The following is a 72,089-nucleotide window of genomic DNA, read 5'->3' as shown; positions in this document are numbered from 1 at the left end:
CATACTCTTTGTATCAAGACTGTTGATCAGGTCACAAGTAATTGTTACATTACTCTTCAAATTGACCTCACCCAGAGTGTTTTTTTCTTATTGTTTCTTTATTTAGAATAGACACATGCTTGCAAGTCATTTCTGCCAGTAAAGCAATGTCCTGTACTGTATCCACTACTACACTATAGTGTGAGAGAACACACTCACACACACACACAGTGCGAGGGACACAACAGCTGCCTGACACCAAGTATTACGTTTGCTACATTGTTCCTGTCTGCTCTCCTTATTATAGCACAGAGTCCAGGTTGATGGACATCCTTATTTGTGGCCTTATGATAACAATGAGTGGCAGATATGATCAAAGCCTAGATAGATACAGAGATTTACCGTCCAGATACTCCTGGTGCTTCTGATACGGCTTGTTTCACTGCTGCTTACTAAGTAGATCTGCTGAAATTGCTGAGCTAGTGCATTTGCGTGGCTCCCCTGAATAATAATATAGCTGAACTGGGGTTAGTTATTTATTTCTGGTGTGTGTGTGTGTGTGTGTGTGTGTGTGTGTGTGTGTGTGTGTGTGTGTGTGTGTGTGTGTGGGAGGGGGGGGGTCTTCATGTTTCAATTTTGACATGAATTTAAAAGATGTCTATTTTCTTTTGTTTCAGTGGAACTGAAATGGTACAGATCAGACTAATTACTGACTATATAGAAATCGACAAATTGGAACACATTATATAGCCAAAACTGGAAAAGTATCAATCAAGATTGTGTTGTGTAATGTACTTGTGATGTACTTTGTACTGTATGTACTTTGCCCATTGTACTGTATGCCCTACTGCTGCTTCCTTTGAACACTGTGCATTCTCCACGCCTGCTATTAAGCAGTAACTTAAACCTGGTGTTAAACCTGCCCATTCTGAGGCTTAATTTAAGCCCAAATTAAATGTATTCCCGGCGTAGCAGAGAAACTGTAGTCTCCTCTCAAACTCATTTTAGTCCAGAACAGGCTACATTAGGACTTTCACAATATAGGCTTTTTTCAGTAATCCAGTTTAAATTAAAATCCTGATCATTCTTTGTCACATGACTATCTGTAATAAAAAATAATAAAAAAGTAAACTAGAAAGCTGACTAGATTCAGTTTCTGAACTGCTGAGCAAGCCATCTGAAGACAGCAGGCCATTGGGGTGAAGTTCTGGACATTTTGTGGGATCAATTTACCTAAATAAAATTTAGTTTGAAAAGATGGGAGGTGCTCACTTGACACCAATGACCCGATGTCACTCAAGTCCCCCCCTCCTTTCATCTAACAAATCAATTCAAGTTTCCTCATAGGCATTCACCCTAAATAATTGTACAAAAGACAATCGCATCTTAAACGGTTCTACCTATGACGGTCTGTTCTTCAAACTCTTTTCCATTTTGCCCTCTAACGGTCTCCAGTCTGCCATGTTGGCCCCTCTAACGGTCTCCAGTCTGCCATGTTGGCCCCTCTAACTGTCTCCAGTCTGCCATGTTGGCCCCTCTAACGGTCTCCAGTCTGCCATGTTGGCCCCTCTAACTGTCTCCAGTCTGCCATGTCACCGGTTCCATTATGTTGTGTTTATGCCTGCAGGGAGTCAAGAAGCCGTTCGCTGAGGTCATCAAGGCCAACATTGGCGACGCCCATGCCATGGGCCAGCAGCCAATCACATTCTTCCGTCAGGTCTGCACCTAAACTCCCGCGACCTATCGTCTAAATATAGCATCTCTCTCGTGATTTATGAATCTCTTGATAAAACAGTTCTAGCCTTCTAAATAAGTTGGTGTCAATTGATTTTTTTTAATTCCCTGTCCCCTGCCCCCCTCACACACACACACACCCCTTCTCTTTTCCCCAGGTCTTGGCGCTCTGCTCGTACCCTGAGCTCTTGAATGACAGCACATTCCCAGAGGATGCTAAAAGTAGAGCGCGCCGCATTTTGCAGTCGTGTGGAGGGAGCAGTATGGGTGTGTATTTAGTGCTTTGGGTGTGTTGTGCATGTATAGTAAGTGTTTATCGCTCATTCTCACCTTTTCATCTCTTTATACCTAGCTTTTGTGTTATGTAGGCTTTCTCTTGGTGCTTTCTGGAGATAAACTTTTGTGACTTAACTCAATCCTTTGTCATTTGTCATCATTGGTCATTTCCATTGTGTCCTCTGACCCTCCCGCAGGTGCTTACAGTGCCAGTCAGGGCATAGACTGTGTGCGTCAGGACGTGGCCGGCTACATCGAGCGCAGGGACGGCGGTGTTCCCTCTGATCCAGACAACATCTACCTCACCACCGGGGCCAGCGACGGCATCGTGGTACCAAATCCTTAGATTAGATTATATGCATACTGTGCAGTAATAGCTTAATGCAATGCTTCTCAAACCTTTTCATGCCCAAGACCCCTAAACTAACACAAATTGGACCACAGACACCAAGATTTTATCGCAGGGTCCCCCATCTGATAAGATTTTTGCTTTTTAGATGTTTTATCACAGAAAGTGTATAAAACCTATGACCAATATAGTCATACATTCTGTCATTGTGTTACTTATGGATGGAATTATAGTGAAAATAAAGTATCCCCCTTTTTGCTGGGGACCCCCTGGAACCCCCCCAAGGACCCCTGGTGGTCCCCAGACCCCAGTTTGAGAACCACTGGTTTGACGTAATAATAGTAATAATTTAAGAGTTTCACTGCTTTGTTATAAGCAACCCTCACAAACATCATGGGTCAAATCACAAAGTAAAAAGCTAAAAACACAGTATATATATATATATATATATATATATATATATATATATATATATATATATATATATATATATATATATATATATAACAACAATATATATATATATAACAAAAAAGCCTTTACATATCTATGCATGTCATGCACCATACAGTACTACATCATACATACACATATACTGTACTGGAGTACATTAAATAGCTATGAAGTGACTTGCAGACAAACTCAAAACTACATCCAAATGTAAAAATGAATCAAGTGTCTGTAGGTGTTGGTGCTGACTTGTATCCTCCCGTCATTATTCATATTTCGCCCTGTGCGTGACTCTTAGACCATGCTGAAGCTGCTGGTGTGTGGTGAGGGCGCCACCCGCACGGGTGTGATGATCTCCATCCCCCAGTACCCGCTCTACTCGGCCGCCCTGGCCGAGCTGGACGCCGTCCAGATCAACTACTACCTTAATGAGCAGAAATGCTGGAGCATGGACATCAGCGAGCTGCAGCGCGCCCTGGAGGAGGCCAGGCGCCACTGCAACCCACGAGCCCTCTGCATCATCAACCCCGGAAACCCCACCGGTAGACTTCACGTCACACACTCTCTCATCGTGGCATGGTGGCTCAGTGGTTAGCACTGTTGCCTCACAGCAAGAAGGTCCTGGGTTCAAACCCCGTCTGTCCCAGGTCCTTTCTGTGTGGAGTTTGCATGTTCCCCCCGTATTTGTGTGGTTTCCTCCCACCATCAAAGACATGTATGTTAGGGTTAATACTCCTGTCAGTGCCCCTGACCAAGGCACTGGCAATCGAACTGGAGTTGGTCCCCAGGCGCTGCACTGTGGCTGCCCACTGCTCCTACAGCTCTAGGAAGGTTGCTAGTAGAGGATGGGTCAAATGCAGAGTTTGAATTCCCCACAGGGACAATAAAGTATACAAATACGAAATCATACAGGCGAAAACGACAAGATCTATATTGTCAAAGGGATCTTGGAATATAACCACAACCAGCTTATTATGACTAGTCGTAGTCATGCTGTCATTGTTGCTGCTGTTGTTCGAAAAACACGTTAGAAATCTTAAAAAAATGCTGTGATGCAGTGTCAACCTTTTTATTATTGAGCTTTGATTAGCTTTGATTATTATAAGTCAGATGAACTTGGAGGCTATTTTTTTTCTTAACCTGCCCCCTTAGCCTGTATACCGCCTGTATACCGGTTAAAGGTGTACTCGAGACCGGTCTCAAGACCACATTTTGACGGTCTCATCTCGGACTCGCCCTCCCTCGGTCTCAGTCTTGACTCAGTGATACAGAATAAATTAAAGTAAGAATCCTTGAGTCAGACATTCGGCTTACTTGAAAATATTTAATATGATTTAAGGTTTCATGAGAGGAAGAGAATGCCCCATGCACAATGGGCAGGGAATACATTTTCTTTGAAGAGAAAGAGATGGTTCCAGTGTTTTATAAGATGCAATGACACATCCTGAGAACTGACATCATAATAGTCGTTACAGAGCATAGCCAGCAATCATTTTCACGTAGAACAACTGTCTTCTGCACGTCAAACCACTACATCGAGTCAGGGTCTAATTATATATCCGGAATGGAAATCGTAGCGACGTCAATGGCGTTACCTGCGCGGCCGCTGCACGTAGATCGTCTTCTTCCCCACGACGTCGAAATATGCCACTCCCACAACGGCTATATTCAGCTATTCTGATCAAATTATTTGCACAGTGTGCATTCAGCAGAGTTATATACCCTATGGTATGTCCAGATTGAACGATTTTTGCTCCATAAAAAAAAATTATGACCTTATGCAGGATTTGAACCCTGGCCGCCTGCAGACGCGCAGCCTTGGAGAAATTATTTCAGTGAGTGTATCAATCCATGAGCGTATCAATCCTTTTTGGGTCTGAGTTTTCAATTTAAAACTTGTATTGGTGAAATGATTTCTGCGAGTGTATTAGTACTTTTTGAACATTTTCAGCACATTTTCGTCACTATAATCGGATATATAATTTTCATATAGTTTAATCTCTACAGTAGAGTAATGGTCTTGAAAATGGTCTCACATTGGTCTGGTCTTGGTCTTGGTCTCGACCCCCAGCCGAAAAGTCATAAAAGTGGTCCTCGTTTGTGAAGATTATCTTGCTGAAGACAAACGTTGCTGTTTCATAAACTTTTGTTAACCACAGACCTTATTTCATGCATTTAACCGAAATCCCCATACAGAAATCCTATTGACTTTTACACGAGCCGGAAGTGCTACTTCCAGACTCAGTCCTGTGGTACTCTATTTCGGCCGTGGACCCCAGCGTCCTCAAGGAGTAGCCTTTTACATATGCAGTTACAGCCTCCCGCCAACAGGGGGTGCTGCAGCCCCCTCAAAAGCTAAACGCATCACAGACAAACAGATTGCACATTCCCAGGACCATCACATCTCTCCGCGATCACCCCCCCAATGGGGTAAAGCAGACCTACACTACTCCTTATAATTAATTAATATAATCAATTAATTAATTGTCTGCTAAGAGGTAAACCATTCCACAATTTAGCACCGGATATAGGATATATTAAAATAATTTTGGCCATGGCTACTGTGATGTGGTATAACTAGTGAGAGCTGACTAGAGTGAGTATTGTAAGTTCGGGTTTTTATCTTGAAATGGTCGGAAAGGTACTTTTGGAGCTTTACCATTTAGCACTCTATGGACATGATTTAGTTTGAATTGTTTAACTCATTCATTAATGGGCAGCCAGCCAAAGATCTTAAAATGTTCACAAGATAAATGAGTTCTCGGCTGTAAATCTAGTATAAACCTGATTTACTGTAAGAGTAAAAAAGATCAGTTAATATCAGTCAGTTTTATAAGCACAGATTCCTTGCATTTCTCCAAGGAGAGCCACTAGATGGCAGCAACTGATATACAGTAACTGCCAGTCTAATCACCCAGTGCTTTTCCTGATAATGGGCCTTTTTCACAGGTCAAGTTCAGAGCAGACAGTGCATTGAGGATGTGATCCGATTTGCTGCAAAGGAGCGTCTCTTCCTAATGGCTGATGAGGTACCGTAAACCAACCAGATGACTGTGACTAACTTGTCTCTTTTCTGTCTCTGCGATCGTCTACTTGACCTTAGTGTACTCTTTACCCTGTGCTGTCTGTCGTTCTGTGGCCATCACCCAGGTGTACCAGGATAATGTGTATGCTGATGGTTGCCAGTTCCATTCCTTTAAGAAGGTGCTGTTTGAGATGGGGCCGGAGTACTCCAATACTGTGGAACTGGCGTCCTTCCACTCCACCTCTAAATGTTACATGGGAGAGTAAGTCATCTTATCTTCATTGTGAGTTAAAATATATGCTAGGTCTTGAGAAAATAATAGTCTTTGTATAAACTGGCTTGGAGTAGCAGATGGATGGGGTTTATCACATCAGGTCAGTTCGGATAATGCCAGGTAAGTTGTCAAAGTCAAGTCATTGTGCTAAATCAACTTGCAGGTCAAGTCAAAAAGTATTAGCATTTTTCTTTTCTTTTTTTATCTGTACTCATGAGTAGTGCAGGTGTCTAGCAAGCCGGATTAAGGTTGTGTGTCCTGGTCACTGCACTAGTGCCTCCTCCTGTTCAGGGGGGGGGGGGGGGGGGGGGGACTAGGGGGAATAGCATGATCCTCCCACGCGCTACGTCCTGCCGGAGAAACTCTTCGCTGTCAGGTGAAAAGAAGCAGCTGGCGACTGCACATGTATCGGAGGAAGCGTGTGCTCGTCTACAACTAAAAGGGGTGGAGCAACAACCGGGACAGCAGGGAGAATTGGCCAAGTACACTTGGGGGGGGGGGGGGGGCGTCCAAAGAAAGAAAAAACGTGTGGGGAAAAAATCTGAAAATCTGTACTCATAACTGCTTGGAATATATATTTAGCTTGTGTTTTGCTATTGATTTGTTCCCTACTTCAAATCATATCTATATTTCTTTCTGTCTCATAAAGCCACCTCCTTTCTGCTCAGAGGTCACATCATCATAATGTCCTCTCTGGTCCCTAGGTGTGGTTTCCGCGGCGGCTACATGGAGATCATCAACATGGACGCCGAGGTGAAGGACCAGCTGACCAAGCTGGTGTCGGTCCGTCTGTGTCCCCCCGTTCCTGGACAGGCCCTGATGGACCTGGTGGTCAACTCTCCCCAGCCTGGGGAACCATCCTACGACAAGTTCATCAAGGTATTACAGACCCACACAACCTTAATCTATCCCACTGCTCTCATTATCTACAGTATGATTCTAGTGGTCCTGTCCACAGTCTGGCTCATATTTAGGATGCATTCCATCAAAATGAGTCTGATGCCGCGCTGGCGTGTTTGTGTAGAAACGTGATTTTTCTATGAGAATGCATAGATTTTTGCTGCTTGGGGGTTTCATCAGATTTTAATAAGATGAGCCTTGGCTTTCATCCTGTGTAAAGATTATTGTGAAATTAAAACGCTAATTATAGTTTGGATGCTCGTTTGAGGCCCGTTTTTCTCAAAAACATAGTTTGGACAGTCAAGACATAGAGGGGTGCATCTCACTCAATCTTTGGAGTACAAAGACAATTTTGACATCACCAGAAAGCTTAAATTCTCCTCTTTCCTACAGTGTATTAAACTCTAAATGGTTTGAGGGGTCAATGTGTTCAAAATGATGGAGCAGGTCACATTTGTACATCTGACGTCAAATTCCATTGGGAAATGTAGAGGCCTTGTGGTGCATAGCCGTAGCAAATTCTTGACTTATGATAACCCCTGCAAGGCGCGACTCTTTGTAGGTGTGACATTGCTGTGCACGTCATATGGTTGTTTACCACACGTTATTCATGTGACCTCTATTTACAGGTCCAGTACAATCAAGCATCTAAAATCCCAGCTGGTGTAAATGTGACCAATGTTCACTATTTTACTTGCACTCGCTCTCACTCGCCCCCCCCCCCCCCCCCCCCCTCCCTCTCCAATTACATTTATATTTCAATTCTCTGTCCAAGAGCCGGATCTGCTCAAGGATTCTTCCCCTTTATAGGGCTCTTTCCTTGCCGCCATCACTAAGTGCGTGCTCTTGTTGGGAAAATGTCTGTTTAAGTTCATTTTGCAAACATCCTGGTGATATAAAGTTTAAAAAGGATTTATTATTTAAAAACACTGCACTGAGATAAAGGTTTCTGTATTCATCCAAACACCATCATCAGTTGTAATGAGTGCAACAGGAAGTAACTCTGGCAAATAAATACGCACGAGAAAAGTCACATGACAAGCACATGGCATGAAGTCACATGACCTGTTGAGATGTGGGCCTCCTCCGTGTGCGTTTGCCAGAGAAGATGGCTGTTGGGAAATTGTTTCAATTGCCACACGACCTGTGCAGTAAAATAGCCAGTTGCACATGAGGATTGTTTTAATTGTTGGGTCTAAAATAAAGAGGCGGATCTTCCACCTGCTCAATTTGTAAAGCGCCTTGAGATAACTCTTGTTGTGTGATTTGCCGCTGTATAAATGCAAAATGAATTGATTGATGATTGTCCCATGTCCAGGAGCGCACAGCCACCCTGAGTGTCTTAGCGGAGAAGGCCAAGCTGACGGAGCAGATTCTGAACACTGTGCCTGGCATCAGCTGCAATCCTGTGCAGGGTGCTATGTACTCCTTCCCCAACATCAGCATCCCTGAGAAGGCCGTCAAAGAGGCCGAGGTCAGTGCCTAATCTAAAGAGGCCGAGGTCAGTGCCTAATAGAGGCCAAGGTCAGTGCCTAACCTGTGCTAAGGTCAGTGCCTAACCTGCTCTGAGAAATGCTTCACGGTTAATCATTAAGTGCGCTGTACGTCCACTCCAGTGTCTTGTTTGCTGAGGAGGGAGAAAAATGATTTCCAATAACTTGTTTCAATTCTGTCCCGAGGTTCACAGCTCAGTTGGAAATCCATGTTGGAGGGGTTGAGCGCTCACCGAGAATCAGATTTGCCTTATTTAGGGTAAGGTCGGTGTCAAGCTAACCTACTGACACCTGATCATAGGGTGATGTTTTGCTTATTTCCAAAAACACACATAAAACCAAAAGACAGGGCTTGTTAGTCAAACAGAAAGTTGCGAGACACAGTGGTCAACATTAGAATTTCCAGTTTACATAAAAGGATTTGTGATCTCAGCTCTTGCTCAGTCCTTAACTTTGAGCCTGTTCTCAGACTCAATCTCAATACTCTGGTCCTTCTACGGTTGAACAAGGGCTTTGAAAAGGCTTTACAAAGGCTATTGATCCAGGGGTGAGGAGAGGACAGCAGATTTATTTCACCTCGAATGTGTAACCATCTTTTTTTGTTTTCTTTACGCCAACCTTCAGTCTTCTTTGCACCACTTAATACATTCTCCTGTCTCTCCCTCAAAGCCTTTCAGTTATGTAGGCTCCGGTTTAACTGCTTTTGCCTTCATTGGTGTACAACTCTGAAGGGCACCTGTGCTAATAGTCCTGGAAGATGGTGGTGCGGGGGGGCAGACAACTATTGCCATGAAATAGCACGGTAAATCTTGATAGAATTAGTAGCGAAGTAAAAAATTGACATGAAAAGATTACCCATCCCCATGTTGGCATTAGAGGAGGTGACTTGTGCTTTCATTTGGTCCAATTTGGGACTCAATGGATTTGATTTTCTGAAATTTAATAATCCTTTCCCAGTGAAATTGTAAGTCACAAATCAAAAGTGGCATGGGGATGAAATAGTGAAAGAGGCTCCTACGAAGCAGTTGGTAGCATAATTACAACAGCGCTACAGTTGCCCAAAGTACTACTCAATTGTTATCAGAGTATCAAGCTTCAGCATGCACTATAATGTGTTCAGGTGCAAGATGCATCACTCTGATGCACTCTGTTTCCACTGCAGCTTTGACCAAATTACCCGTAAGGGTTTTGAATGCAAATGTATCATCAATCCAGAAGCTCAAATTTTGATGGACATGCTCAATATACTGTAAGTAGCATTTATCGTACAAATCTCAACATTATTTAATACAAGTTTGAGACCAATAAGAGCCTTCTGGAGACCACTGCTCTCCCTCCCCTGCACCCTCTCCTTCTCTGTTCTCTCCTCCTCCACATTTCCCATTTCTCCCCACCCTCGCCCTAATCCGGGCCCGTATCCTACTCCCTCCCCTCCCCCAACCCTAGACCCTACCCCTACCCTGGCTCTCCCTCCCCTGCACCCTCATCTCTCCTCCCCTGTTCTCTCCTCCTCCACATTTCCTATTTTCTCCCCACCTCCCCCCTCTCCTCCCTCCCTCCCTCCACCCTAGACCCTACCTCTACTCTACCTCCCCTGTACCCTTCCACCTCTCCTTCTCTGTTATCTCCTCCTCTCTGTCCTCTCCCCTCTCTCACATTCCCACTGCTCTCCTTCCCCTGCGCCCTCCCACCTCTCCACATTTCCTATTTTCTCCCCACCTCCCCCCTCTCCTCCCTCCTCCCTCTCCCTCCCTCCTCCACTCTCCTGCTTTCTTCAAATGTTCAAATGTTATCTTTATTCTGTATATTCTTGTTACTGTGTGTTAGCTAGAATCAGCTAGACATACTTTCTGTGAAGCCCTCTGAGACATGCTTGTGAATTAGGGCTATATAAATAAACTTGACTTGACTTGACTTCACTGAAGACATAGGTTTTCAACGGCGGATTATAAAGAATGGATGCAACAGCATATAACTCTGCATAAAAATGTACCATACATGTATTTCTCTAAGAGGTCATGTCATTAATATAAGAAGATGGGACGTAATACTGATCTTTGCGGAACCCCTCACCTTTAGTATTCCTTAAAAATTACCTCCCCAACCTCGATCTTTCCAACATAATTATGACCGAGTGAAAGTCTTTACAGCAGTCAATGAACGGTGTCGAACGCTTTCGGCAAAAAAAACAAGTCCCGCACAAGTTCGCCTGTCATCCAAAACAGACACACGTGATTGACGAGTAGAGAGTTGGTGCTGTGCTCAGCCCTGAATCCAGACTGGTACGTGCTTACTTAATATAGAATATATAGCAAGAAAGGCCTTGAGCTAGTATAGGGCAGTAGATATTTAACTCTCATGTATCGCCGCCCAATACGCGGTGGGATCTGCTGTTCGATGTAGGAACTGTATTCATGACCTCCGTTTTCTTCTCTTCTACCTCTCAGGAGAAGGGCCAGGCTCCAGACATGTTCTACTGCATGAAGATGCTGGAGGAGACGGGGATCTGCCTGGTACCTGGAAGCGGCTTCGGCCAGAGGGATGGAACCTACCACTTCAGGTGCAGAACGCTTCGGCGAAAACCACTTTTCATTCATCAACATCTGTGCCAAGTTTAGGAAAGGGAATGATTATGTCATTGTCAGACTTTTCGTCACACACTAGCTCCTCTCACGTTATTGCATTAACTCATTTCAGTGATCCATAATTTGCAACAGTTTACCAACGCACCTGCGAGTGATTGTGTCACTAAAGTTCATGATTCATATTTTCTTTGTTCTCGTTCTCCTCCCCATCCAGAATGACCATCTTGCCTCCAACGGACAAGCTGAAGATCCTGCTAAATAAAGTGAAGGAATTCCACCAGAAATTCACCAAGCAGTATTCTTAAATGTCCACAACTCTTCCTCCAATCAGAGCTCACACTCAGCCAATCAGAAAGTGCCTTCCCTACAGCGGTCTCTGTGATGATGCACTTTAGCTTCTACAGGAGTCTCAGTTGGACTTACATGGTCAGTGCACCAGGCACTATTTGTGTCAAAAAAAAGAAACTTGAGACTGGAAGACGTGCCGTTCTTATTCAGAGACACGTCCGTTTGGTACAGTGTACAGTTTGGTACAGTGTACAGCATGTGGTTTAATTTCATGTAATTTCAGTTGTGAAGGACGTACTGTAAGTAGGCTTATGTATTTGTTGCGTATGAGAGAGCTTGTCTATGTTTACTGTCAAGCTAATGTAATTGTACAATTGAAATTGAACTGATGCTGCATAAAACGTCTGAGAAGTGTACAACTGGTTAAGATAGTCCATTCCCACAGACAAACCTTGACAAGGAGAACATACAAAAAAGAAAAGAAAATCCCATTTATGTGATCATTCATCAATGATTTTGTATTATCAAAATAAAGATAATAATCTATATTGTGCCTGTCGTGGTTTAAGGGGGGATTCAGACGTATTTACAGTTTTACATAAGACTAATGGCTCTTCTGCGCTGACTGTTGACAATGAACTGTATAGAGCAAAATGAAGGATGCAAGGTGACCACAGGCTACTGTGGGTTTTAGGGGATCCAAACAAAAGGGTGCACTCCTGTTACGAAAGACACTGAACTTCTGAAAATTGGTGAAGTAGGTCTACTGAAGACATCATCCAGTTTGACAAGCCCAATGAAGAGACGCGACAGGAGATGGCCGGCTCTTCTCTCTCTGTACCCTGTTGAAACTGTTGCCTCTAATGAAGATGTTTTTCAGCCTGCCTTCAACCTCTGAAGATAAGACTAGATGCTATAACTCCTGTTATTCCCTGTTAATCTGTCATCTGCTTTATTGCCCACTATGCATTTTCAAAGAAAGGTAGGATGATGAATGAGACAGAGAGAGAGAGAGGGAGATTGAAAGACTATGTTGGGAGTCTATTAAAGGGATGTGTGTATTTTGAAGAGGTTTTCTGCTCTCTTCTCCACAGCGGCCGTCAACTTTAATTATCTTTGACAAAGGGGCTCCTGAATCCTAATTATACCGTACTATTGTGTTTCCCGGAGCCCCTCACCACTCACTCTCGCAGCATGACGCGCGCACACGTTCCACTCCCTCTCCACCCGAAATTAATTGGGTGCGCTTGCGTTTTCTCTCTTGTCTCCTGCCATCTTTTGGCAATCAAAGGTCATCATTAGTTGGGCTGAGGATGTAGGTCAGTCGAGAGACAGTCATGCATCAGACATCATCGCTGACGCTGTCATGTGATCCTCCTGGTTATTAAAATGGTCATCCCTTACGGCTTTTGGTCTTGAAAACTGAGATTACCGTATGACGGCGTGCAACATATTGACTCAAAGTGTGGTTTGTGATCATGTTGTGCAGCATGTCTGCATGCACGGGTGTGTGTGTGTGTGTGTGAGAGAGAGCGAGAGAAGAGGAGTCGTATGGGAAAGAATATCAAACATCCAGTTTCTCACTTCAGCTGACATTTAGCACAGAAATGGAGGGATGTGATCCCGTCAAAAATGTCATGATAGACTCAAACCAAACTTGAGGGATCAGATGTCACAGATCTAATTGAATTCTTTTCAGTTATATCTGGCCTGCTGTTTAATAACTCAAATCAATTCACCATGCATATTGTCTGTGCAGTATTTCTTCTTGAAAAGACGATTTTCGGTGTATTTTCAGACTAACCTTGTCAAAATATTTTTGACAGTTCAGATAATCATAGTTTTTTTTAATAACACTAATAAATTAAGTTTAATGTAAATTAAATTTAAATTAATTATTAATTTACACTAAAGTCAGGTGCTTTCATCACATTCTTTATGTTATTTTCCTTTAACTTGTGCTTTTTTGTCTTCCATCCATAATTTATAAAAGATATGTTCAGCCATTGTATACTTTTTTTGACAGATGTATGTTGCTTTACAGCTGAAATTGGGTAAGAGAGCTGAAATTGGGTGAGAGACATAGAGAGTGATAAAGAGAGAGAGAGGTTTTGCTGAATAGCCCACTGTAAAAAGATAAACCAGACAGGTCGAACTTTTCATAGTGCACTGTGAAAAGTTCAACCAGCCACACCTGAACAATCACACCCAGGTGGTGCTAATTAAGTGTCTTAAAGTGGTAATCCACAACAGCTGCGCTGGATTAGGTAATGGAATTGATGAGGGAGAGAAGTCTCCCCTCAGGAAACCTGGGTTACATCATAACCATTCGTTCATCTCTATGCAATCTAAATCCCATAGAGATAGGGGCACAGTGCTTATCTCTATACTATCTACTGTATATCCCATAGAGATAAACACAGTGTTATTCTATAAGGTGTGGCCCACTGACCTGATGGATGCAGTCTGATTATTTAAACAATCTTTGAGCAACAGTTGTACCAAAACTTTGTGGCTTTGTGTTTGTGTTGTGTTTGTGTATTGTTGTGGAGGAATCTTACACATTGGACCTTGATGGTATGCAAACACGTGGAAAAATGGCCATGGATTCTCTTACCAACAATTTAAGATAAATCAAGGTCCAAATGATTGCAGTAGATTTGAATTTAGAAACTGAGAATCATGCAATCTTATTGAGATTGTTTTAGACTAGGGTTCCAGCCAAGAGCGCGCCCTCACCCGCAGCTCAGCCGCTGCGAGCCTCGCCTGCTCTATTGGCATGTGCAGCACACAATTTGCCCAACTTCACAACACTGATGACATCACTCAATGATGACATGGCTCGAGTGACATCACTGATGATGTCATGGACATTATGACATCATCAGTGACATCACAATTGTTCGAGTGCCAATCACTGATGATGTCATAGACATTGTGACATCATCAGTGACATCATTACTGACCAAAATCATCACAAATCTCACAATGTGGGACCAAAAACGTGACCAGAATCACAGACAGACAGACAGACAGACGCTACTTTGTATATTTTATGTAAGATTAGTTCATTCAACAGCCAATCAGAAACAATTCTCCAACAACAGACAGGTAGCTCTGTGGGTTTGTCTGTATGGTCAGTGCAGTCGTCTGTGTTCTGGTAGACCAGGGGTTAAAACCTGCTGTGCATGGGAGCTCTCCTTTGCAGTATAGTTTATTGAAGAACATTTATTTGAACATGTGACACTGACAGCCAGCGGTGGAAAAAGCCCTGAGAAAACCTGTCTTATGGAGTCTGTCCTGGTGGCACAGAGAGTCGGCTTGCTGCCTGGTAGTATTGAGGCCTCAGTCATGTTTGAGGTCGTGGGTATGAGCCTCCCACGTCCTAATACCTGTGTTGTTATTGTTCCCGGACCACCATTGTTTCCTAATTATGGGCCGGGATGACCACGCCCTGAACTCACTTGATTGGTCACCAACTGCTTCTTCCTGAAAACATGGCACATGGCACAAGTTAGTCCTGAAGCCTTTCTGTAAGAAAGCCACAGCCTGAACTAATTTGATTGGTCACTGCAACTGCTTCTTCCTGAAAACGAGCAGCAAGTAAAAAAAAAGGTTAAGATTAGGGTTAGGGTGTGAAAATAGTGCAGTTCTGGGTGTCAATGGTCTTGTGGCTTAATAGCTAAGATGCTTGCCTTCCAATCTCTGTAGACTGGGGTTCAATTCCTGGTCAATCCAAACACATTTTTATAAAACATTAGGGTTAGGCAAGTACAACAATTTGTTTTGGGTTATACTAGTAAACATGGTCATTTCATTTATTTATTTATTACCTGTACTTCACTTTTTTGGTTTTGTCTGCCAACTTTCTGCTGTGGCCTCTGAATTTCCCCAAAGGGGATCAATAAAGTCCTATCTTATCTTATTTGCGGTGGCAAGTAAATTTGCCCGTCCAGCCTTCAGCCTTCAGCTGGAAGTTATTTCCTGTAAACTCATTATGTCTGACGCTTCCATGGCTGCTCAGGTTTGGAATCCAGCAGTCAGCTGGTGGATGAAAATAACTAGTTTCCTGCAATGATGGCAAATAATCAAATTCTTTGTTTGTTTTTAACCTGACTGAAGCACAGACGGGTGGGGTTTACCACATCAGGGGTGGTGGGTAGTAGGTAGGTAGTGAGTGACGAATAGGATGTCATTCATAGAGCAATATACAAGTTGGCTTTCACATACTATGATTTGCTAAACATTCTTCAATCACATTTATTGTCCTGTGAGGTCGGCCCTGCATGTTATCGTCATGGCGCAATCAGGATGTGCTACAAATCAAACTGATGCATTGTGGGAACTTTGAATGGGTCCTGTGAACCATTGGCATCTCCAATCACCAACTCTATTGTTCTCTTGAAGGTTTATAGTGATGGTAAGTGTGATAAGGTTGAGCCAAACCCAGGCACACAGTTGCTGCAATCACTTTGTAGGGCACAATGATTTGCAGGTAGTTGCAGAGTAATTGCAGACCTGAGAGAAACTGCGACATTTGTGTGCTGTGTTTGCTTATGGCTGCGTCTGATATGTGAGCCTGATTTTTGGCCACATTTCTGACGAGTAGTGAAGATTTCACTTTTGAATGAATGAAATTTACTTGACAGAATGTTCAAATACATAATGAATAGAAAGCCCTTAGGCCAGGGCTTTTCAAAGTGGGAGGCAGGCCTCCCCAGAAGGGGGGGCTCCAAACAGGCTCAGAGTATGAAAGTGAAAAAACATTTCATTCGTTGTCAAAAGGAGATCACATAGCCTAAATGTGGGTGATTTGGTTAAAGCGATAGTTCAGAGATACAGAAGTTTGGGGGAATTTGACAGGTTTTCCCACTTTCCCAGAGTCAGAAACAAGTATGCCTTCAGACAAGTCCTCTTTTTTAATGTATTTGGTGTAGTCTTAAGTGTGTCAACAGCAATACCAGGCTACCTTGGCTCAATTGTTGAGTGGCAATCCAGCGGACTCATTTCAATTGTGCTCCTCGTTTGTAAAAACAATCAATGGTCAACAACACAGCACGAGCCTTTTCCTCGTCACATCCTCCTCTCCACTATTCCCTGCCGGCATCGTTTCTATTTGAAAGCCAAACATAAAGCTGAAGACCGGAGGAAAGAAATGAGAAGAAACTTTATCGGTACTGTTGTCACATTGCTGAAGGAGCCAAAGAGAAACACCCACCTGGGATGTTGAGGCGCTGCAGCAAAAAACAGAGCTAGGCTATGAGAACAAGTCACAGCAGCCATGACACAATGCACGAAAGAGACGCCGCGTTTTGGCAAAGGGATTTTCTCGGGACAACTGACATTCCTCTGTAGAAAGTGGCTTGAATGAAACTAGAGCACCATTGCAGAAGATGCGTTTTCTTCTTCAAGCAGTTTCACAATGAATTCAAGTAGGCCTATTTTCCCACACAACAATCACTAAGAAAGACTAAATAAGAAAGAAATATAAGAAATTATATAATAATAATAAGACTAATATTTGCAGAATATTCCTATAGGGTTTTATCATGTGTTATTGATTCTCAATAGTGAGTAGTGACCTTGTATGCTTTATGGTATTTTCTATCTCCGTTAATATCAATAGAGGTTAATAGCTGTACTCATAGTTTTGCTGTGATATTTGGAGCTTCTTTCTAAACATTTATTACAAGGTAATAGTCTAGTTATTTTCTGTTAGGGATAACCTTTACCAGGTCTGGGTTTCATTCATAGTCTCATTTTCTCATGACACACACATAGAAAGGGACTAAGTGGCCCAAGAGATAAAAACAGTGATAGAGAGTGGTGACACGAGATTGGGTGATAAATCTTGTTGTGATCTGGTTTCTGTGTTGCTCTCGTAGCTCAGTCTCTTTCTAGGAGTAATTAATCAATCCCAGACTGGAGTCATTGATCGGCCTCCGTGGCCCCCGGTATGTTTACACTCCTCGATTTTATTTGCCACTAAAGCTCCGCGCTGCCGCTCAATCTCATCGGCAGAAGATGTGACACTGTGCCCTCTGATGCCATCAGCAAAACGCCACATCGATTGACATCTCATGAAAATCAATCTACGAATTCTTTTGGCAAGAGGGATTTGCTTTTTGTTGTAATGCTTTGTGGTGATTATTAGTCTAGGTGACAATAGATAGACCTTTCTTGTGAGCATTCATAAATATTTCCATTGGCATTTCCACTGGGATTTTGAACAATTGAAATTGATTTTCTAGGTTATTTCAGTTCTATTGATTAGATTGATATATATTATATTGGTTTGCCATATGGAGTTTTAACGTAGGTTCAGACAGGACGATCTTGATCCTCACCGGTTCCACAGTCACTGCACTTCTCCTGCTTGCTCACCTGTTAACCTGTCAGCTTCCTGGTGATAATTGAATAATCAGTGGTTGCCTCCTAGTTTCCCATAAGCCAATAGCATAGCAACACATCACCTCATACACCTTTGCTCACCTGCACTTCTAGCCTATCACATTGTGGCACTCCCCTTAGGCAGCCTATCACATGGTTGCTGTGTGCATAAATATGCTTTTCTGTGTCTCATTCAGTCTCTCTAAACCCTGCTGGCTGGTGCACACCCACCACCTCCCCGTCTCCGCCAAGTTCCTTGATCCATCAGTCATCAAGAGGTTTCACCAGCACCAGTATCCTGACTCCACTGGGGGGTATAAATGGCTGTGCTGCTCGAGCTGATCCAGCTCAATCTCGATATCTCCCTGTGGTATCAAGCTCCAAAGACTAACTAACTTTCTCATCATAATATTCTGTAAAGATCATTCATCATCATTATAATAAAATCATTGTTTATTCATCAAGTCTCCTGATTGAAATGACTATATGGAGCAATTATTGGTCACGTCAAGTGTATTTGCATAGCCCTAATTCACAAGCATGTCTTGGAGGACTTTAAAGAGAATGTGTGTTGCTAGGTCTAGCTAACCACAATCAACAAACAGAATTGAACAACTTATATAAGGCATAAAAAACAAGCATAGCAAGAAAAGAGAGGGAAGAGGAGAAGAGAGAGAGCAGACAGAAGAGAGGAGGGCGAGGAGAGGGAAGAAGGAGGAGCGAGAGGAGAGGTATAAGAGAACAGAACAAGAAGACAGGAGATGTATGTGTGTGTGTGTGTGTGTGTGTGTGTGTGTGTGTGTGTGTGTGTGTGTGTATATATATCAACCTCACTGATAACACAGTAACCACATTATTCTCACAACTGATATTTTGCTCATATGCAGCCTTTGTGGATTGAACTTGCTTACTTGCTTACTTACCAAAATATTGTGTGTTAGATTATAGTGTTAGATTAGCACTCTATTATAAATGCTAAGAAAAGTAAGGAATTGTTTATCAGCAGCAATAGCAGCCACCTCCAACCCAATCACCCTGTAAAATCAATAAAATCAAAGAGAGGATTTTAAATGTCTACACACTTTTAGATTGTAAATACAGAGTAGATTTTGAAAAGTTCTGATGTTTGCATCGTCTGAGGAGGCTGAATAGCCTCGTCTTGCTGTAAGGAAAGACATTTAGAGACTGTGTAACCCAGGCCTCATTAAAAGCATTGTGACTGATTTCAACTAGGCCTACCTGGGGGCAAAGAATTTGAGCAAATTGGCAAAGACTGTGAATACGGACAGCAAAATTACTGGAGGCAACTGTCGGCTCACTGCCTGTTTTAATGAATTTCACAAACTGTCCTCTGGGAGGCGCTGCAGAATATCCAGAGCCAGTAGTCTCTCATCCCATATGCCTTTACCTTACTGAATTCTTAATTTGAATCTCCACAAATTCTCCACCAGGAACTCAGCTTCCAATGCACACCTGGAGTGCGGAAGCTCGGCTATGTCATCCCTTGTCCTGTACTTGATTGATTGATTGATTGATTGATTGATTGATTGACTGATTTGTTTATTCATTTGTCAGCCTCTTGCTTGTAAACTTCAAGTCTTCTCTCTGCAAGAAGAGATTTGTTTTATTTATTTATTTTTAGATTTTTAGATTTGTTGCAGTGAATAACTCCCAAACTGTTCCAAATTAAGGCACAATGACAAAAAAAATGCATTATTATATTATGTTTGACTTTTCCATTCATCCTGCACTCTAGTAAACCTATATCTAGAATCTGGGTAGGATGCTCCTTGTTGAACCAGTCTCAATCCACTTAACTTCCTGGGGCTGAAACATTTAACACTGTTAAACTGATTCACTGATACAAGGACTGATGATATGTGACAGGTTATGAGTTATAAATGTATTTTGAGACTATATACATTTCCTTCAAATTTGTATTGGTTGTAAAACATGGACACTTGATTATTCTTTCTGCCAAAATGAGACAATGCAATCACACTCTTTTGATTTTCTCACTGAGAATGAATGAATGATGTGCTTTCCTCTCCTGTACAGTTAAAGTCCCACTATGAATGATGTGATTGCTTCTCCAGCTTAAATACAGGACAAGCTTTGAGTGGGTGGAGTGGCAACGCATTCTGAAGCCCCCCCACTGGGTTGAACTGCTGAAACCCAGCCTTCTCAAACTGTCTTCTCTATGAAACGAAAAACAACAATAACATCACAGGACAACAACTCATATTTTTCCTCAAAGAGCAGAATGTGTGAAGAGCACTGTGGAACATGATCACACAGCTGTTCTATCGGTTGATGAAATGTCATAAATAGCATGCGTAGTCTCTGTTAGTTAGGAGGAAAACACATGGGTGTCAACGGGCATGATCATGTTTGTTTCTACATTCCTGTCCAGCAGTGACAGGCCCATTGCTTCCTCTTCCATTTAGCAAATTCTTTGACAAGCCTGTCTCAGGTTTGATTGTCATAACCAGAACTCAACCCCATTTAGCCCCCCAGGTCAGGCTACACAGATGTCATACATATTTCATGTTGTGTCAAGTTTAACTGACAACGGGGTTTTTTGTGAATTGCCATCACGCCTCATATTTCATTAGAGCACTGGAAAGCCTTCAGTCTCTGGTCAATTGGGCCGTATGTTTTATTCATGTCCTCTGAATACCTGCTGGTCCGGATGTCAAAAATCATCAGGCTCCCACAGGACTCTGCCTGAGTGATTGTAAATGAACTCCAAAAGTCGAAACTCAAAACAACCTGTCAGGGCTTTCCGCCAAAGGAATCTTTCAATACAGTGCAGAGGTGAGCTGAGGATCGTGTGACGGACAGAGCAGGGATCAGTCAATTTTGGAGACACTTGTGAGGCCGCGGTTCTAAACGGAAACTGAAATGTGAGGTCTGATGTAGTTGGTGTGCTGCTGTGAAACGCTTCCAATACAAGTTGTGTGTGTTCCTCCCACAGTTCTGGTGTGTTTTGACCCCGCTGTTGGCTCTGGCTCCTGGTCGCCCAGTCTCTCTGAGTCACTGGGGACCCCTGCCAACTGGAAGGGAAGAGCCTGACCAGTAACAAGTGCTCACTGACTCACAGCCGCCACGGTAGCCTAGGTCCCGCTGGCTTTATGTGTGTTTATATATATATATTCTATTTCGTATTTTTCACACTTCACTGATTTTTTTTTTCTTTTACCTCACATATAATGCCCCCCAGAATTATTGTCAGCCTTGATAAAGTTGAGCCAAATACACATACACACACACACACACACACACACACACACACACACACACGCACATGCACACACACATACACACACACACACACACACACACACACACACACACACACACACACACACACACACACACACACACACACACACACACACAATAAGCCATGTTCTGTGAAAAATATAATTAATAGTTTACAGGCAATGCTTCAGAAAAAAAAATATTCTAAATTGTTTTTATTCTATTTATACTAAATTATTATATTGCTGTGAAGCTAGTTAAAATCCTCCATAATTTGTTGTGGAATATATTTGATTTAGACTGTAGGCTATATGTAAATGCTTCATAATTATGTGATCCATGTAGAAGATCACTATTCTCATGGTGTCTCGGTCTTTAAAACTCCAACTGCTTTGGTATTTAAATGACTCTCAGTGGATTTTTCTGGTATCGTGAGCTTCTATTAACCTCATTGATTTATGAATAATATGGTTAGCTAATGACATGTCCAAATATTGAAACTTGGAGTACATAATCTTGAAATTATTACTTTAAACACCACCTCACATCAAGAAAGATATGGTTCTGGTGTTGTTTCTACTGACCTCTTGGGGGGGGGATGTGGAGTGAGAACCTCACTCTGAATTAGGCTATTCTAAATGAGTAAGCATCTGCATTTTTAGGCACATTGGGGTCAAAGTTAATAGGGATAACATTGCGCATTCCAAATTTCAGTAACCTTGACCTTTCATAAGTTAACAATTTTGTCCACACCACACTCCACCACAGCCAACTTGATGTTTATGAGAGGACAATTGAAATCCATTCAAATACAATAGCCAGCATATTCAGTAGATGCTAGCCTCAGTATCCTGGAAGAAACAACTATAAAACCAATGATCTCAACGTGTCTTACCAGAAGCAAAGCTATCCACGTGCAACAAAGGTATAGGTCCCTTATTTAGCTTTACAATAGATTTCAGTCATTTTAACAGCCATCTTTTTTCTTTTTATATAGAAATCACACATTGGAACTGGTCTATTTTTTTCTTTTTCTTTTTATTCTGAATGACAATTCTGCTTGGCACTATGTGGATTAGAAACTCCTTCACACTACAATCAAAGTCCCGGTCCCTCCCTCGTTCCAAACAAACAGGGCCGTCTGTGTCTTGTCCTCCCTGTTCATCCATCTCTTCAAATAGCAGCAAGGTGCCATCGACGCCGAGTGACATGCTCTGCATTCATGATCATGTCATCATCTGTCCTCGACTGCAACAATTAGCCCTTCATCACTCAAACCTTACAGCCACTGTGGTCGTTAAGAGTTCAATCACCTGAACACTTATCTGGACAGAATAGCTTTCGTTTGGATTCATGTTATTTCATTACAAATTCACTTTTTGCCTCATCTGTGCCAAATACAAAAGTGCATAAGTAGAAAGTAAACTAAAACTGATGTAACAGAATACATTTTTGGGGGCAGAATGTCAATACTGTAACTGTACCTTTGCTTGATTATTTAACTCAGTGGTTCTCAAACTTTTTCACGTCAAGGACTACTAAACTGACACAAATTAGACTACGGACCCCCATTTGAGAATGAGAATCAAAAGATTTTGTCTCTGGCTCTCCCATCTGATATGTTTTGCTTTTAGATTCATACATTCTATCATTGTGTTACTTATGGATGGAATTATAGTGAAAATTATCTCCCTTTTTGCTGGGGACCCACGGAAACCCCTCCAAGGACCCCTGGGGGTCCCCGGACCCCACTTTGAGAACCACTTATTTAACTAACCTGATTCACCTCCACAACCCCGGACAAAGTGAGATGACTAAAACAATAGACTACAGCTTCTAATGCCTAATTCCCACAGGAAATGCCAGATTAAGTTATCTCACCCCATTTTCATTCTAAAAGGCGCATTATTATTATAGATTATTCTGTCATTTCATCAGTACATGTTTGTGTGGAAAACATCCTTCATTGCCAATTCCTATAGTGACTCGCTCCTTCCTTTCAGTGGCTTTATAGATTTTCTCCAGATGATAAATTGGACAAGGGCAGCCAGTGAGGTGTGACCAGGTACCAAAGGAGTATAGCCTCTGTCATCTAGGAGCCTAATTATGTTGAAGACCTTAGGTGTTTGTGCCAAGTTGTGACCATTTGCTTGGGTTGTAATAATATTTAATATACTATAATTATAATTATATTTTTTATAATACAATATACGGTAGGCTACAGTATGCCCCTTACTCCACACACAAATGCATTCAATAATGAAACCTGTTTTCAACATTTGTAAATAGAAACGCATGTTGGGCCAATTTTGTGTCATTTTATGTTTCTAACTCTATAAGATTAAAATCATGTCTCACTTTCCCACGTTTCTCTTTCTCTCTTGATTGAAGAGCTAAATGGATTCTATCCCATCCATCAGCCTGAGCCCCCTCCCCTCCAAACACAATCAGAAACAGGTAACAGCCCATTCTCTCTTGCGGCACCGTGGTGGGCAGAAACTTGTGCGCTTCAACCCGTGCTGCATAACCCCATAACACAGGACAGGTTATTTAATTTGTCTCACAAAGTTGTTCTGTTATTGTTCGTGTGGTAAGAAGACATATAACTGTGGAGATGAGCACGGCGAGCGGATATTGCGGCGCGTAAAAGTTGTGGATGGACACTTTTACGCACACTCACACATAGGACTATATGACTATTTTATTTACAAAAGTTAAATTAATATAGCGTTAGTGGTTGCAGGACCAGCACAGATTCTCCACTCGGCAAACTCTCCCAGAAACAGCCAGGCTGGAAGCCCCTCCGCCCCGGAGCAGACCGCGGATCGGCAGAGCGCAGATGATCGCAACTGGTGTGTGTGGCGTCGCCCTGGTGCTCGTGCTGGTGGTCCTGATCCCGGTCCTGGTGAACTCCGCCGGGACCCCAGCCCGCTACGAGATGCTCGGCTCCTGTCAGATGGTGTGCGATTCCCACGGGACCGCGACCACGGCCACAGCATCAAAGGCGACCAACACGATCAAAGACAACCGCTTGGTTCAGTCGCTCCCAACGTTCATCCAAGGTCCGCAAGGCGAGCAGGGACGCATGGGCAGGATGGGTCCGAGGGGTCCGATGGGCGAGCCCGGACCACCCGGACCTGCTGGTCTGCCCGGGGACAGAGGGGTACCGGGACCTGCGGGTCCACCCGGGTTAAATGACCCCAACGGTGTCATTAGCGCAGCCACATACAACACCGTGCCAAAGATAGCGTTTTATGCTGGGCTGAAGAAGCAACATGAGGGATATGAAGTGCTGAAATTCGACGACGTTGTGACCAATCTTGGCAACCACTACGACCCTGCTTCAGGGAAATTCACCTGTTCAATACCTGGGATTTACTTCTTTGTTTACCATGTGCTAATGCGAGGCGGGGACGGAACCAGTATGTGGGCTGACCTCTGTAAAAACAATCAGGTAAGAGTAAGACACTGCCTCCTCGTGCCCTCGTATACGCAGCTATATGTTGTTCGTTTTTTACATTTAGTGTAGTTTTGGCAACAAACTGTGAAAAGACAGGATCTAGTCAGCATTGCAAAAAAAATACGAACAAATTTAAACGTGCCGTTTACGCACAACTTTTGCGCATGGCTTTAACCTGTGCACTAAGTTATGGTTACATTTCTGTTACAGTGTAACTGGAAAAGCATTGAGAGAATCAAATTTGCGAGACATTAAGGCATAGAAAGTGAGTGCAGTTGTTGGGTTGAATTGAAATGATAATGGACCTCCTCGTGTGATGGAGCTGTCCGCGGTGCTGATTTCAATGTGAAACAAGTTCCTGCTGTAATCTGAAGTCTTGCATTTTGCCTTCCAGGTGAGAGCCAGCGCTATTGCCCAAGATGCAGACCAAAACTACGACTACGCCAGCAACAGCGTTGTCCTCCATCTAGAGCCGGGGGACGAGATTTACATCAAGCTGGACGGCGGAAAGGCGCATGGGGGCAACAACAACAAGTACAGCACTTTCTCCGGCTTCATGGTGTATGCTGACTGAAACACGCGCAGACCCACCCGGAGAAGCGCCCCTCCCCCGCATAGCCCGCTTCACTTCATGCTCCATTCAAAGTCGGTTGTATTATTAGACAGGCCACCATTTCCATCAATTGTAATAAGTATTAACATGAATTGCAAAGAAACCAAGAAAAATGTTGGGGTAGTGATGTGGGGGGTGGAATTCTCCCTTTCAATAGCAAAGAGCTACAATTTTGAAGGTAATTATATTATAACACTGTTTTGAATGAAGACTGTAAGTAGGCTTAATTCTTAAGGATGGCACTATTTTTTTTTCTTTGTCAAATAATGATTGTCTTTATTGCACATTGAACGCATTACCAATTACGTTTAGTTTGTCTGCCATACTATGTCGGTACTTGGTAACATACAAATACTTCTTAACCTATTGAACTTTAGAACTCCATCATCCTAAAATCATCCTGTCTCATAGTAGTTGCATTTTGAGTGAAAATGTTGAAAGATGTAGCATTGCATGTTTATAAAAAAAAAAGTAACTGACATCTCAATATGTGCAGCATAAAAACTTTCTGCAAGAAAAACAAGAAAACAGTAAAGGCTGATTATGATTCAAGCGCTGTCACCATTATGATCTGTGACTCATTTTTCTTTTGTGTCAGTTTGACACCTGGGTGGGGCACCTGGGTGGACTAGTGGTTACAGAGGCCATCCTGTAACCGGATGGTCCCATATACAGCCATATGTCCTCTCACAGCTCCCTTGAACTTGACACTGAACTCCTACTTGCTCGTTGATTGTTGTATGTTTGTATGGATAAGACTGTCAGCTGAATGCCTAAGATGTAAAATGTAATGTAAAATGAAAATCTTCCTCTGGCTAAGTTCCTAATCCCCCCAGGAGCTTTCTCAAAGTTATTGTATATAATCGTTCACGGTGCAGTCGGCTGTGGTGATGCCATTGATCATGTGGTGAAGTCACTCTGTGAGGCCACCTGTTCCCAGATGAGAGGAGACCATGTCCTTCACTTGGGTCTGCCAGCCATCCGCCTCCCATAGACACCCAGACACCCACTGAGGGGCAACAGGACAACTCATCCAACAAAGCTACATTGTGTTAAGAGCAGAGCAGCATACTGATTACTCGCTATATTAGCTAACACAATTATACCTTTTCATTCGGTAAAAAGTGTTTGTGGAAATGTCATTAAGAAAAACTGACACTGACAGAAAATCAATTAGCACCATATTTGTGAGCACCGCTTCACAATGCAGGCAAAATCCCCAAGGAAAATAAAATATTTGTCTGTCTTAGATTACATTCTGATTTCTACAGATATTGTGTTGCAGTTTCACTTTCACATTTTGGGCACAAAATGTTCATTGTCATGGGACCAGAACAAAACTGCTATTGAGAGGTTTGTTTAGATAATTTGCTTAGTGTATAGAACTGAATCATACACATAAAGTGAAGTTTTGATTCAGTCGTAGATCCATAAAAATGTTTTTCAGTCATGGCTGAAATAAAAGCCTATAATTATTTTTCCTTCAAATTGAAACTCCCTCTGTCGAGAGGGTGGAAGCTACAAAGCATTGTGCTGTGCTGATATTTCGGTATACATTCACAATTGTGTTCATGATTAATTTGTGTAGGAACACTGTTAGCTCTTTCGTTACAGGGTCCAAACGTTTATAAAAAAAAAGCTGTTTGGACCGTGATTATTGCACACATATTAAATCACTTATTGTGGGGTATTAGTGCATCATTTAAAGATAAGGGCTACATGAGGGGGTGTCAGACCCCCTCATCATGTGACACAAAATGACTTTACAAAGTGTAAAAATTGCACTGAGAAGTCCTTCAATCCTTCAATGTGATGCACTTGTGAAGGCTAACAGCTGCCAGGTTTCAGGAGCAATATTAAGCCTATTCATGATTCGGTGTTCATCACTAAATGGTCAACTATTTTCATTACCCTATATAGAGAATTACACAGTTCAATTATAAATTCACTTGTGATGCACAGTTACAGACAGTATATTTGATCATTTGTTTGGCGGTAGCTGAGATAACCCTACGTGAAATCTGTACCTGTAATTCTTTACACTAAAAGAAACTAGAACATTGTGAGGTTTTGTCATAAAGGTTATGATTGATTTTCTTTGTTTTGCCCACTTGAGACCAAATTGGGTCGCATGTGGCCCGTGAACTAAAATGAGTTCTACACGCCTGTGCTACATGAAACAGCCTTGTGTTTGCTTAAGGCCTCATTTGAAGGTGAGCCAGTGTTTGGGGTTGTGGATGAGGATCTTGTCCACCTGCTTGTGGGAGATGCCTCTGCTCAGCATCTTGGGCGCGATGTTGTTCAGGATGTGAGAGTAGCCGTGGCCGCCGTACTTGGTCAGACGGTTCTTGGTGTGGATGTCGTGTGCGACCACTATCTTGTCCTCGTAGCCTTCCTTCACAAGGAACGCCAAGCTGAAGACCAATATGAACAAGCAGACATAAGAGATATGATATAAAGCAAATGAGGGGCTTAAAACATAACATACATGGCACTTACAATGTGTTAAAGGACATGTTCCACAAACATACTGACTAATCTCACGCAATATGTCGCTGTCCAGTGGAATCCTCATATCTCCAAATCCGGCCTTTATATATATACAGTATGTGTGTGTGTGTGTGTGTGTGTGTGTGTGTGTGTGTGTGTGTGTGTGTGTGTGTGTGTGTGTGTGTGTGTTAGAGAGTTCCAGTCGGGCATGTGGAGCCGGAGCGGAGCAGGTCTCTCTCGGGGGATTTGCGGACTACCCGCAAGTAGGTTCAGAGAACCAACCATCTCCTCTTGGAGGTACAGTATGATCTTGGCTCGTATCTTGTAGCTTGCATTGTTTCAGGCAGGTCCGTTAGAACATGATGGAGGTCCCGCCGTCTCGCCCGCTCTTGACCTGGATGGTCTGGTCTATGTGTCTCGGCCTGGCCTGGATGTCGGCCTGGGGTAGCACCCCAGTTCCACCAGAAGTATGATCGATCCATGTTCCAGTCATCTTCATCGTCAGTCTCATCTCTCTGGAGCTGACTGTACCTGCTAGCTCGGCGTGGCATTGAACGTCAATCTTAAAACGTCAATCGTGGATCATAAGGCGTCAGAACTGTATTGCCTTGTCTGGTTGGTTATGACATCATCGGTTGGGAACGTCACATCATGATGTCAAAGGTCCCATTGTGATGTCATCGGTGATAATGTCATCACTCTCGATAGATCCAGGAATAGCTTCCAGGGACTCGGATGCCCAGAATATGCCCCGGGGGGGGCCATCCAGTCCCGAATCGGCATCGGCGCGGAACCATAATATATATATATATATATATATATATATATATATATATATATATGCCGGGATGTGCGATCGGGATGTGCGATCCCGGTGGGCACCGTGGGATGTACAGGATCTGTGCTTGTTCTTCCTATATAAAAAAAAAATATATATATATATTTCTTGGAGATACGAGGTTTCCACCGGACAGCGACGGGGTGTCACATGGACATAAACATGAACATAAATGCACACATCAGATACTGTATGGCTAAATGTATTGTGGAAAAATAATCTCAGAGGGAATGTTACGCACGTCTTGACTCTCTGGCTGTCGCTGGGCATGTCCACCTCCAGCCTGTATGGGTAGTTCAGCATCTCCGTTCCAAACAGGTCATACTCCAGGTAACTGCCCAGCTTAGCAAACTCCAGTAGCTCACCATCATCAAATATGGTCCTACAGTGAGAGAGCAAATAAGTCACGGTACATTTTAACATCAATAAATTCATTTTGAGACATTAGTACTGTAACCAAGTAAGACCAGTGCTGAGAAAATCAGCAGCTGTAACTGCCTCCACACTGCATTTTACATTTGTGACCCCACTGGGTCACATTTTGTGGTAAATCTACTGGATTGCTTTATGGCACAAGATGGGAAGATAGCTGCTGTGAAGTGAGATAAACAACTTCTGGGGGGTGGGGGTGTCAAGTACCAACATCTTCTGACATGAAGCAACGAGATTTATGTGAAATGTAGTCCACTGGCATGAGATGGACACTGTCAATTGTTTAAACCAGAGGTTTTCAAAGTGGGAGGCGGGCCTCCCCAGGGGGGCTCCAAACAGTTTTCAGGGGAGGCTCAGTGAATGGAAGTGATTTTTATTCATTTATTTTACATTAGTTATTACTATTTACTTGGTAAATACTTACTATTATTACTGTATCTATCAAAAGTTAGCAAATCACATAGAATAGTCTAAATGTGTGTAAGTTTGTTTAACAGATGTTTCAGAGATACAGTAGTTTTGGATTTATTTATTGTATAGGCAAAACTAAGCAAGTAAACTAAGGGGAAGCACCTTTTTCCAAGCTTTGTCTGAGGGCAGGCCCATAGTCTCAGACTTTGAAAACCCCTGGTCTAAACCACAGTCTGATTTGTTTACAGTAACTATATCAAGGTATCACAATTAATTTGATATGTTGATGTTTAAAACCGCTACATGCAGCACCTTTAAAGATTGTAATTTTATTTCACGTCACTAGAAAGAAAGGTATTCTAAACATTACTTTTAATTACGCTTAGCTGGACGGTTGTCAGGGAGCTTTTACCTGTCCAGGTGAGACATGACAGTTTTGCTGATGTCAGCGCCGGCCTCCTGGAGGATGCGGAGCACCTCAGCGGGCGCGGCGGGATCCCGGCCGGGGTGGATGATGACGGGGCAGCCGAGCTGGGCCTGAGCCAGAGCCGTGGCTCTCAGCACCCTCGTCTCGCTCTCGCTGATGGGCCAGCTGGTGCCGATCTCTCCGATCACGCCGCAGCGGATGTCTGTGCCGTCCGCCCCGTCAAGCACCTCGCCGACCATGATGTCGGTGAGCTGAGGGGCACGAGATACAGTGTTAGCCAAGGTAGGACAGCGTCACTCTGGTCTAGCCATTAATACACACATGAGTAAAGTTAAGACATACATATTCTGGGTGTGCTGCTTTGTCTCTTCAATGTGTTGGATTTGAATGAGCTAGACAATGATGACAAAATATTTCCATAATCCATGAAAATAATATGCACATTCACTATACATGTGCCAAAATCTGTATCCTCTAAAAAGTTGTGTTTTCCCCTGGGGGTGTGTTATCAGTGTGTCTTGTTGTTTTGCCTGGGCACGAGAAAATCATCATGGGGGAAATGTGCTTTAATAAATGACAAGCAGATTAATGTATAGCCTGACAACTTTGTAGAATCAATGGATGAATTGTGGTTTGAGATAATAAGATATGTGAAGTGCTTTGAGTATCTAAAAAGGCACTATATAAATGCAATCAATTATTATTATCATTATCACTGTGTATCAAAATATCTTCATACTGTATCATCACGATATAATTCCACTGAAAGACGATACACAATTATATTGAATTATTTTCCATTTCTACTTTAATGTGAACTTTTTGAAGTTTCGTGATGAAAGACGACTAACGTGAATTGCTCAAGTAGCAAAACTTTTAATTTCATATAGGAGATTTCTTTAGGGGATTTCCTCAGCGGGTGTTCCTATCTGGAGGAAATCCCAGGGGAGCACGGGGAGAACATGCAAACTCCACACAGAAAGGCCCTTTATGACGACCCCACCTGGGCCATAGGCACTGAGGACATGGGAATGGGGACACACCCTCAGCGCCCACAGCGTCCCAGGCGGGAATCAAACCCAGGACCTTCTTGCTGTGAGGCGACAGCGCTACCACTTTGTTGGATTTGATCTTGATGATCTCTCCATGATGGAACCTCCAGCCAGCACGGGCCGCACCTTCTCCACAGTCATCCTCTTGGTGGCCTCTGTGTGGGTGCAGTCCACATAATACCCCGCTCCGCCGATGATGTGGACCCCCGTGTCCCGGGCCAGCTGCCTGAGGGTGGGCAGGTCTCGGTCGATGCCCGCAGTGGTGTTCTCCACGATGGTCCCCCCGCCAGCCTTCCTAGAGGCAGGGTTGTCAAAAAGTATCGGTAAGTATCAATACTATATCCCCCCCGTGGTATCGAAAATGGTATTGAGTATTCATATTTTCTTGGGTCTCGTATCAGTTAGAAATCCTAGTATCATGATAACCCTACCTGTAGGCCAGAAGCTCATCGCGCACGGCGGTGGTTTCTTGCTGCAGCAGCAGGTTCTCGTGGCTGCAGTACGGGTTCTGTCTCAGCCAGAACGCGTGCTGCATGTGGAACGGGCTCTCGGCCACCGCCTCGTCGCCCGGTGCCGGGGGGAAGTAGCAACACTCGAAGCTCATGGTCAGGTGCTCGTGGGTCATGGTGCGGCCCAGCTGCTCCGGATCCACCACACCCAGAACCGTCTGGACCTTCCCGCTCAACTCCGACATGATGGGCCTTCAGTGTCGAGCCTGAAAGGAGACACATTAAAAAAAAAAAAGTTTTTGTTTAGATCTGAAAAAAGTCAAATGCTTTCTGACCAAATTATGTGGAGATTCTGTATATTCTTACATTGTATTTCATGCCACTGTTTCCTGTGAAATAAGTTAACAGGGAACATTGGGTGCTGGTCATATTTAGACACCAGGTTCTATTTAAGGTCCAGGTGGGTTTTATTGCCATGATACTCTGAAGAATGCATATTGTAGGTGTAAAAACAAATATTTTGCATGGAGCAACCTTCATTTATTGTGACTTTGGACAGATAGTTTGCACCTCTTTATTAGTTGGGTCCAGAACAGCAATTCTGTGACCATTCACTGGCTAAGATGTTTTGATGATTGATTTTACTTCTATGGACCTTTCATAAAAAATAAAAAATAAAAACAGGTCCCTGCTATGGACCGTTAAGGATTGGAATCGATCCTGTGGCATTTGGATCGATTTTTTAATTATTAAAAAAAAAAAAAAAAATTTGGACTAGGTTTGGGTGGAATTCGTTCCTCCTCGCCCCACTCCATTGCACAGCCGACTAACGTGAGGTGGAGCTTCATATAGTCTCTAGTTTTCTGGCTGGGCACGGGCCTTTGTGCCAACAAAACTGTTTTAAACATGGGAAATTCACACCGGCATGCGCCGGGGACAGCAGTGTTGGAGAGGAGACACATTGAAATAAAGAGTTAATTGAGGAGAACACGTTGTCTTTCGTATTTTCTGCCATAGGCATTCATTTTGTAAAAAAAAAAAAAAAAAAGAAAAAATTGAAAAAATTGAAAATTTTCTAAGTATTAATATGATCGATAATCGATAATTGATCGTTAATTTTCACCGATTATCGATTTTGGAAAATTTTCTAAATGAACATCCCTAGTCCAGAGGTCCTTGAGGGGGTTCCAGGGGGTCCCCAGAAGATTTATGAATTGTTAAACAACACTATTTAATTTAGAAGAAGACTGTTTTGATCATAGTTTCTCTGTTATGTCTACCTACAAATACAGAGAGTCCTAGAATTCTGGACAAACTCATATGTATCTAACAATAAACATCTTCTCAGATTTGGGTCAGAGGGACAACATCTCAATGGGGGGTCGGTGCCTCGATGTGGACTAAATTAGGGTCCTTGATATAAAAAACATTGAGAATCACACACACACACACACACACACACACACACACACTTACACACACCTACACACACACATGCACAGGCAGGTCGACAGGATGCGTCAGGTCTAAGACCAGCGGGACCCTAAACACTAGGGCTGTCAATCTCCCTCTATAATCAAATTCGAATTTCAGTGCTTTATACATTTTAATATTCGAATTATATTCGAATATTTTAATTAATTTTTAATTGAATTTAAAAAAAAAAAAATTTTTTTTTTTTTGGTCTGAGTGAATTGTTGTCTTCTCTTATGTTATGTTCTGATTCTAAATATAGCTGAATCTTTGGGTTTGACCAAGTAAAACTTTTTCTAAGCATTTTACCAAATGTAGATGGAAAAGTGAATGGTGGATGAATATTCAAAATAATATTAGGCTTATCACAAATAGTCCAGCAATGATGTTTATTTAAGAAAACATGTTCCTTGTACAATGTACATATACATTCATTGCATTAGAAAATAGGTCAGATAACCAGAGCTTAGTTAATATTCATCAGTGATGTATTGGTGCTGTCTGAAATGCTAAAATAAAATAATTGATAATAAAAAAAGACACAGCCTTTGTTTGAGCTCCTTATCAATAAACAGTATAGCAGCTTCAACAGTCAACTTCAGTTAACACTCTTTTCTTCAAGTATGTTGTCAGAACTTGTCACTGTTCTAGTGTTCTAAAAAAAAAAAAAAAAAAAAAAAAAAAATATTAAAAAAAAAAAAATATTCATTTTAAAAAAATAATAATAATCGAATTTCGTTCATAATTATTAAATTCGAATAATATTCGAATATCAAAATTCGTTTCAACAGCCCTACTAAACACTGGGAATAACAATGACCTCTGCCTCTCTGGTTTCCACTCTCTGAAGCTCAACCTGACATTTCTCAGACAGGCACACTCAGTCCAAAAAACAACTCGGTGCAAGGCCAGACACAGTGTCAACTAGGGGTGGGGGAAAAAATCGATTCACCTAAGTATCGCGATTTTTAATGTCACGATTTTTTGGATCGATCTTTTATTCCAGAATCGATAATCGCAAATTAAAAAAAAAAAAAAAAAAAAAAAAAAAATTTGGGTGCTTGCAGTCAGGCCACTCACTGAACAGCAGGCCAGGCGCCGCCTACTGGTTTACTAGTGGTTTTATTACTTTATTAGTTAGTCTGAAGTAATAATTACACTTCAGGGTTAATTGTAAAATTGGACTTCAAACGGCCCAAATCTGGCTTCAAACGGCCCAAATTTCACGCGCGTTGGCCCATATCGCCTGGCCTGCTTGGTATCTAATGCCCGGCCTGAATTATGATCCCAGTCTGCCCCTGTTTTTAACTATATCGCCCAGCCCTACTCATGATATATAATATACAGTCTCTAGTGTATGATTCAACTTTTCCCATGTTCTAATCTAGTGTAAAAAAGCAAACAAACTGAAAAAAGAAAAGAAAAAAATAAACAAAAATCGCAATAAATCGTAATATCGAATCGCAATAATCGTAGAATCGCAATACTTAAGAATCGCAATATAAATCGAATCGGCACCCAAGAATCGTGATAGTATCAAATCGGGAGATAAGTGAATCGCCACAGCCCTAGTGTCAACTATACTTGTTATATGTTCCTTTATGCATAAACGTAGCCTCTTGTCTGTGCTGAAGACTTTCAGAGTGAAATCGTAATGTTTGAATTCAGGCAGAAAGTGACACAGACGGAGCAAATGTACACATGAAATGATAAAACGATGTCTTATTTGGTAACGACACATTATGTGTGCCCTGCTATGATGCAGTGATTCTTACATGGCTGGCAAACCAAACGTCTTGGTCCTTGACAGCCATGTGCTCCAAAGAGACTGGCCAAGTAAACACATTTCAGGGGAAACAAAACAGAACAAAAACATAGAACAGTCTAAATGCATCAAAGAGGCAGGTCAGCGTAAAACTCTCTCACAGTTTTACGCTGACACTCAACAACACAAGGGAGAGAGAACGATTTCATCAGTCTCAATAATCCATAATGTTTTGAGTAAGGGGCGCGACGCCACTGTCACTTTATCTCAACTGGAAAAAAACTCTGCCGTCACTATTGCTCTTTTCAGGTACCGGCCAGAGTAATCTAGTAAGAGAGTGGTGCCAGCAGAGGTCCACAATGCCTGACTCAGTAGCCAATGAATAGCCAGGAAGGGTAAGGTGACCAGATTTCTGAAATGAAAATCGGGGACATTTCCAGTTCGGCAATCAATATATCATTAAAATATCTAATGTTATAATCTATGAAATACAAAAAATGGACAATCACAAATTTAGCCTAGGTTTGGAGCGTTATTTAGCCCCCTTACTGACAAGCTAGCACGACATGGTTGTGGCCAGGGGATGACTTGGGTCCTCTAGTTTCATATGATATCAGTATATTCACCAAATGAGCCCACTACAGCCTCTGAAAAACAGTAATCTCAGCCGCGGATGAGGTTTAGAAAATCGGGGACATTTTCGGGGACAGCTCCAACCGGGGACAGGTCACCAAAAACGGGGACTGTCCCTGAAAATCGGGGACATCTGGTCACCTTAAGGGGGCTCGCGCTACGTTTGAATCATGCTAAAATAAAGCTGATAATATAGAATTTGATTCTTTAAACGTCTGACCCTTTCAAAGTTTCAAACGGTCCATTTTGCTGCAACTCGACAGCGCTGCTTAATCCAGAACCTTACTTCCGGGAACCTTTGTGAGGTAAAAAAAAACCTGGTCCATTGGAGTGAATGGAGATGTCGCAACTCGTCTATTAAAAGGCTGGTTTGGCTGCTGCGCTGAGTGCACGGTCTCGTTCCACAATGCGCACTCACTCCTGAACACTGTACCTAATTAAGTTAGTGTATCTCACTAGCTGATAGGACCCCACTTCAAACAAACCGAACTATCCCTTTAATATTTGTAGGAAACCGTCTTCAATCTTATGCTCTTGAAATCTCAAAACTCGGACACAATTTAATCGAGAGATAATGTGAAGTGAGACAACTTCAGCATAAATATAGAACTGCATGCTTTGTAGCCCTTGGCTCCGTTGACACTGTAATAAAACCGGACATAATGTGGTTTGTTGATAAGGGGGAGGGGCTCTACCTTTCCCACATGGTTTGCAAATGCAAAGTTGTTGCAGCAGAGTTTACATAAGAGCAATAAAGTAAGATTTATGTCTGCAGGAGGTAGAGTGGGTCGTCCACTAATCGCCTTGGATAAAAGAGGTCGGTGGTTCGATTCCCGCCTCCTCCAGTCTGCATGTCGAAGTGTCCTTGGGCAAGATACTGAACCCCAAATTGCTCCTGATGGTGTGCCAGCACCCTGCGTGGTAGCCTGCCGCCATCGGTGTATGAATGGGTGAATGTACCTACTGATTGTAAAGCGCTATATAAATGCAGGCCATTTACCATGTCAAAGTCCAAATGTTTCACATTTTGATATGAATCCTATTACTGTAAAGCTATGATTAGTAGTAGCAGCTTATCCAGGCAGCAGAGAAAAGGAGCAAACGTTTAAAGTTTAAATGCTACTACTTTGTGTAGAGTAGGCAGCCAATCAGGAGCCTTGTTTTTGCTTTGATGGTGGCCAAAGTTGGAAAACGGGCAAAGACCAAAGTCTGTATATAGCTGAGGCATTCAAATGTTATCATCACATCATCACGCTCAGATCTCAGACACAGACACTGTTGTCACTGGATTCTGGTGCTCATTCACGGTCAGTCCTGTATCCCTAGTTAGAACATCTGGAGATGTGAGTGGTCTGCTTCCTCTTGATGGGCAGGGAAGTCTCCAGAGCAGAATATCTGAGATGATCTGGTCTTTTGCTCTGTAGCAATGTCCAGCAAAGTGGACTCTTCTTTGTGCCACAACTGAGATGGGAGGGATGCCATGCCACCATAAATCTGAGATTTTGTGGGATGGTTCCTCCATGAAAGCTTCTGGACATGCGTGAGGAGTCTTGTTGTGTATGTTCCATCAAGACCATCCTGCAGCTCTTTATTCATTAGTTTTGGGAGCATAAAGAAGGATGCTCCCCACACAGGCTGTGGGAGAAGTTGATCTTGGTAGCTCTTGAGACGTCTGACTGCCATTTCAATCATGAGAGACTCGTAATATAATTTTAACAAACTTTATTGAATCAGAATAGACAGTTTGAGTATATCGCCATTTTGCCTGAAGCATGCGACGGAAGACGATAGTGTCGCATCTTGCGTTTGCAATGCGCATCTTTGGCAACGCTAGACCAGCCACGCGCATGCGCAGTATAGCATGGAAGGCCGGTGGCTAGCCAGGTAGCTAGCGCGCTACTCAGCATGGCCGGAAAAGTTTACAAGGGTTATACTTTATCTAAATGACTGGGATTGGATCGATGGATTGGATGCGTAAGAGAGGAAACATGCTATGAAAAAGAAAAGGTTGACTGGAAACTGGGACTAGAGGCATGTTGTTAAAAACCCGAATGGACACGGGAGAGGGAAGCGGCCGTATGCCGTATGCTAAGGGATTGGCACCCGGCCTGAAATGAGTGCAGCAGCAATGCCGCGACGTTGACTGAAACCAGGGACTAAATGCATGTTTGATAATACCCGACCGGACACGGGAGAGGGAAGCGGCCGTATGCAACAGGGCAGAGTTGCTCGGGGATTAGCACCCGGCCTGCAATGAGTGCGGCCGCCGGAAGAGATGCCGGCTGAAAAGGGGGGATACGACCTGAAACCTGGGGCAGGGCTGTTTGGGCTGCTGCCGTGGGGAGCGTGGGGCTCGCGAGCGTCCTCAGCCGGGCATCGATGTCGATGAGGGACCCGACCAGTGAAGACATCGTTGCGATCAGGGGATCTTGGAGGCCTGGAGGGGCTGGAGCCTTGGCGCGTCCGCCGAGGAGCCGGCGGTCGTGGTGCGCTTCGCTGGGCCTTTCTTGGAGGTGGACTTCTGGGCTCTTTTGCTGCGGCCACGGCCTCCGGAGTGCTGTGCGGACTGAGATCCGGGGGAGGTGGACTTCTGGGCTCTTTTGCCGCGGCCGCGGCCTCCGGAGTGCTGTGCGGACTGAGATCCAGGCGAGACGAGGACCTCCTTGACGTTGGATCTTCTTTTGCGGCCGCGGCCCCTGGTGAGGGGAGCGTCCCATGAGACGCCTGTGACGCCCGGAGATGGAGCCTGGGGATTGGGGATTTGCCCGAGGCTGGCCGGGGCGTTGAATGTGCTCTGGAGGAAAGCGTCCACGGTGAAGCTGAAACTTTGCTGCTCGTTTTCGGACTCGGACATGGTGCTGGACTGAATGAAGCTTCTTGCTCTGGAGATGCTGGATGAATGCGTGATGCTGACACGAGGTGAGTGATGACTGCACAAGTGTGATTTAAGCTGTGGTGATGGGGCTTTATATAGTACCAGGAGAAGGGCATTTATGATGTCATAACTGACGTCATTTGGGCAACTGACGTCACACTGCAAAGGTGACGTCATGTAGAAGGTGACGTCGGAGATGGAGACGTCATTTAGTGACGTCATTTGGGCTGAGGGTTATGACAGCATGGGGTGCTCTAGTAATGCCTTATTTGGTCTTCCATGATTGAAATTTAGTCTATGACTACACATAGATGTAATTTATTAAAAGCACTTCAGGCCCGTCCTTTTCATGTCAGGAAGTCCTTTCTGCTGCTGACAACATAGGTATATGAAGTAAATACTGGCATTTGTTGTTAATTTGGATTAAACCCTGGATTAGATAGACTCAATTGTGTCTTTGTACCTTTGTGCTTCTGCCAAAGCGACATCTTATTCATTAGCGAAAAACAACAACATCTCAACAGCAACAAACACAACAGCAGCTAACAACAACCTGCACAACCTGCCCATCGTATTCGTGCTGTACTCCATCTTTGAGGCTGCGCCAAAGCACGGCTAATGGGAGAAGAAGCGTGGGGAGCGACGAGCACAGAAAACAAATAGCAGCCGGCAGAGTCCCGTGGCAGCAGCTGCAGCTCCTCTCTGAGTCTGGCTGTGGCCGGACGTTAGAGGCTGCAAAACAAAGAACATCTCCTCCAGACTCCTTGACCCCTCTTGGTGCTGGAGAGTGGTGTGCAGGTGGGACATACAGGAAGATCAGCAAACAGCAGTGTTGTGGATGAGGAGATTTGCTCAGAGTGAACCCACTGTCACAGCACGACACCTCCGTCTGGAGTTGTCTTTGGACGGGCAGGCGGTGTCAGAGGCGGGCCAGTGTGCAGCTGGGAGTGTGCGTGTGTGTGTGCTCTGGTTGCACATTACAGTACATTACATTACGTCATTTGGCAGACGCTTTTATCCAAAGCGACTTACAATAACACACTTTTTGTCAGCAATAGAGCAATCAACTATGGAGCACAGTCTATGACAACTACAAATCCTGAAGGAACAGTGGTGCGAGTTTTAGTTTAGGATGATTTTTTTTTTTTTTTCTTTTTTTTTTAGAAAGAGAGAGAAAGAAGTTAGATCAAGAAGGGCCCAGGTGGAGCCTGAAAAGGTGAGTCTTTAGTCTTTTCCGAAAGATCGGCAGTGATTCAGCAGTCCTGACCGAAGGTGGCAGCTCGTTCCACCATTGGGGTGCCAGGGAGGAGAAGAGTCGAGATCGGGATGAGCGACTTTTGAGCGCCCGTAGCACCCTGCACTCTTGGTTCTCTAAAAAAGTGGGTTGCGCACCCGTCCCTCGCGCAGCGCATGTGAGTTTTGACTAACAACAAAGTGATATCCATTCTCCTGGCCGATTGTCACATTTGCCCATGTACACTGTAGGTCATTTAGAGGCACCAGTATTTCATAAACAGTTTAAAAGTTCTGTGTATGGATTTAATTGTAACGTTATATGTTATAGCCTACTTCGGAACATGGGCGGAGGGCAGATATGCGGTCGCTATGACGACCAGGTGTGGGCGGGGGCAGATGAACGGCGGTCGAAGCAGAACGTCCATGGGTTGAAACAAGTAGAGCCGAGTGGTGACGGGCTGTGCAGGGCTGTAAAATGTGGTGGAAATGAGCCAAGAGGGACCTTTGGACTGGACAGTGCAACTCGACTCGTGATCTCTTTTAAAAACATCTGCCCGTCCAGGAGCTAACTTCAATTCATGCCTTTCTATATTGGCTATGGTCTACTTTGTAAAAGTAGCCTATGCAGACCTGCTGTAACAAATCTGGTAACGTTACACAGTGCAACATTCTGTGCAAGGGAACAATCATCTGACTGGAACTCCGTGAAAATCACCTGAAACAAAGTGCAAAAAACACAAGGCTGCAACAGGAAGTCGAAACGATACTAGAGTTTCTTCGATTATATTCTCGTAACGTATCTGAAACGATAACATACTTTGCTGACCTTCTTTATGGTTTGCGATCCACTCTTCTCTAGAAACGCCGTGGTGGGCAATAACAACAGGGATTACCCATAGTGCCATGGTCGATGTTTGGATTGTCCGGGAGACGGGAGTACATGAGGAGTGATGATTGGTTGGGTTTAGGGCTGTGTTAGGCATGCGGAGTGATGATTGGTTGGAGTTGGGCTAGGTCCCTCCGGCTGATCCATTCTAGCATCAGCCATTAGCAAGTCGCGGAAGTGCGTTTTATCGCGAGAATACCGGTGAAACCTGAGAATTCAATACTGCTGAGAGGTTGCTTTTCGCCCCAAATTAAAATGTCAATAAACCAAAGTAGAGAGGACAAAGTAGGCTACATGTTGTATTTCTGAACATCTAGATTAACAAAAGATATAGCCTAAGTATTTTTACTTATAGCCTACTCATATTGGTAAACTAAACTAATGAATAGTGTCCATTATGCCAGGAAAGAAAGAAAGAAAGAAAGAAAGAAAGAAAGAAAGAAAGAAAGAAAGAAAGAAAGAAAGAAAGAAAGAAAGAAAGAAAGAAAGAAAGAAAGAAAGAAAGAAAGAAAGAAAGAAAAGAATAGGCTATGTAAATAAAGATCTGTGTGGAAGTTTTTATTATCTGATTAAACTTCATTCATTTTCCAAAATGTGGCTACCTAACAAAATAAAAGCAAAATGGATGGGAACTCTTAATGATAGGCTACACCAAGCCTTTTAATACTCATATTGGCAAGCTAATTGAATCAATGAAAATCCACTTGTGTGTCCTACTGTGCCTGGGGATAATTAGAGGAGTCAGTGTGGTGTGAATGTTCATTAACTGTAGGCTATTAAACTTCATCCAGAACTTCAGGGGAAGAAGGGGAAAATAACCAATCAATATAATCAGTGATTCACACACACATAGCCTACAGTACTCGCATAAAATGCGAGGTCACCATTGTAAATAAGAATTTGTTCTTAATGACTTGCCTGGTTAAATAAAGGTTAAATAAAATAAATAAATACAAAGATTCCAGGCCTCACCTTGGGTATAAATCCTATTCATCACACACATGCACAAGCACATGGATTAGGTAAATGCAACCTGTCAGTAGGCAACAGCTGTCGCTCAGAAGTTCATAGTTGATTACTTGACTGTAATATGTGACAATGACACAGAGTTAGAGAGACAGAGAGATGGAGAGCTTTCACTTTGTGCCAGTTTTCTGTGCTCGGTTCAGCCTTGATTCCAGCAGATGGTCTACACAGCATTTGGTCTGTCAGGACTGCCCCGTGTCGAGTGACCACTGCAGCGACCATCCATGCCAATGACTAAGTGACATCCACATTGTCAACCATTTGCTGGCAAACTGATCACTCTGATCAGAGTAGTTTGAGTAAAAATGTGAGGAAATAGACAGATTTAAGACAAACATGGGCTATTCCATTTTCTTATAGGTAGGGGACCGGTTGCACAAAACACCTTAAGTTAAGATTTTGGTTTGATTAAGGGTGTTTTGTGCAACCGATTTTATTTTATGGACACTTTAAATCAAACCCTAAGGAAAATCTTAAGGTGCTTTGTGCAACTGGCCCCTGGTCTTTTTCTTTTCTTTTTCCTTTTTGAGTGGAGAAAGCCTGACTAAATGTGCAAATACAGTTATAATCATGCACATAGTGTAGGCCTGCATACACTCACATATAGTTACATAAAAGAGCAGTAGGCCTAGATAATGAGATATATGGGCTATTATAAGCTCAATTTACAATCTTTGTAAATGAAGGCCAATAAAAAAGACAAAGTGGAAAACAACAAAAGAAGAGTACATGTAGGCTATAGCTCCTTTTTTATTGGCCATATCCAAGGCTAAGACCTGAAGCTTGAGGTCAGGCTGTGGCATGATTGTTTTCTTCTTCACAGAAGCCCAGAACAGGCCTCTATATACAGTAGGCTACATCCACTGCAGGGTTCCTCATTAACAACAGAAGGTTGTCACTCACTCCCATCCGTCAGTATGGGGCTGACAAGTCTCAGACAGATGCAACCACAGGGAGATTCTCAAGGAGAGTGATGACTCAGCGAGCTTCTCCCATGCGGACAGACCTCTGGAGAGACAGCCATTACGGAGAATGAGTTTGATGCATTGTCGGTTTTCTGTTTTCTTTTTTCTTTTCATGCAAACTGTGCGATCACTCAGTGCCAGGTCTGCTGCACAGGCCTGATAAGGACCATTGGATTGGATATGGGATCGATTTGATTATCAATGTGTCGTATTGTTAAAACTGATCACTGCCTACTCCATTCTCTAGAATAGATATATATGTCAGCTGTTCTGCATTTCCATCTAATTTACATCTTGTCTCTGGCAGTGAGGCCATCATTCAGATCTTGCTTCCAAAGAGAAGAGTCTGGATTTCTGGAAGTCTGGCTGGCTGCAGGAGGAACAAGCATTGTAGTTTGGCGCCCTCTGCAGGCATAAAGGAAGAACTCATGCTTACTTAGTCTGAGACATGCTTGTGCAAAAAGTTGAGTCCAATAAGTCTCCAATCAGCTGGAATGAAGTGAATGACAAATAAAATCAGTGGGTTTTCTTTGGGTTTCTGGTCTTGACCTCATTTATGCGCTGGTAAAGCAATTATGGTACAGTAACAGTTTACAATTTCCAAAGTGCATCAAAGAGGTCTACACTTCAAAAACCATCATGTGAATCAATATGCACATTTGTGCCAAGGAACAGAGTGGTGGAATAACTGATTAGGACAAACACTGAACCCGAAAACCTCACTCTCAACAACTGAGGCCTTATATCTGAGGCACATGTTTCCAACCATAAACGGGTGTATTATCAGATGAAATTATACACAGATATGGAAAATGAACAGCTCTATTTTTGAGATTATGCTCACATGCCAAGTTAGTCTTAGTAGCAGCTCCAACCATGTTTTTGACCCATGTTTTTAGTCAGGTTTTATAGACTACAGTCTAACTCTTGTTTTTCAATGCTTTTGCATGCACAGAAATCACAGCATTGTTAAAAAGAAGTTCCACATTTTCTTCCAGTTGTCTCTTTTTCTGGGAGAGCCTTAATTGTTGCCAGTTGAATCAACTAAAAACAATATCTATATTCTATAATGTGCTTAAGAAAGACACAGTGGACTCCCAACAAATGAGAGTAAAAACAAGTTATCAGTTGAATTCAAATTTCTTAAAAAAATGAATTCTCAACTTTGACATAAAAGGATAGAGCAATCTAAATTTCTTCTATTCTTCGAAAGTTGATCTTTAGTCCAGACTTTGTAACAGTCAAAACAGCTTTATATGTAGATATGTAATGATAAAGGAATAACAGTAGTTGGATCAGAAAGATGAAGAACTTGAAGTCATCAGTTTCACCTGGAATCATTCAAATATAAGAATAATAATACAATAAATAAAAACATAATTTACTGGAAGTGTTGTTGGTGATATGTTTCTGAAATTATATGTTATTGTTGTTGTTTTTTCATCACCACCTCCACCACCTCTGAATTCAGGCTGGTGAATCGGACCATACCAATGTGATGCTTGCATGCAGTTTGCGCGAAGGGTCACGCAAATCAATGATGCGCTATAGCACACATGACAAGCCGACGGTCTTCCAGTTGATCCTTTTCATGCCTGGCAGGGCCCTATATAAGCACTGGGTTCCCAGGAATATCCGCACGCTCGTCTGACTCTACCTCTGGAACCAGAACCCTGATCATGTCTTTTAGGACTCTGCTCCTGGCCTCTCTCTTGGTGGGAACAATCACAATTGGCAAGCCAGTTGAACCAGTGCAGGCCTACTGCAAGGTTGTCTGGTAAGACTAGATTCATTTTCGATTGATTGTCGAGTAATTTGAGTTTTCCTTCAGGCAATAGATACAAAGCGAATGTGCGAAAGATAGGGGAGATCTTGTAAAATGCAACATATACAATTACATTATAGGCTATATTGCAATGTTTAATCTTACTTGTTCTGTCCCTGCAGGCTGATTGGAGTGCCATGTGCTCAAGTAAACATGGCCATTGTGACCCAGATAAAAGCCATGATCCAATACAAGGTACAAAATTAGATAGGCTATATATCTCCTGCAATGTATTTTGTGAAGCTTTGAAGAGTACATGATATGCTCTGTGAGTTTATTAAGAACTGAACAAAAAAAACTAACCCAATACTTTTTAATGTTCTATATGAAAGTGACTGTCATGTAACTTTTATATACATCAATTTAATACGTGCTTACTCTGCATTTTCACCCAGCTTGGGACAGTGACTCCAGCCCTAATTGAGGCAAACCACACTTCCATGGTTGGCCAAGTTGAGAAAGTCAACTTCACCCTGATGTCCACAGCTCGGGAGCTCGGGTGCCATGTTGGCGTAAGTCAGACGTTTTTATATTCTCCTCCAATTCATCTTAATCACCATCAGCAAGATGATAAAAGCACACAAAGAAGGATAGTTTGTGAAAGTTTTTTCTAACATTCTTTTTAACATTCTTTTTCCAACAAATGCTATGATTGTTAAAAATGATTTGGTTTGTGTTCAGGGTTCCTCCATATCTGCATTCTGGTACAGCCTGCTTGATAATGGCACCAACTATTGTAATCTCTACAGTGTGATTCAGGGTAAGTTTTCACAAACTGTTGTCGTAATTTATTGCCTTTGACTATAATACTCTGTTGGCAGCAAAACCAATCTCCTCTTGAAAACATGTAATTTGTCTTCAGTAGTGTCATGAACATGTAGAATCACTCATTGAACACTTAGTTAAAGGCGCAACCAACCTTCTCACTCCCTAGCCTACCCATCAACTGACATGCAAACTGACATTCAGTCATGAACCTTTGCCGTCACTTGCCAACAAGAAAGGTTGTTTTATTTGCCTAACCCCAACCAAGTTGTTTTACTTGCCTAAACCCAACCAAGTTGTTTTACTTGCCTAAACCCAACCAAGTTGTTTTACTTGCCTAACCCCAACCAAGTTGTTTTACTTGCCTAAACCCAACCAAGTTGTTTTACTTGCCTAAACCCAACCAAGTTGTTTTACTTGCCTAAACCCAACCAAGTTGTTTTACTTGCCTAAACCCAACCAAGTTGTTTTACTTGCCTAAACCCAACCAAGTTGTTTTACTTGCCTAACCCCAACCAAGTTGTTTTACTTGCCTAAACCCAACCAAGTTGTTTTACTTGCCTAACCCCAACCAAGTTGTTTTACTTGCCTAAACCCAACCAAGTTGTTTTACTTGCCTAACCCCAACCAAGTTGTTTTACTTGCCTAACCCCAACCAAGTTGTTTTACTTGCCTAACCCCAACCAAGTTGTTTTACTTGCCTAACCCCAACCAAGTTGTTTTACTTGCCTAAACCCAACCAAGTTGTTTTACTTGCCTAACCCCAACCAAGTTGTTTTACTTGCCTAACCCCAACCAAGTTGTTTTACTTGCCTAACCCCAACCAAGTTGTTTTACTTGCCTAACCCCAACCAAGTTGTTTTACTTGCCTAAACCCAACCAAGTTGTTTTACTTGCCTAACCCCAACCAAGTTGTTTTACTTGCCTAACCCCAACCAAGTTGTTTTACTTGCCTAAACCCAACCAAGTTGTTTTACTTGCCTAACCCCAACCAAGTTGTTTCACTTGCCTAAACCCAACCAAGTTGTTTTACTTGCCTAACCCCAACCAAGTTGTTTTACTTGCCTAAACCCAACCAAGTTGTTTTACTTGCCTAACCCCAACCAAGTTGTTTCACTTGCCTAAACCCAACCAAGTTGTTTTACTTGCCTAACCCCAACCAAGTTGTTTTACTTGCCTAAACCCAACCAAGATGTTTTACTTGCCTAACCCCAACCAAGTTGTTTTACTTGCCTAACCCCAACCAAGTTGTTTTACTTGCCTAACCCCAACCAAGTTGTTTTACTTGCCTAACCCCAACCAAGTTGTTTTACTTGCCTTAACCCAACCAAGTTGTTTTACTTGCCTAACCCCAACCAAGTTGTTTTACTTGCCTTAACCCAACCAAGTTGTTTTACTTGCCTTAACCCAACCAAGTTGTTTTACTTGCCTTAACCCAACCAAGTTGTTTTACTTGCCTAACCCCAACCAAGTTGTTTTACTTGCCTAACCCCAACCAAGTTGTTTTACTTGCCTAACCCCAACCAAGTTGATTTACTTGCCTAAACCCAACCAAGTTGTTTTACTTGCCTAAACCCAACCAAGTTGTTTTACTCGCCTAAACCCAACCAAGTTGTTTTACTTGCCTAACCCCAACCAAGTTGATTTACTTGCCTAACCCCAACCAAGTTGATTTACTTGCCTAAACCCAACCAAGTTGTTTTACTTGCCTTAACACAACCAAGTTGTTTTACTCGCCTAAACCCAACCAAGTTGTTTTACTTGCCTAACCCCAACCAAGATGTTTTACTTGCCTAAACCCAACCAAGTTGTTTTACTTGCCTAAACCCAACCAAGTTGTTTTACTTGCCTAACCCCAACCAAGTTGTTTTACTTGCCTAAACCCAACCAAGTTGTTTTACTTGCCTAACCCCAACCAAGTTGTTTTACTTGCCTAACCCCAACCAAGTTGTTTTACTTGCCTAAACCCAACCAAGTTGTTTTACTTGCCTAAACCCAACCAAGTTGTTTTACTTGCCTAACCCCAACCAAGTTGTTTTACTTGCCTAAACCCAACCAAGTTGTTTTACTTGCCTAACCCCAACCAAGTTGTTTTACTTGCCTAAACCCAACCAAGTTGTTTTACTTGCCTAAACCCAACCAAGTTGTTTTACTTGCCTAACCCCAACCAAGTTGTTTTACTTGCCTAACCCCAACCAAGTTGTTTTACTTGCCTAAACCCAACCAAGTTGTTTTACTTGCCTAAACCCAACCAAGTTGTTTTACTTGCCTAACCCCAACCAAGTTGTTTTACTTGCCTAAACCCAACCAAGTTGTTTTACTTGCCTAAACCCAACCAAGTTGTTTTACTTGCCTAAACCCAACCAAGTTGTTTTACTTGCCTAACCCCAACCAAGTTGTTTTACTTGCCTAAACCCAACCAAGTTGTTTTACTTGCCTAAACCCAACCAAGTTGTTTTACTTGCCTAACCCCAACCAAGTTGTTTTACTTGCCTAACCCCAACCAAGTTGTTTTACTTGCCTAACCCCAACCAAGTTGATTTACTTGCCTAAACCCAACCAAGTTGTTTTACTTGCCTTAACACAACCAAGTTGTTTTACTCGCCTAAACCCAACCAAGTTGTTTTACTTGCCTAACCCCAACCAAGATGTTTTACTTGCCTAAACCCAACCAAGTTGTTTTACTTGCCTAACCCCAACCAAGTTGTTTTACTTGCCTTAACCCAACCAAGTTGTTTTACTTGCCTAAACCCAACCAAGTTGTTTTACTTGCCTAAACCCAACCAAGTTGTTTTACTTGCCTAACCCCAACCAAGTTCTTTTACTTGCCTAACCCCAACCAAGTTGTTTTACTTGCCTAAACCCAACCAAGTTGTTTTACTTGCCTAACCCCAACCAAGTTCTTTTACTTGCCTAACCCCAACCAAGTTGTTTTACTTGCCTAAACCCAACCAAGTTGTTTTACTTGCCTAACCCCAACCAAGTTCTTTTACTTGCCTAACCCCAACCAAGTTGTTTTACTTGCCTAAACCCAACCAAGTTCTTTTACTTGCCTAACCCCAACCAAGTTGTTTTACTTGCCTAAACCCAACCAAGTTGTTTTACTTGCCTAAACCCAACCAAGTTGTTTTACTTGCCTAACCCCAACCAAGTTGTTTTACTTGCCTAAACCCAACCAAGTTGTTTTACTTGCCTAAACCCAACCAAGTTGTTTTACTTGCCTAACCCCAACCAAGTTGTTTTACTTGCCTAAACCCAACCAAGTTGTTTTACTTGCCTAAACCCAACCAAGTTGTTTTACTTGCCTAAACCCAACCAAGTTGTTTTACTTGCCTAACCCCAACCAAGTTGTTTTACTTGCCTAAACCCAACCAAGTTGTTTTACTTGCCTAAACCCAACCAAGTTGTTTTACTTGCCTAACCCCAACCAAGTTGTTTTACTTGCCTAACCCCAACCAAGTTGTTTTACTTGCCTAACCCCAACCAAGTTGATTTACTTGCCTAAACCCAACCAAGTTGTTTTACTTGCCTTAACACAACCAAGTTGTTTTACTCGCCTAAACCCAACCAAGTTGTTTTACTTGCCTAACCCCAACCAAGATGTTTTACTTGCCTAAACCCAACCAAGTTGTTTTACTTGCCTAACCCCAACCAAGTTGTTTTACTTGCCTTAACCCAACCAAGTTGTTTTACTTGCCTAAACCCAACCAAGTTGTTTTACTTGCCTAAACCCAACCAAGTTGTTTTACTTGCCTAACCCCAACCAAGTTCTTTTACTTGCCTAACCCCAACCAAGTTGTTTTACTTGCCTAAACCCAACCAAGTTGTTTTACTTGCCTAACCCCAACCAAGTTGTTTTATTGCCTCCCGTGACACATTACCGGGCCGGTAGGTGCAAGTCACGGGAGCCGTTAATCCACCGCGCCACCGGGCTGAGTCGTCACGCCAGTCTGGGGCTCAAATATCGGGAAAGGGGTACCCCACCTGTTATAAAGTGATGGCAAGGGGTCCTGACCAAACGTCAGTTTTTTACAGGTTGGGAGGGAGTGTGAATGTGATGAAGTATGATTTGTACACTGTCCAGAATAATGACCATCATTTATCTGTAGGGGGTGCTGCTGAGATTTCTGCCGGCTTGATCTGCAACATAAAAACAAATAGTACAAAGTTGGAATTAACTCTAGAAATGTTGAAGTTGTGCACTGCTTTGTATGACATGTTGAGTCTCTCATTACCTTTCTATTTCCTGTCTGTATAGGAAGTGGACTCAGCAATGCTCCGGGCTACGTAGAATATACCAACGAGTGGATCTGTCTTGGATATGGACTTCCTACTACCGTCTGCTAAATTTAACATGGAATCAGACCATTATTCTAGATAGTTATGTCATGAAATAATGATTTGATTACAGTATGTCTATTATTATTATGTTTATTAAGCTTTCTTTTTTCTTGTGCTGTAATTTGTTGTCACAATAAACCATACATTGAACATACTAAATAAAAGCTATTTTTACAGATATTGGAAAAAAATTCTCACGATAACATATTTATTAAAGTGTTTATGCTATATCATAAGAGCTTTCCGTTTTGTTCTGAAAGAGACAAACAATGCCATAATCATTAAAGGAACACTGCCATTTTTCAATGCTGATTTATTTTGCACATGATCTCACACATAGGCCTACATGTATCAGAAAACAGTGAACAGTTTAGCAGGCATTCATTTAGTTCGACAGTTATTGAGAGTTGATTTGAGTTGTGTTGTGGACCAGTGATGTCATTCATGCACAAATGACATCACTGGTCCACAACTTAACTCAACCCATTTCTCAATAACTGTCAAACTAAATGAATGCCTAAAAACTGTGTACAATTTTCATATACTACTGATTTTGCAATGATACAAAGCTGGTTGAAAATCGGCGGTGTGTTCCTTTAAGTTAAATAAATGGGCATCACTAAGGTGACAGGGAGTGGATCGACTTGCATCAGAAAGAAACTGGATTTGATTGAGAACATGCCTTGTTGAAAAGAAAGAAAGGGCAGAGGAATGGCAAGTTCCACTCAAACTAACAGGCTGGACACAATGCAATAACATGCAATAACATTGATCTTTTATATACAGTATAAATGGCATACTAGTCAATCCCATGCTCAGAGTCTTTGTTCTGTTCCATAGGACAGAGCTACTTAGTGAAATAGTAAAAGGTGTGTGTCACCTCAGAATTTGTGGTCATGTCAGTGAGCATTCAGAATGAATTTAAAAGATGGACACAGTGAAGGCACCAAGGCGGATTGTGAGGGAAATTGGGTATTAAACCTCAACAAATATACTGCGGAAATGGGTCCAATTTGTGATCCAGATTGGATCGCTGCAGTAAAATAGAGTTCATTTAGGGGTAAAACCTCAGACAATATTCTGGGACTCAAATACAGTCTGCCATTATTGTCAATGGAGCACAGCCAGATTATACAACTGGATGATTTCTGTGAGAGACGTTCCTGTCCATGAATGTTGCGTGAACAGTATAGCCCAGAATAATTGCATATGTTCAATATTATGCATATATTCACATTTAAAGAACTTACATCTGCAGCTACAGTACATCTGCATTTTACACTTAGCCAATGATTTTTGAAGAACAGAAAATGATTGACAGAGGTCAGGAGGCAGTCACTGTATATATATAACACTATAAAATCTCATGCATCGTCATAATAGTATAACTGTTTGCATAGAAGATATGTGAAGATGGTGCTTAAATTCAGGAGCATTTTTCCCACAGAACCCACAGCAGTGTGTCATTAGCTGTTCAGCACTTTGGTCAACATGGTTGTGTAAACGTGTGATATAAATAAACCTTGACTTGACTCGTCATCTGACTGCCTGCAGCAGAGACAAATCCTCAGTAAGGAATAAGGGAGGCGTTATCATCTTCATCAGCACTGCCCCAACATGATGATATGCCCCGTTGTCAGTCTCCACCACTCAGTCTCGTGTCGGCGCTGAGGGCTGTGCCAAACCCACAGCACCCTTCCTGTTATCAACCATCCACTGTGCAATATTTTGAGATGCTTTCTGAAAATAAGGCCACTCAATTCCCAATATCAGTGGATATATAAGGTGGGAGCTAAGCATAACCTTTATGCTAGCCCTCACAGCCAATTTTCACTGGCACTGGTAGTGTTAGATATGTGTAAATGTTCCAGACTGATACACAAAGGAGACAGAGCTTTTGCAGTCAGGGCTCCCAGACTCTGGAACGACTTGCCTGAGGAGATCAGGGCTGCAAATGCTGTCTCATCTTTTAAATCACTGTTAAAAACCCACATGTTTAAAACTGCTTTTCTGTGATTTTAGGGCATTTTATTTTCTGTTCTTAATGTGATTCATTTCTGTCTTTTAAGGTCGTTTATGTAGTTTTTATCCTGTTTTATTCATTGTGCATTTTAAAGTGTCTTGCCTATTTTGATTGTAAAGCACTTTGTAACAGTGTTTTGAAAAGTGCTATATAAATAAAGTTTATTATTATCATTATTATCATAAATAATTAGTATAGCAGTGGGCCAGCACTTGACCAAAGACAATCTCAAAATGTGCTTCAAGCCCAACTGTCATTTAAAAAGCCTAGATAGAGTAAGTTAAAATAATGTATATGGTTGATGCAGAAATAACTGAGTGGGACAATTCATCCTTCTCATATTGAAGGGGCGGGGCCACCTCTCCAGCTGCAACTACACAAAGGTAAAGGGCCATCAAACATCCTTAAAGGCCAAACTCCTGCCCTGTAAAGCCCGTCTTTTGGATTGAGTTGTGCTCGCATTTTGGACTATACTAAATCAATCAATAACTATAACAATAACAAATCAATACCAGCAATCATGTTGCCAACAGCCAAAGCAGTCATGCTATCAGCACACGATGTCTGATGTTTTCAGTAATGATGATGTGCAAAAGCTGTGCTAAATTCAACTTGGTAAAAAATAAGAAATACACAGACAGCAAACATAATAGATTTTTGGCTTTTTATTAATATTTTTTCAGTTAATAACAAGCATGTATTATTTAACCTAAGACAAACCACATGGGTCACATTAAGATTTAAGATCAACAAAATCTATAACCAAAGCTAATAATTCAAATATAGTAAAACACTACCATTATTTTATTATTATTATGAGTTATTCTAGCATTTCTGCTTCTTTGGCTTTACAGGTGCTTTATGCAGGTGGCAAGTCCGTAGCCCAAGCAACCCCATTCACTGGTCATCTCCATGAAGCCTGGGGCTGAGGCGAGTCCACTCGCTACAATCAAAACATTCATTGACAAACACAGATGGAAATTAGATCAACCACATTCATTAACGGTTGCTTTCTTGAGTTAGAATAGTCACACATAGCAGCACAAATGACCAGATAATAATATTATATAACTGAGTCAATAATGATCCAGACACTCTACACCAGACCTGGGCATTATGTGGCCCGGGGGGCAGAACCGGCCCTAATGATGGTTCTGCCTGGCCCGGGAGGTCTAATACAAACCATATCATTTTACTTAAGCTAAAAGAAATCGAATGAGATGACTGTTTGGAGTGATTTTCAATATAATAAATGCTGAAGAATAAGTGCACAAGTATGTGAGTATGCAAGTATGTAAGTATGTTTCCTATCATTTAATCTAGTGATACATTTATAGGTTACGACATGACAATATTTTTTTGGCCCCCGCCCCCGGCAACAATCTGGGTTTCTCATGCGGCCCCCCAGGAAAAACAATTGGCCGCCCCTGCTTTACCCTCACCTGCCAGCAGGTTGTAGAGGTTGCAGTAGTTGACTCCATTATCTAGATGAGTGCTAAAGGAGAGCGAAGTCGACTCACCCTGGTAAAGATAAAAATACAATGTTTTAAAAGCAAATTGCTATAATGTCATTTCGTATTTTTGTCTTGATTCAGGCAAGTTATTATGTTAGGGTCTGAGCGTTAGTTTCACTCACAGACATCCGGCAGCCACCGGTCATTGTGGTATCCATCATGGTGAAGTTTAAGGTCTCAGCTGGGAGCCCATCTGGGGTAGTGTGGATAGCTTGGATAGCAGCGGGGGTGACAGACACAAGCTGCGACAGAGGAGGACATGAGAGAAGGGCAGTTGATAGACTGAATGTACAATTTTCACATTGACTAAGGGAAAAAATTAGAAAAAGACTCTTACTTGAAAAAAGTATCTCCAGACAGAATCTTCAGAACAGACGTTGTAGTCAAGTCACTATATTTCAAGTCCGAGACAAGTCGAGTCTCAAGTCCCCAGTGTTCGAGTCTGAGTCCAAGTCCGAGTCACCAAAGAAGAGTCTGAGTCGAGCAAGTCGAGCCCCCATTATCTGAGCCCGAGGCTGGAGTTACCGAACATGACTGTGAATCCACATGTAGGTCACACAGGTACCTGCCTAAGCTTGCAGAAAATTGAATAACGTCATGTTATTATAGAGCTATCAATATCTTTTATCTAAATTATTAGGGCCTATTACAAAACAAGTATCATCAATTAACACGTCCGAGTCCTTGTCTCCAACTTACAAGTTCAAATGCATGAATGCTCAAGTCCAAGTCTGAGTCATCAGTGCTCAACTCCAAGTCGAGTCACGACTCCTGAAAATGAGTCCAGGACTCGTCGGACTGGAGTCAGAGTTCTGGACTCGAGTAGTACAACACTGCTCCAGACAAAACAATCTGTGTTAGGATCTCAGTGTGAAGAATTGAGTTCCAAAGGGATATTCATAGCCACCATGTGATCAAATGGACACTGCCCTGATGTTACAACATGATAGTGAAGCATTGAGTTACTCTTAACTAGTTTATGAAAGAGCTTTCTTAAAAATGCCAGCCACTTAAAAATGTCTCTAAGACAGAAGAAGACAGTTTCGTACCATATAGTGACATTTGTCACAGCCGATCACAGGGTCGAAGACTTCAATCTGCTCTACCAGTCTGGTGCTGACTTCAGCACAGTGCAACCCGAAGAGCCTGGAGAAAGAGAGCGGATATCACACGCATTCCTGAAACAAGGAAAAGCATCTGAAATTCACTTCCAAATCACTCTTTTTCCTAAGTGACACTATTCCTTTCTGAACTCAGATTCAAACACAGCCACAACAACAACACCAGCCTTACCACAGTGATCTGCAGAATGCATGCTCAGGGAATGGGAAAGGATCGGCCTGGGAATTGACCAACATTCCCGCAATGAGGGCAGAGGCCAGGAGCAGAGTCCTCATGGTCATGATGAAGCAGGTATCTTCTAGTGTTGCTGGTCAAAGTGCGCTGGTTGCTCGCTCGCTCTGTGGAGTTGGAGACAGCAGTCCTGTTGAGTGACTGAGCGTCTTTGCTGCAGTCTCGTGACGAGGGCCAGTGAGGGTGCTTGAAATTGATTCAGACAAGGTATGACTGCTGGGTCTTGTGGTGATTGTCTTTAGCTTGAGGTTAGTCACAGTGATGTGGGTCATGCCACTGCGTTCACTGTGTTAAAGGTCAACATTTCCAACTTTTGAAAGGATATAACTCCTTCACCTCTCGGCCCTGCACGATGTTGCTGAAACTTGAAGGGATGATGATGCATCTTCTGACCGATTGGCCAAAGGGTACCTGCCTCATTTGATGATGTGTCTACTTGTTTCAGATTTGAGTTACTCTCTAAATGGAGGGCATCAACTGATAAAAGCTTTGAGAAAGAAGATAAGAAAAACTGGAGCATGAATAAGTGATTTGAAAAATGGACAGCAGTGTTACTGATGGAAATCTCTTTCAGGATAATGATTTTCAGTGGGGAAAACAGCATCTGTCAACTCATCAGGGTCATCAGCACTAATCCCACATCTCCTCATTTTACAATGATCCACCTTTCCAGGGTTAGGGTTCAGCTGACATCATCAAAAAGTCAAACCTCTCATATGACTGGTCTGGTCAGTGTCATTTCTGCTCAATCAATTTTATACGAGCCCTTTGATTGGCCTATTGTTGGGAGGGCTCTTGTGCCTTTCAAAGAGGTTTGAAAATCCGTTTCCAGAAGACACCAACCTTAAACTAAGGCCATGATGAGAGTCCAAACTCTTGGGACTGATTTCGATGCCATGCACTGAAGTTCATGATCGTCTGGTGAAGCAGGTGAAGGCTTGGAGCACCGATAAGCCAGAGAAGTGTTTGTAGGAGGTAACTGCTGCAGTGTGGTTAATACATTTACTATAATTCATATGGAAAGTCTAGATCTCACTTGCTTCAAGTGTAAAGAGAGTTCACACTTTTAATGAACCGCTAGTGTGATAATAAGAAGTTAGAGTGGCACTATGAAGTCCCACACACAAGGCATCTGTCTATGTGAAGTCTATAGTCTATCTTGGGTGGGCGAGAACCTCACAAATATAGTAACAGTGATGTATTGCTGGAAGAATGCTGAATGAAATGGTCTCACCAGGTTTGCTAGTTTAAGATATTTTTTGTCTCCTATATGATGGATGATTCACCCTCATACCTCCAAATCAAGCACACATCTGCCAGCAATTAAGAAAATCCGCACAATAGACCCTTCTCACAGCAATGGTTTTGAGGTGGTAAAACAGGAAGTACAACAGGTGTAACCAATACAATTAACGATGGTTCCATATTCCATTTAGGTGTTCCAGTGCCAGGGCCCTCCTTAATGTTATTGGTTACACCTGCTTTACTTCCTGCTTTACCACCTCCAAACCATGCTGTGAAAAGGGTCTATTGCCTTTGACCCTCCAGAAGCGCCCAGCTTCTGCAGACTGAAGGTAGATTTAAGACACTTAGTTTCGTCCACTGTGTTGCAATCATGACATTTCCTTATGCATATGATCCTCTATAAGTCTGTTATTCCTTCACAGGCAACGTCTAAAAGATTATCCTGAAGAGATAAGAATTAGAATTCGAACTAGATACCTCACTCTCCCCATCCCACCCAAAGCTAAAGACACCCACTTTAAAGTAATGAATGATATTTATCCATGTAATGAGTTTCTGAGACAAAGATTTAATCTTGATATGAACAACTGTAGATTTTGTGATTCTGATATTGAGACTGTAGAGCATCTGTTTTTTGTTTGTAATTACTCATCTTTTTGGGATTTGTTTCAAAATTGGATAGCTGAAAAAGACCCTCAGTCACCCAATTTGGAATATAATGATATTAAATTTGGAGTTATAATGAAAGATAAAACAATTTAAATGATGTACAATAGTTTAATTATTTTGGCTAAACAATTTATTCACAGATGTAGATTTCAAAATGCCAGACCCCTGTTCTTAGTATTCATGAATGAGACAATTAACTTTTAGGCTGGCTTTACACGGTGAAACTTGCACGCAACACCGTGTAAAGCCAGCCTAAGAAAGCCTTGAAACATGTTAAAACCAAACAAGCATGGAGTGTGTACCAAAACATGCATATCCTGATTCCTGTGTAGAACTCTGACTTAATGTTTTTGCTTTATTTATTTTATTTTGTTGTTTATTTGATTGTCTGTTCCATTTTTGTAAATGTTTAGTGAGAATTTTTTGTATAATGTACTGTTTATTAATGCCAGACTTTGTTTATTGAATAAAAAAAAAAAAAAAAAAAATCCCCCCGCCTACGCGACTGCCGGAAGGCATTCTGGGTATTGTGGTCAGTTGAAGCGCCCATGCACGAGAGTAACGTTAGCAGTAGCTATTATTTCCAAGTTTAATCGTGCATTCCTTTATAACTGGGAACTGGTCATCTCGGATGTGCGCATGATATTATCATGAATATATAAAGTGGAACCGGTGCTCTGTTAACTCTATGGTTCGTTAACTCAGAGGAAGAAGAAGACTCAATTGACTCAGATGAATGGTTTAGCTGTGAAGCTAACGTTAGCTGTGAAGCTATTTTTTGGAGTTCTGAAGGATAAAGTTTGTCAGTTAAGTTAAGGAGGAAAAGTTCCAGTCACTTTGTGAAAATGAACATGTCTAAAGTCCAGAAGCTGAGAGCGGTGGTAAAGCAGCGCCTAACTGCGGCTGTTGGAGACATATTTGGACTGTTTGAAAGAACGATAGCAGAGTACGAGGAGGAAGCTGCTCGTTCAAGAGAGGAGATCGAACGACAAGGAAAACTGCTGGACGCTGTGCGGTTACACAGAGAAGCCTTGCCTCCAGACCTCCAGCAGCTGTTGGTCATTAAAGATGAGGTTCGCGCTGAGCAGCAGGCGTGGAGTCCCAGTCTGCACCAGATGGATCCAGAGCCCCGTCGACTCCCACACATTAAAGACGAACAGGAGGAACTCTGGACCAGTCAGGAGAGAGAGCAGCTTCAGGAGGACCCAGAGCCCACACACATTAAAACGGAACAGGAGGACCCAGAGCCCCCACACATTAAAGAGGAACAGGAGGACCCAGAGCCCACACACATTAAAGATGAACAGGAGGAACTCTGGACCAGTCAGGAGGCAGAGCAGCTTCAAGGGCTGGAGGAGGCCCATGTCACCAAGTTCCTATTCACTGCTCTCCCTGTGAAGAGTGAAGATGAGGAAGAGAAACCTCAGCCCTCACAACCTCATCAAAGCCAAACTGAGGAGAACAGAGAGGCAGAGCCTGTAACCAGCTGCTCACCCGAACAGATGAAAACAGAAGAGGACTGTGGAGTATCAGAACCACCCAGGAACTTATATCCAGCTAGTAATTATCAACCAACTAGTGATGGCAAGACTAAAGACTATTCTGGGACTGAAGACAATGATGATGAATGGATGGAAACTAGTGAACTTCAGTCAGGTTTAGACTCAGAGAAAAACAGTGAAGTTCCAAGGAACAAACACTTCAGCTGCTCAGTTTGTGGTAAACGATTTCTTAATGAAGCACACTTGAAGACACACATGATAGTCCACACAGGAGATAAACAATTTAATTGCTTAGTCTGTGGTAAAGGTTTTGGTCAGAAATCAAACTTGAAGTCGCACATGATAGTCCACACGGGAGATAAACAATTTAATTGCTCACTCTGTGGTAAAGGTTTTGGTCATAAATCAAACTTGAAGACACACATGATAATCCACACAGGAGATAAACAATTTAATTGCTCAATCTGTGGTAAAGGATTTGGTCAGAAATCAAGCTTGAAGTCACACATGATAATCCACACAGGAGATAAACAATTTAATTGCTCACTCTGTGGTAAAGGTTTTGGTCATAAAGCACACTTGAAGACACACATGATAATCCACACAGGAGATAAACAATTTAAATGCTCAATCTGTGGTAAAGGATTTGGTCAGAAATCAAGCTTGAAGTCACACATGATAGTCCACACAGGAGATACACAATTTAATTGCTCAGTCTGTGGTAAAGGTGTTGGTCATAAATCAAACTTGAAGTCACACATGATAGTCCACACAGGAGATAAACAATTTAATTGCTCAGTCTGTGGTAAAGGTTTTGGTCATAAATCAAACTTGAAGACACACATGATAATCCACACAGGAGATAAACAATTTAATTGCTCAATCTGTGGTAAAGGTTTTGGTCTTAAAGCACACTTGAAGTCACACATGATAGTCCACACAGGAGATAAACAATTTAATTGCTTACTCTGTGGTAAAGGTTTTGGTCGTAAACCAGACTTGAAGAAACACATGATAGTCCACACAGGAGATAAACAATTTAAGTGCTCAGTCTGTAGTAAAGGTTTTGGTCAGAAAGGAAACTTGAAGACACACATGAAAATCCACACAGGAGAGTAAACATTTAATTCAGGGTTCTCACAGCCATGGAAAAGCTGGAAAAGTCCTGTGTGACTGTTGTACAAATCTGTTTAATATGCTTTTCACTTTACGTTACACAGAATACAGAGGTGAGAGCGTGGGCTTCTTAAACACCATCAGCATACACCACCAGCAGCCAATCCCACTACTATAATTGGAGAGATGTGTGTCCGTGAGTGCTCGGATCATCGTCTCCAGAGTCCCCACCCTAGAATTGAGCGTACGTAGTGTGCTCTAGTAATCTTAATAATATGATGTGAGGTTCAGTTAGCTTAGAAATAGAAATACTTTTTACTTTTATACTTGATTACATTTCAGAGCCTGTAATGTTTTACTTTTACTTGAGTAAACAAGTTGAATCAGTACTGACCTGGCTTCCCGACGTGAGCAGATCTGTCTGTCATTTGCCCAAAACCTCCAAACCTCCCAATTCGCCAACTGGCTACCCCCAACACGTCTGCAGATCTCTGGCCGTATAACCCGGAACTGTCATAAACTGAACAATCCCCTCACAAAAACACGCCGCCATCAGAACTCTCCCATACCATATCTGACTAGACTCCTGAACCAACATATTATCCCATAACATGTCCTGTTGATTTAGTTTGCTTTTGTCTATGCCTGAAGTCCTATTTTAGTTATGTGCTGTTTTGAATTTTAACTCGTGTCGATGTCTGCTTTTTAACCTGTAAATTGGTAATTAATTCAGCCTACGGACTGCTATATGCCAATAAAGTACTACTACTACTACTACTACTACTACTACAGTAGCCTACTTCTACTTTTACCTGAGTTGTTCTTTACACAAGTAACTGTACTTCTAGTACTTCTGTGAAGAATGTCTGTACTTTTCCCATCTCTGCTTATTATAATTATCTTCTGAAGTGTTGCTACAGGGTTTATATAGAGCAGCTGGACAAGACACTACTCCACAGGGACAGGGCTAAAGGTGGGCCTAGGCCCTGTAACCTTGCGTCGGGCTCTCTCAGAGGAGAGAGCCCGACGCGAGGTTACAGGCAGGGAGACAGAAGAAGACTCGCCCCGTCTTCCAGTGATCCACAGTACTGCTGAGACCAAGACCAGCTGGGCCCAGTTGCACAAAGCACCTTAGGTTAAGGATTTCCCTTAAATCAATCTTAAATCTTCTCCATAAGGTTAAACATTTTAAGGAAAACATAATAGAGCTGAACTAGACCCTCTCGCGTCAGCCAATCCGGTCTCGCTACAGGTAGCTGACGTCACGCAATTTCTCAACCCCTAGTTGCTCCCAGCGCGTCGTTTCAAAATGGCACCCACGTTAAGAGAAGGGCGTGCTGTGAAATGGCTCCTGGCCAGAGCTGGATAATATTATTGGAGAGAGTAGCAGTAGCTATTATTTCCAGGTTATATCCTTTCAGAAGTTTAATTTACAAACAAAAAACTTGTGTCGTAGCATGTTATTATCACGAATATATAAACTGGACCCGGGGGTCCGTTAAACTGAGAGGAAGAAGAAGTTCCTCACTTCAATACATTAACTGTGAAGCTAACGTTAGCTGTGAAGCTAAACTTGAGTTTTATGGTTGCTTACAGCCACCAACTGGAATGGAGCTTGGATCATGATAACATAACTTGCAAACTATGAGCACTGATTCACCAAACTTCTTGTAAACAGCCCTCAAATTTCTTCTGATTTGACTTTGTAACTAAGATGAGTTACAAGGGGAAATGTAATGGAGTAAGAACATACATTTTATTTGGGAAATGTAGTGGAGTAAAAGTGAAAGTTGACAGAAATATAAATATGCAAGCAAAATAGGCCTAGATAGCCCCAAAAACACCGTACTTGGGTATTATTCCCCCAAAATACTTAAGTAGGCCTACTGTACTTAAGTAAAGATTAGAAAACAATGCTTATGTTTGTGTTGAATTTCATGAGAATTAACAAGGGAAAACTCATTTACACACATTCTACAAGGGCTGGAATAAAAACAATTCTGACAGAATTCTCCAAACCAGATGGTACACGGTGCCTTTATGTAGGCCTGTATAGAATATGTTTCATCCTCATACATAGTGTGTGTGTGTGTGTGTGTGTGTGCGTGTGTGTGTGCGTGCGCATGTGCGTGCGTGTGTCGTGTGTGTGTGCGTGCGTGCGTGCGTGTGTGCATGTTAGTCGCTCAGTGTGACTTTGATTGCAGTGATTGCAAAACGCGACCCCTCCTCTCCCACACCCTCGCGTCTCTCACGTATCGACTGCTGTTTAATGGGCTCCATCTCTTTCCATTAACGACACTCCGAATTAGGCCTAATGCAGAGCAGCGTGTGTGAAGGCAGGAAAGGAGCACTCAAGAGTCTGGAGATAACGGGGATCCATTTCTACCGGACAGGTGGCACACGGAGGCTTCCCGCTTACACTCAGTCCACGTCTAGCGCTGAACGGGGGGCAGCTGCTGCTGCTGCTGCTGCTGCTGCTGCTGCTGATGATGGCTTTGATTACAGCCTGTTTGGTTTCTGCCAGTAAATCATGAAAGCACTTATCATATGGATTGTACTTTCTGAACTGGAGGGAAAAGATATCTGCAGGATTTCATTTGATAAAAGTGGTTCTCAAAGTAGGGTCCGGAGACCCCCAGGGGTCCTTCAGGGCCTCAAGGACCCCTGGGAATCTGGGTTCCAGGGGGTCCCCAGCAAAGAAAAAAGGGGGGGAATCATTTATCTTCACAATAATACCATCATTTTGGTCATGGGTTTCATATAGCTTCTCTAATAAAACATGTAGGCTAGGCTACAAGCAAAAATCTTATCAGATGGGGGACCCTGGGACAAAATCTTATCAAATGGGGGGCCGTGATCTAATGTTAAGTTATGTTAAGTTATACTTTATTTATCCCCATGGGGAAATTCATCCTCTGCATTTGACCCATCCTCTAACCTTCCTAGAACAGTGGGCAGCCGCAGTGCAGCGCCCGGGGATCAACTCCAGTTCTTTTGCCAGTGCCTTGGTCAGGGGCACTGACAGGAGTCTTAACACTATACATACAGTACATGTCTTTGATGGGGGGAGGAAACCAGAGCACCCGGAGAAAACCCACACGAACACGGGGAGAACATGCAAACGCCACACAGAAAGGACCTGGGACCTTCTTGCTCTGAGGCAACAGTGCTAACCACTGAGTCCATCAGTGTAACACTGTAATTTAAATCCAAAATGTATGTTATGTACTTTGCACCTATAGCCTAGTAGTATTAGTGATCATTTTAAATAACTGCTTCCACAGAATTACTATACTTTCAATAATGCCTCTATAAAGCCATGTGTTACCATTGTAAATGTCACTTATTAAGATGCGCAGCTAACACTATGAATTATTTGCTGTTGAGGCAGAAACACAAGAAGAAAAGGTTAGGCTACTTGTTAGCAGGAAGACCAGACAAAAGCCATTGCATTTTAAAACCCACTTTATTGACAGTTTCTTGCCCTCAGTACAATGCAATGCAACAAGATTTGAGGTGCTCAGCACAGAGGAATAAATACGGCAATAAATACAGTACTGACTCGCCTTACTGGCCATCTTTAAACCTTCAGACCCTCACCACAAACACACAAACCAATAGGACACCATACACAACACTGAGCCAGAGTTTCTGCTTCCACCTCCAATCAGAATGCTCATGGATCATCATGGACTGATATGCACGGCACTTGAATATTTTTTGAAGAAAGCAAAGATATTCCTTCAAAACGCATACAATATGTGTCGTCATTTTGTCAAGGTATCATCGTCTCGCCTGAAGACTGAGAGAGAGAGAGTCTGGAAGAGAAGAACTTCACGTGGTTGATAAAAGATGACAGTTGAATCCGTCAAGCCATCGAACCAAAGACTGCAACACTGATCAGTCACTATGGGGTCACTGGAGTGAGGCGGAGCAAACTGGGGAATCTGAATTGTAAAAGAGTCCAAAGATCCATGGTCAACAGCTATGAAAGATTAGAATGACATCTTAGTTTAATAATGACATGCACTGCCCTTATGTTGGTTTTAAGTTTTGATTCTTTCCAAATCAAACCCAAAGAGATGATAAAGATAAAAACACATCTAATCAAGGTTCAGTCTATTTCCCATTGATTAGATAATTTATGGTTCATACAATTTCATTCATACATTTTTAAAACCGCCGTTTTTCTTCTTCTTCGATATGTTACAAAGTGATATTGGCTTGGTTTCAAAAAGATTATTTCAGGTATCCTGTAGTAGATGTTTGACTATAAGACCATTTCAAGTAAAAGAGGAAATCAAATGAGGAGCACAATGATGCCACTATGAATGCTCAGACAGGCCATCTGAAAAAAAAGATACAGTAACCACATCCCTATATACAATATATGGGGATAGATAGCAGCCCTGCTCATCTTGGTTCTGTCTCACCTGTTCTATGCTAGCTCAGTGGTTCTGTGTCTTCAGATTAACACAGGGATTCTGCCTCTTTCTGTGCTTTCTTTGACAACATTCTCATACTAAGCACATCAAAATGTGTTGTGCCATGTTGTATGTATGATGCTATATGTAACATCATAGATATATGTGCCATATATGTATGTGGTTACAGTGGATAACAATGTAGTATAACCCAAATGGTGCATTAATCATTACTTAATGTTGATCAACTATTATTTTAATGGTTAAGTAACAACTAACTGATGATTTGTTATTTGGTTACATTGTCTAACCACCTTTTTGTCAATTATACTGCATAATAATATGTAATTAGCAATATGTTAATCAATCAATTAATCATTTATTTATACTATCTATCTAATGATGTGTATACCATAATTAAGAATTGTGTGAGCCCCTATAAAGTTGAACCTTTTGCAATGCTTAGTAAATGGTTAGTTTCTAACTACTGTAGTATGAATTAACAATTTAGACCCCTATCATAAAGTTGCAACAGATATTTGCAGTGAGAATTTTCAATTACTGTAATGGAAAATCGCACATTTGGATGTGTAAATGAATGTTTTTCTTAATTCAGTTTTTTTATCGCTGATGCAACTTTATGGACCCAGAAAATGTGCATTGATGTTAAAACAACCATTTGTCAAACCTTTACTAAGCATCGTATCTGTTCTAACTTTGTAAGGATCCACAAAGTTCTTATTAACCATTGACTAAGCATCAGCTGCAACTGCATAATAGGGAACCACACAAAGCTTCATAGGGAACCCGTAGGTCAGTGAGGGAACCGCACTGCTGTGATTCAAAGAATGGCAATGCAACTGTGACTGAAGTGATTATTTCTCTGCATTGTTTGGTTAGGAATATGTGTATGTAACTTATCGATGTGCTGTAGGTTAACCTCTCAATGGTCAGTTGTTTGTTTGTGTGTGTGTGTGTGTGTGTGTGTGTGTGTGTGTGTGTGTGTGTGTGTGTGTGTGTGTGTGTGTGTGTGTGTGTGTGTGTGTGTGTGTGCGCGTATGTGCGGAGGGGGGTGGTTAGACAGGCGGGCAGCTGGGAGGTTGGGTTTGTATTTTTCCTAAATCTGTTGATGTTGTGCAGCTTTTCAATATTGTGTTGTAAAACTATATTTTTTTTTGCACAAGCATCAATAAAATCATTTAAACAAAGGAACCACACAAAGCTTCATAGGGAACCCATAGATTAGTGAGGGAACCACACAAAGCTTCATAGGGAACCCGTAGGTCAGTGAGGGAACCACAGAGCTTAATTATGCTTAACAAATCATTTGTTGATCATTTACAAATGATTATTTAGGTAATTAAATGTGATTTACTTTCTGATAATAAATTATTAAGAAACTGTAACCAGCTCAATAAAAGTCATTGATTAGAGATTTTACAGTTCAGATAGTATATTTAAATGATCAATTGAATTATAAATATATCATTAATTACTTTTACATTACTTAACCATTAAAATATAGTCATTAAACATTAACTCATTGAGTGCCAAGGACGGACATGTTCGTCATTTCAAATAGTAACGTAGAGTGCCAAGGACGGACATGTTCGTCAATTGCGTTTTTTGACGGTGGGGCGTCGATCAAAGCCTTCTGCCTCTGATGTACAAATATTATAGCTATTGGATGTGTCTAACCTATTTTACAGAACCCTTAGGTGGCGACAGTGCTCTCCACATAACAGAAAGGCAAGGAAAAAACAAAGAAGAAGTCGTTATGGAAACGGAAATCCCATCGCATCCGTATGCATCGATATGCTGAAGCACGTTACTGCAGCTGTGCCTGCAGCAGCCAATCTGCTCCCACAATTGAGCCGCTCCGTGTCGGTTGCGACAGCACATCTGCACATCCACACCGTGGAGTTGTTATTATTCTCAACTGGAAGCATCGTTGCCGGTGACAAACACACGCGGAACGCTGTAAAAAAGCCTGGCTGTTCCGCACCCTTCACTGTGCGCACAGCAAACTCAGCAGAGAGCCACCACAGACAGGAGGAGGAGTGTGCAGTTGAGGCGAGGCGGGGCGGGGCGGGGCGGGGGGGGGGGGGGGGGCACGCAGAGCAGCACGCAACACCCAGACAGACCCAGGCAGCAGGACAGGATTGACAAACGCAAGCCAGAATATCCGATACCCACCAGCAGCAAATCAAAACCAGCAAGAAGCTGCAACCAGCAGCGCACGCAGGGGCCAGCGCTGCTGGTTGTAGCTAAAAATATTATTCTGCCAAACAAAATTCCCTGGCCTAAACTGTTTTATTGAAGGAAATTATTTTTGAGGTGTGACTACATTAGAAAAGATTAGCTTCAGAGTCAGTGATGTGCTTGAAATGATTAATTTCACAAAAGGCCAATTATCTCAGCTTCTAGAAAAAAATTGCTTTTTTTGGATGAATCAAGCTATCTTCTCCGGCTCATAACTAAAGAACGGAAAATGGGATCAATAAACTTTTTTTTGCAGATGATAGAATAGAGTCTCATCGTTCTTTGTGCGTGTTCAGTGTTTACATAGTAATATCACACAATATTCTGTGGGCCTCGAGAAATCACTGAAAACGCTCTGAAACTCTGGCACTGGGAGCGTCCGTTCTCCAAAAGTGGCTGGCACTCAATGAGTTAAGTAATTATTAATGCACCATGTATTAACAATGGCAATTATAAAGTGTTACCGTGTAACCTCTATTATCGGACACAATCTTGGTGAGATTTCAGCCTTTCCAATATGGCCACTCATTTAACAACGTAAAAGTGGTTCTATAAACATTTATCGGTCATTAGTTTGTGTAACCTGTTTCTATTTGTGTGTGAAGGTCGAGTACAGATACAGTGCATAAATCCTCCAAGGTCAGCAACCTATAGTTCAATTGTCGGACATTTAGCCAAACCAGTTGTGGCTATTAGCTAATAATTAATTCATGTTATTGCTTTGACCTTTGACTCTGTACAGCAATGCTTTCACTTCCCACTTGACCCACAACTATTTGCACCTATTTGTTGACAAGATGGCGGTCTGGTCGATAACATTGTCCAGTTGTGGTAAGCAGATATCAAATTGACTTTTCATTCAGAAATGTGTATCGTTCAGAAATTGGTACTGTATATGCATATACGGGGACATGTCTGATAATGGATGTCTTGCTGCTAGCTGTCCGATAATTGACACCCCATATTCAGTGCGTGTGTGTGTGTGTGTGTGTGTGTTTGTGTGTGAGAGAGAGACACACACCTTCCCTTTCTCTCTCACACCAACAGGTGAAGCTATGAATGAAAGCTGATACTCGTCGGCGGGCACTTTGAGTGCATTAGTTTTACAACATTTTCAAATTTAAAGAGCAATAAACCCATTGTGGACTAGTTAGATTGTTTATTGCCATCCGTGTTGGAAAATCTTCGCCATCTCCATCCCGTGTTGGTGTTTTATTATGGACCATAATGAATCCATTGATAGATGTTTAGTATGCAGCTTTCAGACACCGTGTGAAAGAGAGAGAAGAAGAGAAGGAAAATGAAACTGAGATATTAAATGAGAGGAAGAAGGGAGTAAACGTAATCTGTGATTTAAGGCAGTCTCATAATATTGCAGAGAGGTTTTTTGGCCCCTTATTTTGGAGATAGACCGCTGGCGCCTTCACAGTCTTCAGTTCCTAGCTCGTAATAACTGCTGCTTCCTATCGCCACAGATGACAGTGCAGATGGGTGGATATGAATAGAAATGGCAAAAGAAAAATGTGAGGATGATGCCACAATGTTACATCCATGGATGAAAAAAAGATCCCGTCAAAAACAACATCGAGCAATAATCCTCTTTGGAAGAGAAGGTCATATTTGGTTTGTGTATCAGTCCTCCACACAACGAATCATCTTTTACAGGGGCCCTAAATCAGAAACGCACAGCTTAGGGCAAGTTAATTAAGAAATGAAAAAGGAAAGTAGTAGCCTATATCTAATTTGTCCACTGAAGTTAGTGCTAGGGGCTTTGTAAGAGGCGTGCAGAGACGGGGGTAGACGAAGGTCCCACTCAGCTTAACTCTGTCTCACTTAATTGAGTTCATTCCAAGATACAGAAAAAAGTCAAAGCAGATACATACATATTAGTTGGATGTAGGAGGCGTCGCTCCGTCATTGTCTTCACGTGAGCTCTATCGATCGTTTCGCTTCACCGTCGCTCGGCCTCAAACGCAGAGTTTTCGAAACTCTGCCAACATGGCAACCCTAAATGTACTGTACCCTTTTACAGTGCTTCCAGTATGACTGTACTTAGGGGCTTCTTCAAGCAATACCACTACGAGAGCTCCACACCCCCTCCCTTTATAGTACAGTGCGTGTCCCCTCACACCCACTCCTGCATGGAGCGCTTGCAGTACAGTATGTGGCGCTGCGTGCTCTTCCTCCGGAACTGGAAAACGGTGGAGAGCAGAACCATCATGGCCAGAGCCAGGACGCAGGGGATCGCGATGGCCACCGCCTTCTCCGTGCCGCCCGCGCTGTCCAGCTTGATCACGATGTCCACGTCGCCGCTGTCGTAGTGCTGCCGCTCCTCCACCACCGGGGGGCTCCAGTCCCAGTCGGGGTCGGTGGGCAGGCCGTCGCAGCCCATGAAGTCCCTCAGGATGGACCGGGGGTAGCCGGGCTCCACGCGCAGCAGCTGGTTGTTGAACTTCCAGTACTCCTTTCCCTTGTAGAAGTAGGTATAGCCTGGATGGAGGGATTGCGGGATACAACAGTTTCATTCATATGCATTTAATTGATGGTCAATTGGCAAAGATTTCCCAATTAGCTGCACCGGTTTAAAGTGAAGACATCTTTACTTCCTGGATTAAATGCATTTCTTGTTGGAACAGGGTGTTGGGGGGCGGGACATAATGCAGTGAGGGATCATCCAAAAGTCTAAACCAATGAAATATGAGTCAGGGAGAGAAAGGCAGTTTGATTTGATGGGAAGGGTGGGGAGGGGCGGGATAAAACATCTCATGGGTTTATTGGTTAGAAATGTATGCCTACTGGAAGTAATACTGTAAAAAGAAAAGAAAAAGGAGCTAATGTCATGGTGACACACTACAGTACAGTACAGTACAGTACAGTACAATACAATATAGTATAGTACAGTACAGTACAATACAATATAGTATAGTACAGTACAGTACAATACAATATAGTACAGTATAGTATAGTACAGTACAGTGAAGTAGTGTAATCAAATCAGGACTCTAGTCTTGTATTGGCTCCTGTCGGGTGAGTGAAAAGTGAGGAAAGTGCGACAGACAGGACTCGCCCTAGCTAACTGGTTGTACACAAAGCGGGCATACCTTGAGCTTTATCCACAAAAGCCCCCTGTGGAGAGTCAGGGATGCCCTTCCAGATAGTGATGGGTTTGGGATAACCAGGGTCCATGGTCCTCATATCCTCATTGTACCTCCAGTATCTACGACAGGTTAGATAGAAACACTACGGTCAATATGGAGGCAAACAAACGCAGACACAGAGAGGTTAGTATGGACAGTCACCCCTTTCGTTAGCAATCACAGTCCAACTGGGACATTCCACATGTCCATAAATGGTCAATGCCAATGACCACATGATGCATATAAATGAGCCTGATTATCAATTGAACAGGGAGATTGCATGCAGCTGTGTGTGCAGTCATTGGATAGGTTAGTCGTTCTTTTAGTTCATCCTTAGTAGGGGTCCTAAGCACAGTTTGATCAATAAATGAGACCCCTGAGCTGTCAAGCAATTTTGTTCTTGGTATTGCAAGTCACATGACACCATGGGGCCCATAGTCTTTTCCCCATGAACATTTTTTCTGGGTGTCACTCAAAGTCAAAAATGGCTCTTTGAATTATCAAGTTTTAAATTATCGGGTCCATTTCCCTACATGCTCCACCAATAGCCATTTTATGGCATTCCCCCTCGCTCTATGGCTCTAGCCACTATGGGAAAGGCGGGGCCAATAAAAACACTATTGCACAGACCCCCCCCCCCCCCCGGCACATGCACTAGTTGAGCAACTTTCATTGGAATGAATGGGCCGCCATCTTGGAACGCCTTCTCCAGTTTATTTTATTCCTCCATGATTTTATCGCTGCACCAAAGTCCTCCTGACAGATCACCTCACTGTCTGGTGTGGTCACTCCCCTGAACATGACCAAACACCCATTCACACACACACACACACACACACACACACACACACACACACACACACACCCATCATAACACACACACACACACACACACACACACACACGTCATAACACACACACACACACACACACACACACACACACGTCATAACACACACACACACACACACACACACACACACACACACACACACGTCATAACACACACACAGACACACATCACCAAGCCCCCATCCATTGGGTACAAGCTAGTGTCGGTCCCTAGAGGCCAGACTCATCCATTTCAACAACATTTTTCACCCTCAATCTGACCACATAATGAACAGCGACTGACTCCACAGTCGCATGGCTAGCGGTCAATCAACCAAGCGTTCTGGAGGATCTCCTCCTCATGCGCTCACACACACATGTTATTAGTTTTGGATCCCAGTAAAGAAACTTTCAGAGGCTCGAGAGACGGAATTGTATTTTTGACGATGGACAGGAAGTGGTGTTTGAGGCCATGTGGGACAGCAGGCAGACGGCTGACTGTATCATGAGCAAGTGTTTTGTCAGATCTCACCACAGGGTCTCCTGACCTCCTCAGATATCATTTATCACGCCGGCTGAGCATGTGAGTCACATTGGCACATTCTCAAGCTCTAAGACTCTTGCAACGCATAAACAACAGATTCTCGAGTTTGGGAAGACTTCTGGATGATTTGGTCAGTTCACTTGTAACTAGAGTGCACAAAGTAGGCTACAAGCGGTAACATCTTACAATAAGGGTACATTAATTAAGGGTTAGTTACCCTTAATTAACAGTTAACTAATGTGTCTGGTAATCATTTACTAATGGTGTTCCTGTTAACTAAGGTATTGTGGTTGGGTTGAGGCATGAAGTCACTGAGGTTAAGGTTAGCGCACGCTTACAGTCAAGGCTGTTGATTAAGGGGTAGTTAATGCTTATCAAGCATTACTAACCATTAATTACGTTATTGTAAAGTGTTACCATACCTTAAAACCATATGATATGATATGCACAGTAATAAATTAATCCTAGCAGTCTTCAACATAATCACACTCAGGGCCGGCCCGCCCTATATGCGAACTAAGCGGCTGCCTGGAGCCCCGGGAGTTGCCAGGGGCCCCCTCAAAAAAAATATATATATATGTTTTTTTTTTTTTTATAAACATAGGCTATAATATTATAGGCTGTGTGTGGTAGTTAAAACATAGGTTGACGTTTATTTATGTTTTTATTTATGTTTAGTTTAAACAAAAACATAAATACTGTAGGCTACATACAGTACAACACAAAAGGCTGTTATTTACCTTTTGTCGCCACCTGGTGAGTAAATATATATGTAACTAAAACCATTAAAATTGACAACCGGTCCTGCATGTATCTACCGGTCCTTGGCACAAAAAAGGTTGGGAACTCTTGGTTTAACTGACCTGGCAACCCCTATGGCTGCTGGGTTCTACACGCTTGCTTGACACTGATAGGGCTACAAACGAGCGTCATCATCGTCACGTTTGTTTGTTTTAAATATTCCTCTAAATATGGCTAAAATACCAAAAAAAAAAAAAACGTCAAATTTTCTTCGGCACTGCCCTGGCGGGCAGCACCAAGAGTCCCCTCCTTACAGCACCCCTGATCACACTGATAAAAAAAATATGTAATCAATGAATCCACAACTTGATAATAATCGATTTACCAGCCTAAACTAAAAGACCTTCGTCAATTACAGGGTTCAGCCTTCCAAGGTCTACTACTTGTTTTCGCCTTAAAGCTGCCTCCGCATGACAAGCGATCTACAAGCGAGGTAGAGTGGAGAAAGTTCAGCAGTAAATAGGTCAAAGTTGAAACAATTTGAACTTTGAGCGCAGCGCAAGGTGGCAAACTCGAGCGGCGCGCGATGCCAGGTAGTCCCCATAGGAAGACAACGGCACAGCGGGCGCAGAGCTGTTTTACCACGGATCATCTGTGGGGGGGCTTAAGAGATCTCAGTCTGCTCCAGTGCTTAGTCCTTTCCACACAGACCTGTCTCCTTTGAAGAAGTAGGTCTTGGCCACATCCTCCCACCAGACGGCTGTCTCGATGCTCTGCGTGGGCATGCCGCTCCCAAACAGAGAGATGTCCTGAGGGTAGGTAGGCTGGAGAGTTGTGTCCTTGAACACCCAGAAACGGTTTCCTAAAACACACACACATGCGTGCGCACACGCACGCACGCACGCACACGCACACACACACACACACACACACACACACACACACACACACACACACACACACACACACACACACACACACACACACACACACACACAGATAAATGGCTCTGAGACAAAGAAGCTAAAAAAATGACACTGCTGGCAAACTGCTGGCTCTGAGTTTGCTCAAGCGTTCTGTTTTCTTTTTGCCGGTGATCGTCTATTTTCTTGTATTTATGTAATTTCAAAGCTCAGATTTATCACCTAATTTAGAAAACACATGCACACAGCAGAAAATCTATGCAGCGTCATCTATAATACAATAAACACAGAGATGAGACTACTGAAGGCAATTCCACTGAGGCACATTGTTGTGTGTTTTATTGAAGCTATTGTTGCATTTAATTCAGTTTGATCATAAGTGCCTCAGGCAGAGTGAGGGGGGCTGCAGTAGTGGTGTGCCCGCAGTAAGTAGCTAAACACACACACACACGCACGGACACACACACACGCGCGCACACACACACACTCGCGCGCGCACACACACACACACATGCGCACACACATGCGCGCACACACACACACACACACACACACACACACACACAGTCCCCCCTGAGTGAATAAATAAAGCATGAGGTGCTCTCTGATCCTGCTGGCTGACATATGTCATGTTACAGTAATGTTTAGGGCTGCAACTAACGATTATTTTCATTATCGAATAATCGGACAATTATTTTCTCGATTAATTGATAGTCATCGTTTGATCTATAAAATGTCACAAAATGTTGATCACTTTTTCCGCAAAGCCCAAGATGACATCCTCAAATGTCTTCTTTTGTCCTGACCAGACCAACAGTCCACAACCCAAAGATAAT

General features: G+C 42.5%; 4 protein-coding genes across 5 annotated transcripts in view; 2 read left to right on the top strand and 2 right to left on the bottom strand.

The window, feature by feature from the left end:
• gpt (glutamic--pyruvic transaminase) overlaps positions 1–11,828 on the top strand; it is a 17,758-nt gene extending 5,930 nt beyond the window's left edge. For both annotated transcript variants that reach the window (XM_083653795.1, XM_083653794.1), the window contains 10 exons: positions 1,607–1,696; positions 1,872–1,980; positions 2,187–2,320; positions 3,087–3,330; positions 5,738–5,817; positions 5,939–6,075; positions 6,792–6,966; positions 8,306–8,461; positions 10,928–11,040; positions 11,280–11,828. In XM_083653795.1, the coding sequence (XP_083509921.1) occupies positions 1,607–1,696; positions 1,872–1,980; positions 2,187–2,320; positions 3,087–3,330; positions 5,738–5,817; positions 5,939–6,075; positions 6,792–6,966; positions 8,306–8,461; positions 10,928–11,040; positions 11,280–11,370 (1,329 nt within the window). In that variant the 3' untranslated portion in view covers positions 11,371–11,828. The remainder of the gene's footprint in view (positions 1–1,606; positions 1,697–1,871; positions 1,981–2,186; positions 2,321–3,086; positions 3,331–5,737; positions 5,818–5,938; positions 6,076–6,791; positions 6,967–8,305; positions 8,462–10,927; positions 11,041–11,279) is intronic.
• A 12,018-nt stretch (positions 11,829–23,846) lies between these two features.
• On the top strand, positions 23,847–25,041 carry c1ql3b (complement component 1, q subcomponent-like 3b; the record flags this gene model as incomplete). The annotated part of the gene is made up of 2 exons (XM_083653804.1): positions 23,847–24,461; positions 24,862–25,041. 2 exons carry the CDS (start codon positions 23,847–23,849, stop codon positions 25,039–25,041), a joined length of 795 nt encoding a protein of 264 aa, XP_083509930.1.
• Positions 25,042–25,297: 256 nt separating this feature from the next.
• On the bottom strand, positions 25,298–40,056 carry pter (phosphotriesterase related). Its single transcript, XM_083653800.1, has 6 exons — positions 39,988–40,056; positions 31,162–31,445; positions 30,857–31,025; positions 29,664–29,929; positions 28,650–28,790; positions 25,298–27,494 (listed from the first exon to the last, which is right to left on the bottom strand). Exons 2-6 carry the CDS (start codon positions 31,422–31,424, stop codon positions 27,284–27,286), a joined length of 1,050 nt encoding a protein of 349 aa, XP_083509926.1. The 5' UTR covers positions 31,425–31,445; positions 39,988–40,056; the 3' UTR covers positions 25,298–27,283.
• Positions 40,057–67,202: 27,146 nt separating this feature from the next.
• mmp16b (matrix metallopeptidase 16b (membrane-inserted)) overlaps positions 67,203–72,089 on the bottom strand; it is a gene marked incomplete at both ends in the record, with an annotated part of 20,244 nt that continues 15,357 nt past the window's right edge. Inside the window, 3 exons of the mRNA XM_083653793.1 lie at positions 67,203–67,567; positions 68,179–68,294; positions 71,042–71,192. Of these exons, the coding sequence (XP_083509919.1) occupies positions 67,203–67,567; positions 68,179–68,294; positions 71,042–71,192 (632 nt within the window). The remainder of the gene's footprint in view (positions 67,568–68,178; positions 68,295–71,041; positions 71,193–72,089) is intronic.

This window comes from Poromitra crassiceps (assembly GCF_964638095.1).
Source record: "Poromitra crassiceps genome assembly, chromosome: 17".
Lineage (NCBI taxonomy): Eukaryota > Metazoa > Chordata > Actinopteri > Beryciformes > Melamphaidae > Poromitra > Poromitra crassiceps.
This window is presented reverse-complemented; position numbering and strand designations above follow the sequence as displayed.

Bases quoted from the DNA above. Each gene is read 5' to 3' on its own strand.
- pter (XM_083653800.1), bottom strand. From the start codon at position 31,424: ATGTCGGAGTTGAGCGGGAAGGTCCAGACGGTTCTGGGTGTGGTGGAT. The intron at 31,026-31,161 runs GTAGGGTTATCA...CCCTGCCTCTAG, and splicing joins GATGAGCTTCTGGCCTACAG to GAAGGCTGGCGGGGGGACCA. The intron at 28,791-29,663 runs GTAAAAGCTCCC...CTCTCACTGTAG, and splicing joins GTCATGTCTCACCTGGACAG to GACCATATTTGATGATGGTG.